Here is a 72,089-nt window from a genome sequence, read left to right as displayed (position 1 = left end):
GTGCAAACTGGTAGCCAGCGTTCTTCATTTCGGAAATAGATGTCCAAATCATTCCTTGAAAACCTTATTCCTACATTACTTAAGGTTAAATGTCAACTTTTCTGCCAAAGTATAAACTTTTGACATTCACACCATGCTAAGCACACCTGGTGCACCTATGATGTTGCCCAGAAAGGATGGCAATTAAAATTCCATCAGCTTTAATCTTAAATCTCATTTGTCATTATTTAATGGCTATAGCTTATGGTAAGCTGATAACAGCTTCTAAACTATGAAAGCGCCAAGAAACAGCTTACAGTATGAGGCACAGCTTCCATTGGTCTTGGCAGGTGTATTCTAACCATGGAACTGTTGCTACAGGTGAAATACATTCTATATGAGTATTTGAGCAAGAATTTGATATGAAACTGCACAAACTATCCCCTGTAGACAAATTTAATGACTAGCACAACTGAGACCATTGTGATTATGAACAGTTACGTAATTTACATATTTAAAGCAGTGCTGGTTTGGCTCTGCAGTTTAGGAATGTCACTGGATCATGGTTGGCCGAGTAATGTCAGTGCTGGGATCTTGAGCAAGGTCCTTAACCTCATGGCTCCAGGGATTGCCTGATCCTACTTTCTCAGTTGTATGTCACTTTGGGCAAAAAGTGTTGTGAAACCTGTGAAAAGCCCTGGCAGCCAACTGCACTTCTGTCCAATATTTCTTCAGGGATCTCAACAGAATGGTATTCTGAAGTGTAATTAGCAGTAATATTTTACATTGGGGTGACTTGACTCTCCAGAAATGATGGCTTTAACTCTTTAACTTAATTTAAGTCACAGAAATGCTTGTTGGATGGTGTTTCTGATATTTTGCTGTCTTCAGTGATGAGACACAATGCTGAAGGTTTAACTGTTTACCTTTATTCAAAATAAGCCATATCCATTCTGCTAAATCTAAATATAATCTCTTCTTACATTTCTCTCTTGAGTTGCCATATTCTCATGGACATCGTGAGATTTTGCTTTGGTCTAGATCTTCATATCAAGAGGCTGCTGCCATGGCTCTAGGACAAAAGATCTGTGGGACAATAAGCAAGATGCTTAATAATAAGATCATTTACTCATTATTTTTTTGACCACAATGACTGATTTATGTTACTGGTATGGTAGCTAAACTTGTTTTCTCCCAGACATGAGGTAATATATTTCCCACTGGAAAGTTTTTGACATAAGATATGTATCTGCAGGCATTGGTTTGGCTGTCACTACCCTCTCTTGGATACCAGGTCAGTGTTTGAACTAATGTGCAAATCACATGCACGCACACACAAGCACACACACACACACACACACACACACACACAGATCTGTAATCATATCTTTGTGGGGACCATTTACGTAGGGACTGTGAGTATGGTTCCAACAACATCAGAATGTCAGGTTATCATCACACCATGGGGACATTTGGTCCCCACAATGTAATACCTACATAGTGTAACCCTCCCCCGCCACACACACGCACACACACAGAAGGTAAATATAAGCACAAAAAGTGCATACAATATTCATCAAAATGCTGTAGCCAAAATGGGCTCTTTTAAAGCTGACTGGACTTTTTATACCTTTGCACCACTTTTTATAGCAAAGCTCATTATGCTTCCAGTAGTATAAACGTCAAGGTCATCAACCTTAAATGTTCCTGGTTTAAGTCCCAGGAAGTAAGACAGGACACACAAAAATAAAATGTGTAAATCAGGGAAAACGTCCAGTTGAATGACTAAATGAATGGCTAAGACAATGCAAAACATTGATGCAGTTTTTGATAAAATCATCAGTGAAAAAAAGATAAAAGATTAAAAAAAAAAATAAATACAGAAACAGCTTCTCCTGAGCAGGACTGAGATGCCAACACCTCACTTTGGTTGACTTCCACAGCCCAAAGGCTGAATCGGTGTTTTTCTGCTGTGATGGCATGGGATCATGTACAAGGTCTTACCGGTAGGCTCCATGTTCACCCTGACCGACACACGTTACATGCATGATTATGACAATGAATGGAGGGATGTGTGGAAAAGAGGGTCGAAGGATACAGCAGCTAGTCTGAATCTTTACTCTGCAGGCCCAAACCCCTGAGGAACCTTGGTGCTGTTCTCAACTGGTAATGCTCTCGCATAACATATGTATTTCATCCATCCATCCATCCATCCATCCATCCATATTCCAAATCGCTTATCCTACTGGGTCGCGGGGGGTCCGGAGCTTATCTTGGAAGCAATGGGCACGAGGCAGGGAACAACCCAAGATGGGGGGCCAGCCCATCGCAGGGCACACTCACACACCATTCACTCACACATGCACTCCTACTGGCAATTTAGCAAGTCCAATTAGCCTCAGCATGTTTTTTGGACTGTGGGGGGAAACCGGAGTACCCGGAGGAAACCCCACGGCGACATGGGGAGAACATGCAAACTCCACACACATGTAACCCAGGCGAAGACTCGGGTCCCAGAGGTATGAGGCAACAGTGCTAACCACTGCACCACCATGCCGCCCCCCATATGTATTTCAAATATAATAAATATATACATTGGCATTCTGCCCATTTCAGTACAAAAAGGGTATATATTGCATCAATTCTCTTAGTCTGTTTAATTCTGTAGCACCATTACGAAAAAAAAACTGAATGTATTATTCATCACTACTTTCAAATGATAATTTGTGCAGTATCAGACTGGGCCTTATTTTTCTGAAATATGCAAAGGTCAGCAATGTCTTTTATTGGCTTGAGGTTTCTCCTCTCTAAGAATAGAAGGTACATCAGCAGCAACACTGATGTGGTAAATTGTTACATGACAGTGTTCCTATAATCTTTGAACAGTACAATCTGCGGTAAATGGAAACTGCCTGTGGGCCTATGAAAACATCAAGAAAATAGTAGTGATAGACAGCATTTTTAGCCTTTTATGCAGTTAATGGTTTTTGGAAGCCTTTAGTCACAAATAGAATGGCAAAACAGCTTGTAGCTATATTTACATCAGGTTAAATCAGAGTCTGAGTTCAATCAGAATAGTGGACAGTGTTTAACAAAGCCAGATATACACTCAGTGGTCAGTTCAGTAGGTCTGCTTGCTTGCTGATGGAAAGAGCGTTCTTATCCAAACAGCAAATCATATAGCTGAATATATGCAGCACACAGACAAGGTCAAGGGGTTTGCTCTCTCTTCAACTAAGCATTACTATGGCTAAGATGCCTGACCTAAGGGATTTTGAATGTGGTGCAATTATTGGTACAATACGTAGTGGTTATAGCATCTCAGAAACAGCCACCCCTTCTGGGATTTTTGCGCACTATGGTGTGTAGAGATTGCAGGGAATGGTGTAAAGAATAAAAATATCCAGTCAATGGCATTTCCTTGGTCAAAACCAGCATGTCAATGACACAGGTCAGAGGAGAATGGCCAGACTTGGTAATGGCATGCAGAATCACATCTACGAACACATAACTCATCTACCCTTGAAGCAGTTCTGGATGTGGGTCCAAACCAGCATTAGCCAGGTGTCTCTAATGAAGTGGCCACTCAGTGCATGCTGTATCTCCTCCATGTGTTAACAGATACTTTGGTTATTCTTGTGGAAATGGTCCAGTTGCCCTTGGAAACACAGCCCCGACCTCAAAGAATGTTTTCCTGCACTACCACTCCTCCAACCCTGCATCCTTGCACAACCTGTTGCCATAGTGACCCTAAAGGAGGTGTGTTTGTGTGAGACAGAGAGAAAAATCATAGATAGCAAGGTAGGGACCAGGGTCGCCCCATGTATGCATATCAGATTGGGCCCCCCAACCCAGACCAGTCCAATTATGTCTCAAATTTTTAGGGCCCGTCACTAGTGGTGAGCAGGCTTCTGCTAACTGCTAATTAATGAACATAACTTTTTCATTAGTGGATTTTCGACAACTTTGAATACTGTTAGCAGGCCAATTTGTAAATCCGTTAACATAGGTAATGTGAATAAAGTTTCACAGTCAAAAATTTTTGTGAACCCTACATCATACGTATTTGTTCCTGTCTGATGTGTCTGCAACAGTCTACCTGGCATGCTATTGGTTGAATACATGTAAAAACAAGACATGATTGGCCAACACAACAGCACCTGAGCAGCATAGTGTGGCTCTGCAGTTCAGTTGGCTTACGATGTTACAGTCTCTGAAACTTTACTTCTGTGTCGTATCAGCCTACAGACGTGGACAAATGTGTTGGTCCCCTTACAGTTTTATTAGGGAAAAGGCACGAAACTGGATACAACAAACAGGACGGCTGTTAGACTTCAATGACTGAACTGGGGAAAACATACCTAACGCAGACTTAAATACATTGAACTAATGACAGCAACAGGAAACAGCTGGTAAACATGGGGAATCCACATGAGGTTAACGAGGGGGCGTGGTACATGGGAGGAGTGGACGATCGGGGCATGACACAAACTAAGGGTTTAAACTTAATTAGTATCACAGATGTCTTCAAGCTTTTTATCAGCCATTCAGCCTATTTAAAGGGAAAGAACATGCTACTGAGTTGTTTGGTATCATTGTGTGCACCACACTGAACATGGACCACAGAAAGCAAAGGGGAGAGCTGTCTGAGGGGCTCAGATGGAAGATTATATATAATAATGTAAGGTAAAGGCTATAAGACCATCTCTAAGCAGCTTCACGTTCCTGTGACCACAGTTGCCAGTACTATGAAAAAGTACAAGGTTCTTGGTACTGTAGCTAATCCCAGGTTGATCAAAAGGGTTTTGGAGATGGTAGAAAGGAAACCATCCAAAACCATTTAAGCTGAGCTCCATGGTCAAGGTATGTCACTTTCTGATCGCATCATCCATCACATTCTGAACAATAATGGGGACCGTGGAAGAAGACCCAGGAGGGCTCCACTACTGACAGAAAAACTTAAAAAAGCCAGAGTGTAATTTTCCCAAATGCATGTTAACAAAAGTATCTGGGAGAATGTTCTTTATGAAGCTTTAAAATAAAAGAACACCATACATACTGTGAAACACGGAGGGGGCTTGGTTTAGTTTTGGGGCTGCTTTGCTGCATCTGGCACGGGAAACCTTGAATCTGTGCAGGACACAATGAAGTCTCAAGACTACCAAGGCATCCTGGAGCGAAACATACTGCCCAGTGTCAGGAAGCTCAGCCTCAGTCGCAGGTCATGGGTCCTCCAACAGGATAATGACCCAAAACATACAGCTAAAAGCACTCAGGAATGGCTGAGAAAAAAACATTGGACTGTTCTTAAATGGTCCTCCATGAACCCACATCTTAATCCTATTGAACGTGTATGGAAAGATCTGAAAAGTGCAATGTGTAGACGCCACCCTTCAAACCTGACACAGCTTGAGCAATTTGCTCAGTGTCACGGATTGGATCGTTACAATATTATGCCGGAAGCAGATAAAACCCAGGAGCAAAGATGTGCGAAAAGGAGGCAGGAAGTCAGTGATCTGACTGAGCAATATGATGTAGAGCCCTAACCCCCACATTTATCAGAAGCAGATTTGTACTGTATAGAAGATTTGTTTGAACAGCAACATAAGGATCCTACTTTGTCTCTGTATTTTGCAAAGGCAGAGAAAGGGAGCTGTTTTATTCCAATATTAGGAAAGGAAGTTTATCTTATTGAGAATGGCATTTTGTATAGGAAAAATGAAGATGGTCTTCAGCTGATGGTGCCAGAGAAATTTAGGCTAAAAATCCCTGAGCTGGCACAAACAATTCACTGGGCAGGACATTTAGGCTATATGGAGACTCTGCAGAGGATATGAAAGACATTTTATTGGCCAAAATTATATGAGGAAGTCAATGCCTGCTGTAGCTCCTGTGTCCACTGCCAACTAACAGAGGGGAGGCCTAGGGCACATGCTCCTCTTGTTCCTGTGCCAGTGGTTGATACTTTTGAAAATATGTGGATGTTGTTGGACCAGTGGAAAGAAGTAAGTCAGACAACAGGTTCATTTTATTTATTTGTGATTATGCAACAAGATATCCTGAAGCTATTCCAATGAGGGATGTTACAGCTGAACAAGTTGCTACAGCTTTATTGCAACTTTTTTCTAGGGTAGGTCTTCCCCGAGAATTGTTAGCAGATCAGGGAACAAACTTTATGAGTAGAAAACTTAAACAGGTTTATCAGCTGTTAGGAATCAAGAGAATCAGAACCACTCCTTACCACCCTCAGACAGATGGCCTGGTGGAACATTTTAACCAGACTCTGGTAAATATGCTGAAGAAGTTTGTTTCAGAGACTGGGAGGGACTGGGATCAGTGGCTCCCTTTCCTCTTGTTTGTTTACCTTGAAGTACCTCAAGCGTCAACAGGGTTTTCACCGCTTGAGTTGCTGTATGCCCATCAGGTGAGGGGACCCCTGGATGTCTTGAGAGAGAGCTGGGTGGGAGAACCCGTCCCAAGCAAGATGAATGTGGGGTCCTATATCCTGAAAATGCGAGACCAGCTGATGCGCTGCACTTCCATGGCACAGGAGAACCTCAAGAGGGCCTAGAGTCACCAGAAATCCTAGTACGACAAGTCTTTGGTCCTCCAACCAGGTGAGGAGGTCCTGCTGTTATTGCCGAATTCAGATAATAAACTTGCTGGCAAAATGGAGGAGGCCTTTTAAAGTTATCAGAAGGATGGGGCCTGTGACCTATAGAGTATTGATAACAAATCATCATAAGCAGCATCAGGTATTTCATGTGAAAAGTGGAATCCACGGGTGCAGCGTTCTTTCGCACCAATGTTGATAAGAAGTGTGGAGGACGAGTGTAATGAACCATATTTCTAAGGTCTGCAGCAAGGGGGAGGGGGGAGCTGAATTTGAGCCATTTAACACCGGATCAGAAAAGCGAGCTTCTCCAAGTCTTGCCAGACAACCTTTTTCCAGAGAAACCCAGACGAACGGATCATGATGAAAGAACATCAGCCTATTAGACAACCATCTTATAGGGTTCCAGCCTCTTGTCAGTATTGAAGCAGGAACTGGATGTGCTGCTGAGACTGGATGTGACTGAACCTTCAGATAGCGAGTGGAGCAGTCCCAAGTAGTTCAAGTAGTTGGGGGGGGGGGGGGGGGGGGGGGGGGTTATTATGGGGGGGTATTTTTTTGCACATTACAATAAATATGAATAAAATTGTGGTTTTAAATAGTATATTTTAGAACTGTGTATGTGGGATGTATTGCATTGAGGATGATAATTGTTAGATTAATTGCTGTAAGGGGCAGGGGGGGCGGGGGGTTAAAATCTATATAAGCCCTGGGGAGGGTGCTAAAGGGGGAAGTTGTTATGGATGCAGGGTCTGCCAGGATGTAGCCTGTTTTCTTTTCTTGCTAATACTTTGTATTTTTGAACTTCTGTGGGAGGTGTCACGATCGCCGGTGATTAAAGTGGTGATCGCTCGGGCAGGCGGGCAAGGAACAGGCAAGCAGGCGAAAATCAGGGAAAATGGGGGTTTATTTGGCAGACTAGGGCAGGACGGAACACTGGCATTGACAACATCAATGACGGACAAGGGACACAGGCAAGAGTTGGACTTAAATAGACAGGACTGATCAAAATAACTAGACACAGCTGGGTACGATCAGGGAAGCACACGTGGATAATCAGGGGGGCGTGGCACACACGAGGATCGGACGAGCCGGGTATGACAGGAGGATAGAATAAAAGTTTGCACCTTTTGGAACTCCGTGGCCTTTTATGGCTTCTCTGAAACCATTCGTAACACTCAGGAAGAGTGGGGCAAACCACCTGCTGGTAAACGCAGACGTCTCATTGTGAAGTATAGGCAATGACTGCTGCAAACGGTGGTACCACAAAATATTAAATTAAGGGTACCATCTTTTTGGTCCATGCCGTTTTCATTTGTTTATTTACATAAAATATTCAGCTGAATCAATAATCAAAAGTCTGATTTCTGTTAAATATGATACAAACAATACAGGATGGCATTACACTTTTGTCAGTTTCGAGTAATTTCAGAGATAGTTGTGTTTTTTTGTGGAAGGGTACCAATGAATTTGTCCATGTCTGTACCCTGTAGCCTGGCACGCACCACCTCAGAAATGTAGAGGCTGATTTATACTTCTGTGTGGAGTCGACGCTGTGCGGTTGGTGCCCCATCCTGGGTTGTTTCCTGCCCTGTGCCCATAGGCTCTGGATGCCCTATGACCCTGAATGGGATGAGTGGTTACGCAAAATGGGTGGATAATTATATAATATATAAACAAGATGAATACTGAGCTGCAGTAATAGAGGCACAAATATGTGACGTAAAAATGGCACTTTTTAGCTGTTTTGTTTGATATCTGCTAAAAACCAAATAAAATGAAACTATTTGTACCATATTGAATTGCGTAGCACCATATTCGTTTGCATCACATCATATCACATTATGTAGAATCAAATCATGTCGATTTTCATTTTTTAATTTGTTCATTTGTTAATTTGTTAATGTCTAAGCTACAACATATTACAATTTCAGCTCTCTAGGTATGTTTTAAGGGGTTCAGAGCTAAAAACCAAAACAAAGCTAAATATTTTAGGCAGCGTATCAGCATTATCGAATTCAACTTTGTAGTTAGCGAGCTAGCAGTTATTGAAGCGAACTTATTGGTTAGCTGTGCCCACCACTGCTCAAGGCCCCTTAAAATCATCCTAACCACCCCCTGCCCCCCCTTTACGGCACTCCTAGGAAGAAGCAGCCTGCTCACGAGTGAAGCAAAGAGGTGTAGAAATGCTAAAACAAAAAAAAGCTGTTGTTTCTACTACTACATGCACACATTCTTCTCACACATTATTGGCCAAAATTACTCTAAATCCATGGGCGGCATGGTGGTGCAGTGGTTAGCACTGTTGCCTCACACCTCTGGGACCCGGGTTCGAGTCTCCGCCTGGGTCACATGTGTACGGAGTTTGCATGTTCTCCCCATGTCGTCGTGGGGTTTCCTCTGGGTACTCTGGTTTCCCCCCACAGTCCAAAAACATGTTGAGGCTAATTGGACTTGCTAAATTGCCCGTAGGAATGCATGTGAGAGTGAATGGTGTGTGAGTGTGCCCTGCGATGGGCTGGCCCCCCATCCTGGGTTGTTCCCTCCCTCGTGCCCATTGCTTCTGGGATAGGCTCCGGACCCCCCGCGACCCAGTAGGATAAGCGGTTTGGAAAATGGATGGATGGACTCTAAATCCTGTGTTTTATCTTTGTAACACATGCTTTTACAAAAAATAAACACCCACAATAAATTTATATAATTTTTTATTCATAAAAATATGGTAAAAGGTGGAACATTCCCCCTCTTGGGGTCAACTTTTCATAAACATTTGAGTCCTTTCACCAATGTAAGAAAGGTACCCTGAAATCTCACCAATGTAAGGAAGGTACCCTGAAATCTCACCAATGTAACAAAGGTACCCTGAAATCTCACCAATGTAACAAAGGTACCCTGAAATCTCAAACAGGTGGCTATGACTTAATGCCAGGCCTGCAAATTAGCTCCAATTAGTGCCACTCTAAAGCTAGCGCTCCCCAGCTGATCTAATGCTCCCCAGCTTCCCTGCACATGCCATCCTGCCACTGCTTGGCTTGGATTATTGAAAGTGCATGGAGCCGAGTGGGCTTCTCTGTTCTGGCTGGATTGGGTGTAAATTCTCAGGCCATGTACCCAGTGACAGGGAACATTAAACTGTGACATATCTGAGCGCCGCATTAGTGTGTTATCCACCACACGGACACGCAGCTGAAGCCAGCAGGCCTGTAATCACGGCCTGCCTCGCAGGCCTACTCCAGCCCCCAGCCAACTGCCAGCGATTAGGGGGACAAGTGGCTCAGCCATGCCCACCGAGGGCTGAGCTTGTTTTTAATCCAATTTGACAAAAGGGCTAGAAAGAAACAAGATGCAGCCATGAGGCGAAATTCAAACTGCACAGCCGCCCCAAATATTATGGTGTGTATTTAATAGTATGTGACCAGCCAGGCATGGCGTTGGTGGCAAGGCGTACATGGCTTAGGTCAGTGTTCTCAAACTGTGGGGTGCCAAGTAATTGGGAGGCGTCGTCAGTCAGATGAGGTTCTTAATGCACTAAAAGAAGTTTACGATGTTTTTTCTTCCAGCCCCCCAACACCACTCAACAAATTATATCGACAGTAATCCATTAGCAAATTTCATCATCAGGACTGCCTCGCTTGACGAAATTTATCACGGACCCCAGGGTTGGGAGAGAGTGGGCTCTTGATAAGCAAGATGTGAACAAAAAAATATGAGAACCGCTGGCTTATGGAAATGAGGAACTGCTTGTATTTTAACTGCTTGGGTTGAGTATTACTTCGTTACAGAAGAAGGAGATGAAGAAAGTTTGGTAACGACCCTGAAAGTTTTTCGTTACATTGGATAGGGTACATATAAGACAATGAAACAACAAAATATCTCACCGATATTAACAATAACACACCAAGTGCCTCTCATTTCATAAGCATTTTGCTAACCAATTATAACATATGCAGTATTCTGTCCCTCCATAAATATACCTTCCCATATTATATCCATCCATCCCTCCATCCATCCATCCATCCATCCATCCAGTACAGGGTCATGATGTCCAAAGATATACATCTTGCTTTAATAAACGCAAGTGACCTTATTAAAATGTTTGATTGTCCAGACTGGTATAAAGAAGCGCTGCCACAGGTGATGGCGACAACAGGAAAAAAGTGCAACAGAGATATTGCAGTCATAAAAATGGAGATTAATGGGTAATTAAGCTAAAAACTCCGTATATGAAACACAATAAAGAAATAATGAACTGCATGAGAGCAAGGTGGGGGGCAGCATGGGGGCGCAGTGGGTGGCACTGTCGCCTCACATTTCTGGGAGCAGGGTTTGAGTTTCTGCTGTGGCTCCATGTGTGTGGAGTTTGCATGTTCTCCCCATGTCGTCGTGGGGTTTCCTCCAGGTACTTCAGCTTCCCCCCACAGTCCAAAAACATGCTGAGGCTAATCAGAGTTACCAGATTGCCCGTAGGTGTGCTTGTGTGAGTGAATGGTGTGTGAGTGTGTCCTGCGATGGGCTGGCCCCCCGCCCCACCCTGGGCTGTTCCTTGCCTTGCATCTCTAACCTCTAGGATTGGCTCTACACCACTCTGATCCTGAATAGGACCAGCAGTTACAGAAAGTGAATGGGAGCTTGGTGGTAAGTAATAGAGTAAATTTATTCTCATTACCATAATAGAGTACTGTATTTTTTTGTGAAATTGTATTTTTTCATAGTTTTTTTAATAACAGTATTTTTACTTAAGTATTATTCATTTCAGGTACTGTACTTCATTACCTTGTAATCTGAGTCCATTACAGAGTAAAAAGAAAGTTGAAAGTGTCCCATCAAAAAATGCGAAGGGGGCCACTTGCCCACCCATGGCGATAACCTGCATTCAGCTGGCAAGTACGACCACGGAAGGGAGTGTCTAGCAGATCTACAGAGTCAAGCCTAAACCCACCTGACACTTCATCAGAGCAGCTTTCAGAAGAAAGCACCAGAAGATATTCCCTGGCCACATTTAATGGAGCTTTTTATTTTCAAGTCAAAAAGGGGCAGTGCTGAGTAGTGCCGATTTTCATCTTTTCTAATCTCTGTGGAAAATGATCAATCAGTTAGCCAGTTTAATTATAATTTAAGGACATGTCACGGGCTGTCTAAAACTATGGTTTGTAAACTTGTTACAGTGCAACCCACCTCAGAACATATTACGCTACTTAAGAAGTTGTTGAGGGGTGTTGGAAATGTAGACACAGACACAGCAGCGCACAAGTATAAATGCATGCAACAGCACAGACCGCCTAACGCAGGTCACAGCATAGGCTCGATCCAGGAGTAGAAATCAGCCTTTAGACGGAACAGGGATAAACAGGAAGTTGTAGGACTTTGTTGGCTTCTACAGAATGTCGTGATGTAATGCTGTTGGCTATTTCTATGGTCCAAGTGCATTGCACGAGAGGGCCAAAAATAGACAAATCACACCAATGGTACTTCAGCTAAATAGTACAGCAATATTATACTGACAGTAAAAATGGTAACAGGAAGTATTTGACATTTGTTTGTATTTGCAACCGCAACTGCACTTTACTTACGAAGTTTACATCTCTGCACTATTTATTATCTCTGCACTATTTACTTACTGCCTGTTTGCACCTTGCATGCCCTCTTACTGTAATGCTAAGTGTACTAAATATTGCACCGGGGCTATGGAGAAATGTTGTTTTATCACTCTTTGTACATGTATAAAGCTGCTGAGGACAATAAAGAAACCTTGAACCTTTATTTTTTTTTGGTTGGTTAACATTACAAAGCACCACCCTATGCTTGGAGTCAAGTGCTGCATGTGGAGGCCTAGTCTGTTGGTGCTAGAAGTATGAATATGAAGATTACGGTGGTCTGGCACTGCGTTCTGCACGTGCCACGTCACGCCTGCTTTTGCATAAAGTAAAAACCAGCCCTTACTTGTCTGATATACTACCAATAATGTCATATTGCACAGGCCTAGTGCTAGACGCACATCATCACTAGCACTGCAGTGGCTGTCAGGATCGCTGGTTAAGGCGCGGTAAGCGAACGGGCAGCAAAGCGGGCAGGAAGCAGGTAAGGAGACGAAAGTCGGGGAACACGGGTATTTATTAAGGCTGTGGGCAGCACGGGACAAAACACTAGTACTCACACCAACTAACATCAACGACGGACGAAAACCAAGGCGAGACATGGACTGAAATGGACAAGACTGGGCGAAAATAATCGGACACAGCTGGGCAAGATCAGGGAAGCACACGTGGGTAATCAGGGGGCGTGGCACACACGAGGATAATCAGGGGGCGTGGCACACACGAGGATAATCAGGGGGCGTGGCAAACACGAGGATAATCAGGGGGCGTGGCACACACGAGGATCGTACGAGCCGGGCGTGACAGTGGCCTCCAAGTATGACAATTTACCTACAAGCATCCTATTTTGTGAATAAAAAGAAAAAATACACATATTATGTTGTGGCTCAGTTTTCCTTATTGTGATGCAATTATCACCACGGTATTTTTCACTTTTTGGGTGGTGATGGTATTATATCATGGTATTACTTTTTCAAAGTTTTGGGATGAGTAGTATGTCCTGTCCCATTAAAATAAATATTTTATAGTATAATAAGTACACTTTAATTGCTCATATTTGTTTTCTAATTGTCGGAGTAAGAACACAAAAGGGAATGACAAGCCGTTTCAGCTGAAAATGGTGCATTTTACTTTTCCTTTCAAATAAAATGCAGGGTTGCCAATTTTGGTCAGCTGGCTGGCGTGAGATTTTCAATTTGAGACAAAACTCCACTGACATACACACGCATTTACATGTATGCAACAGTTTTATTGAAATGTAAATATTTTTAGAGTTTGAAAAATACCCCAGTACCTTTGATGTAGCTAATTTTAGATTTATAATGGAATAATAAAGATTTGCCTTAAGATTTCTTGCATGAGAATGTGAGTCTGAAAGTGTGTCAGGCCAAATACGTGAGAGCTGGCAACCCTAAAAATTTACATTTTTAAATTGTTTCACCCGAGTTGATTTGTATAAAAAAAAACTTCATACAGTTGTTAAACAACGTTAACTTTGACGTCACCATGAAGTCACCAATAAACTATGTCTGTTTATCCAACATTTTATAAAATACTGCGTTTGAAAACTTTTTTGCTTTACAGTTTCAGGACAGAGGAATCTTATGGGTTTTTGGTTTAGGGTATTAGATTCGCTGCTCCTATTAACACTAATGGCACATTAGAGCAAACAGAGGGCTGTATACACCAAAGTATGTCTTGTTTGGAGGTTAAAGGAGTTCGATGTTCATTGGCGTGGGAAACGGCCAGTTCTAATGTTAACTGGGTAGTTCTGCCTTTTACCACGATCTTTGCATGAAAGCTGCAGCGCATAAATATGCTGATTTATGGAATATGTTTTACTTTTTAATTTGCTGCTACATATATAACCAGGATATTTTGTTTAATGTGTATAATTACACAAAATCTGTTTATTTAAAATGTGTTAATTTGCCATTGCGACACCCCGTCAGAGTGTGTAATATAAATATCACACAATGCAGCTAAACTGGTTACATTAAGCCTATAAGCACAAGTATTCAGATTACAACTAACGTTTGAAGAAAATACAATGCTTCATATATACCAGGCTGTTGTATAGTTAAGCTGCAGACTATGCAAATCCATATGGTGGCACACTGTCACACCGGTAATGACTACGACACCGGTGTACAGCCAACCCCTAATACATAGTATTCAGTTTTAAATTGAATTTTATTTGTAAAGCGCATTTTCACAGCATTGCATTGTCTAAATGCGCTTTACATTATCCCTGCCCAAGGCCCCCAGAGGCAGCAGTGGCAGGGACAGAAGTCTTAGTAGGAAGAAACCTTGGAAGGAAGCAGACTCAAAGGGGGGAGCCCATCCTCGTGGGGCCGGCAGAGGAAGTCAAAGGAACAAAATGAACAAAGTCCTAATTTATACAGTCCAAATATAAAATTTTAAGATTTGGCAAATTACCTTTATTTTTACTACCGCTGACGGTGGATGGTAATGCCAATTTATCTTTACCTTTTATGCAGTTTTTTCCATCCAAGTTGGGATTATATTAAAATCTTCAAATGTTAAGTGTTCAGTTTTATTTTTTATTTTTTGGCAGGAAGGCCTAAGTCAGCAGACCTTGTACATGTTGGACCGCTAGAGAACTAATAATGCCAAATAAGAACACACTGGCTCACACACAACTATCTGATTAGCCACACAGAAAAACAATGACCCTACAGATTCAGTCAGACCCGTGCCAGTTGTATGTAACCTGCAGCATAGCCCCATTGTTACCAATACCTTCTGCTCCTCACAAAGTTTTTAACCATCCCTGCATGACTAATCAAACCCAGCTGGGCACTCAAGTCAAAGACCATAAATAGTCCCACAATCCTTCGCTCCACTTGTTTTCAGCCTAGCGTGTCTTAATGGGCATCCATTAAGGGCCCATGATGCAGGTGTGATCTCACGTTAGACGCCACAGAAATGGTGCACCTAGCTCTCAGGATGTATTATGTCATTTTAATTAGTGTTATCAGAGCCACTGATGAATGCAAGTTAGAAAAGCTGACTGGTGAAATTGCTTCCCTATCTGTGAGTTTATATGTTTGAATGCATGTTTGCACATGTATTGATGGTCGTCAGAGGGCTGAGGGAGGGTTGAATGAACTACATGCTTCCGCATGCACACTGACATGAAGTCCTATGTACTGTAGCTGCTCCTTGCATGACTGAGAAGCTGTTGAGGTGAGAAAAGGGGGGATCAACTACTGGGGAAAAAGAGGGAAAGTGGCACATTGTGTAGATGTAATTTACTATTGTAATGTCTCATTACTAAAGAAACGTTTTCTTTGAACACTTAATAATGGCCGTTGTTTGCTACAGCTGTATGGAGTGTCAAGTGCCAAAATGAAATAAATACATACATCAATAATAAATTCATCAAATGTGATGGGGAATGGGGAAAAACATCATTAATTAAATGTGTCATGAATTACATAAAATGTGAAATAAAACAATTAATGGAATGTGTCATGAATTATTTAAAATGTGAAATAAAAACATTATTTATTAATTTACCGTCATATTGTCACGCCCGGCTCGTACGATCCTCGTGTGTGCCACGCCCCCCTGATTATCCACGTGTGCTTCCCAAATCGTACCTTGTTGTTTTGCTCTGTCTTGTCTATTTCAGTCCCTGTTTTGCCTTAGTTCATTGTCTGTCATTGATGTTAATAGATGTCTGTGCTAACTGTTCCGTCCCGTCGTTTGAATAAACCCCTAGTTTGCCCCGTATTCTGCCTGCCTGCTCTTTGCCCGCTCGCTTGCCTGAGCGATCACCTGTGCTACGGCGATCATAATTATATGTGTTATTTCACTATTTAATATTTGTACTTTCAGCACATCATGGATTAATTTAATCTGTCAGTCTGAGCCATCAAAATGAGTTGGTGGGACTAACGGCAATCTATGCAAGGCGATTGGCTGTGTCCTTAGAAACATGCTGGTTCTGCCAATCGGCTTGAGTCGAACAACGATAGTCCTGCCGACTGAGTTTGATGGGTCAGACTGACAAAATTAATAGTGAAATTATATATGACATCTCTTTATGTACATGTATATAATAGAGATGACAATGTTTACTTTGACTTTGAAATGTTTTTATTTCACACTTTAAATAATTCACAACATTCATGAAACATTTAATTAATTATTGATGCATTTATTTTATTTTGACACACTTGGCCCTCAATATTTAATATGCTCACAAATTTTATTTGTGCAACTTTGATTCAGTATTAAGTCAGATGGGTTTTTTGAGAGGCATGGCCATCACATCCAGGGGTACTTAAAGGCAGCACATACATACATACAGATGATGTGTTTCGGTTAGATGCCCCTTTCTTCTTCCATGTGACATTATGCCTCTGAGGCAGGCATATCTGGGAAAAGGTCAAAGGTCACAAGGTGCTGAGACATGGAAACTCTGGCTCTGCCACTTTCTGCATCCCAGGGTAAATCCCAGGGGCTTAAAAAAGTCATTCTTAAACCAGGTGGCATATGCATACTGCCCCCTAGATTTGGGAGAAGGCACTGCGGACTCTGGCAAGGATTAACCCGCGTGACCTCAGTATTCAGCCTTTTTCATCTCACCCAGAGACACACCTGTACTCTCTGTCCCTGCATGTGTGATAACTAAGGGTGGGAGATGAGGCTATTCGAGGGCCATAAAGGCAGGAGCCCCTGCATCAAAGCAGGTTAATGATGAGCATGGAGACGAGTCAGCTGGAGCAGGGTGCCCAGCCGCCCTTTGGTCCCCTTAGCGGCATAATGCTGGGTTATAAATACACATCGATGGACACACACACAGCATATTAACACATGTACACGCATACTCATACACATATGCAGCTCCTGTTTGATCAGTATGAGTCAGCGTAATGTTCCAGATATGATGCAGAGTCCCTATAGATTAAGGGGGAGGTATGATGACAAATAGGGAACTGCACATCAACCAAGCAATTGGAAGTTGCACAGTGGGAAACAGCAGCAGTTACTTTGATTTATTTTTGTGACTTTACTATATAGGCTGCAATATGCATAAAACAACAGTAGACAATGTTAATTGGTTGTCTATACATTCCTATCCTCCATCCATCCATCCATCCATCTATCCATCCATCTTCTAAACTCTTTTCCTAAACAGGCTACAAGGGGGGCTGAGGCTTATCACAGGGCACACACACACACACACACACACACACACACACAAACACACATACAAACACACACACACACACACACACTATGTAATATGCATGGACACCGTTTAGCCTAACTACATGTTTCTGGAGGAAACCTGTACAACAGAAGGATAATGTAAGCAGGGTTCGGACACAAACCCCCCCTCAGCCTGGAACACGAGTTCCCTGGCCTGGAGCTGTGAGGCTGCAGGGCTGCCCACAGAGCCAGCATGTGTCTTCCCTGTACTACAGACTTGTGTGTTTGTATCTGTGTGGCTTTCAGAAAATACTGTGGATGCAGTGTGAGCCTAGGAGCTGTGCGAGGGGCACCCAGGCCTCCAGTGGCCTTTCGGGGGGGGGCCCTGGTACCATGGCGTGGGCACCTCGACGGGGCTGGGAACAGGCGTCTTGTTTGCACAGCGGTCCTGCATGTTAACTTTACCCTGAGAACATGGTGGCACGGTGCAGCCCGAGAACACGCATGTGAAACAGCAATGCACACACCCACACACACACCCAGACAGACACCCACACACACACCCACACAGACACCCACACACACACCCACACAGACACCCACACACACACACACACACACACACCCACACACACACCCGCTTCCCGGCCACTGCAGGACACTCGCGCTGACACTGATGCAATGTGTAATCTCTAGCTCAGCCTCGACAAAGTCAAAATTATATGAGAACTAAACAATTCTGGTACAAACTAAATTTGAAAAAGGAGACATTTTATGTCTTGGGGGGGCGGGGGGTCTCTACAAGGGCTGTATTTTGTTTCCACTGGTTCCTGTTATCAGCAACGTACAGTAGGAATACACTCAAATATATACTTAAATACACAACAAACCTTTGCTTGACACTTGTAGAATACACATATATATGGAAAACTCAGCTGCAAAAACAAATGTATTAGCAGATAAATGTAAAGCAGATGATGTCAAGTAGAGCCCCTTCAAGATCCCGTTCATTTACGTGACCAAACGCCTGAGTTGTGGCAAAGCAGACTGGAGCTTCCTAGTGCAGCATAAAGGAGCAGTTGAGCCGCCTGGGGTCCCCAAACAGGCAGGAAGGACAAAAGCAGTAAACCAACCCAACAAAAGGAGATCCAGCTATGACTCAGAGGAGCCTCAATAGATCACAGCTCTCCACAAAGCAGAGTTGTGGTTTGGGATCAATGATTGTCTGTTAAGATTTTAATCTTTACTTTTTAATGTCAAGCTGTTTACTTGACCGCATACTGCCAGTGCATGGTGGGCTCTCCCACAAGGCCGCTCCCAATGCTTTGTTGAGCATCAGCTGCACTTTTTGAACGCAGTTCCATCAATGCACAGGGCCAGAATATTCCGGTCAATGACTGCAACCATGAGGCAGTGCCACATCACAGGGCTGATTCTGGGGATCCCCCCCCAGGACAGCAGCGGCGGAGAGGCGTAAACAAACAGCAGGGCCCCCCTGCAGTGGAGAGCAGTGACTCACTTGTGGTCTGGTCTGGTTGCCAGTCCGTCATTCAAACTCTTGCCCCCGGGAGCCCCACTAATGGCTGTGGCCCGGGTGAAACACGATCAGGCCAGAGACCGAGAACCGACGCTGCCCTGGGCCTTTTTTGGATGGCATTTCAATACATTATATTCTCTCAAACTGTCTACATTATATTGGGCCTGGATTGTCATTTCTGGCAGAATTCACAAATATTGGAACAGTGAAAAGAGAAAATGAGTGAATGTTTATGGCTGGGTGTAATGAGCAGGGATGAGTTGCATTTCTAGGCTCAATTGTATAGCCAGCTCACCCCCCCCCCATCTCACACAAACACACACAAAGGCATCTACCCACAAAAGGCCTACACACATACACACATGAAGAACACAGAACATTACCTACAAATAATCTAATATGAACCACATTGATTAATGAAAGCCTGAGTTATATCCATGTTCTCAAAACAAAAGGTTATATCTGAGTTTTTCCAAAGCAAACAGATAAGTGGACATGGCTTTGTGCCCCTTTCTTCGTTTGTGTCCTGCAGTCGCTGCTTATGAAGACACAGGCCTATCTCTCCTCTCTGTGGCCACCATCCGTGCCTCTGTAGGGTCACGTCCCTGTCCGCCGCCTCCCTGCCGTCACTCTGCCCACACGCACCGCCCGGCGATGTGCCGGGCCACCTCCAGCTAAGCCGCGGGCCCCTCTGAGGCGCTGTTTGCGCTGTTTGTTTGTTTCGTTTCGCTCTGGCATTATGTGTGATTGCAAGGCGGCGCGGCGGCACCCATTATTACCGCAGAGGCAGATGTGTACTTAGGGCTCCACCAATGGCAGATGGCTATATATATATCTGCTGTGAGCGAAGGCCAACACGCACAGGGACACATTCCTGCTGGCCGCGATTCGCCGCGCTGCCAGGGGACACGCCAACTGGTCCAATCGGTCAGGAACGAGCAGGAGTCACACAAGACACTGCAAATAAGCTCCAGTGAACTCCTAAACACACATTACAGCAAGAATAATGCAATGATTGAGGGGTCTCTCTGCTCATTATGGAACAGTCAAACATTCTAAATTGTGGGTGTCCCTGTCTGCTAATTAAGTAAGGGTATTCCTACTGGTTTGCTATAGCATAGCTTAATACAATGAATTAGGGATTTTTCTGCTTGATTGTTAAACCAGAGTCTACTACAGTCAGTCAAGGGTGCTCCTGTGTGTTTGTTTTATAGGGTCTATTACAGTGAGTCAGGGTGCTCCTGTGTGTTTGTTTTATTGGGTCTATTACAGTGAGTTGGGGTGCTCCTGTTTGTTTGTTTTATAGGGTCTATTACAGTGAGTCGGGGCGCTCCTATGTGTTTGATTTATAGGGTCTATTACAGTGAGTTTGGGTGCTCCTGTTTGTTTGTTTTATAGGGTCTATTACAGTGAGTCAGGGTGCTCCTGTGTGTTTGTTTTATAGGGTCTAATACAGTCAGTCAGGGTGCTCCAGTGTGTTTGTTTTATTGCATCTAATACAGTGAGTTGGGGTGTTCCTGTGTGTTTGTTTTATATGTATAAAAAATGCATTAATAATAAACATAAAATTAGTGCTGCTAAAGCAGTACAGTGATCCCCCCGCTATATCACAGTTCAGCTATCGAGCCTTGCTTGTAGTTCGATTCTTGTGAGCAAACTTTTTGTGAACCCATACTGAGCTTAAAATGTTTTTATTTTTACATAATCCATTACGTATGCTGAGAGAGAGAGAGAGATGTGTATATGTACATTATATATATTATCACTATTATTATGTTACTCATATCGTTAGCCTGAGATCCACATATCATATGTGTTTACAAAGTGTGTTTCAATAAGTTTACATGTGTTTAAAGCGTGAGGGAGGGGTATTTTAAGGCTTAAACTATAAATAAATGTTTATTTATAGTTTATTAAAATAATGTGGTAACGCTTTACATTTACTGCACCTTTATAATGCTTTTATATTGCATTCGTAAAACATTCAGTATTCCTTCATAAGATTCATTAAGTATTCAGAAATCATTCATAAACATCATGCATGTATACCTTTACATCCTAACATCCCTTGACAGCTGTAATATACATTAATAACAAACATTATATAATAATAACAAACATTATAATTGTATAATCATGTAATGTTTGTTATTAATGTATGTCAAAGCTGTTAAAGGGATCTTTGGATGTTAAGGTGCATTTGCATGCTGCTTATGAATGTTCTATGAATGCATTATGAAGGTGCACTGAATGTTCTATGCATGCATTATGATGGTGCACTTAATATAAAGCGTTACCAAAAATGTTTATTTATATGGTCTTTCTATATCGTGGATTTTCACCTATCGCTGAAGGGTATAGAGACAGGTTTACATTAGATTATTTAATTGTTTTAGTGTAATTCATCCATCCATCCATCCATCCATCCATCCATCCATCCATCCATCATCTTCCGCTTAATCCGGGGTCGGGTCGTGGGGGCAGCAGTCTCAGCAGGGAAGCCCAGACTTCCCTCTCCCCAGCCACTTCATCCAGCTCCTCTGGGGGGATCCCGAGGCGTTCCAAGGCCAGCCGGGAGACATAGTCTCTCCAGCGTGTCCTGGGTCTTCCCCAGGGTCTCCTCCCAGTGGGACATGTCCGGAACACCTCCCCAGGGAGGCGTCCCGGAGGCATCCTAATTAGATGCCCGAGCCACCTCATCTGGCTCCTCTCGATGCAGAGGAGCAGCGGCTCTACTCTGAGTCCCTCCCGAATGACTGAACTCCTCACCCTATCTCTAAGGGAGAGCCCAGCCACCCTGCGGAGGAAACTCATTTCGGCCGCTTGCACCCGCGATCTCGTTCTTTCGGTCACTACCCATAGCTCATGACCATAGGTGAGGGTAGGAACGTAGATCGACTGGTACATAGAGAGCTTTGCCTTTTGGCTCAGCTCTCTCTTCATCATGGCAGACTAATGCAGCGCACGCATGACTGCTGACGCCGCACCGATCCGCCTGTCGACCTCCCGCTCCATCGTTCCCCCACTCATGAACAAGATCCCGAGATACTTAAACTCCTCCACTTGGGGGAGGACCCCATCCCCAACCCGGGGAGAGCATTCTACCCTTTTCCGGCTGAGAACCATGGTCTCGGATTTGGAGGTGCTGATTCTCATCCCAGCCGCTTCACACTCGGCTGCGAACTGCTCCAGTGAGAGCTGAAGTTCACGGTCCGATGAGGCCAACAGAACCACATCATCTGCAAAAATAAGAGACCTAATCCTGAGGTCACCGAACCAGACACCCTCAACGCCCTGGCTGCGCCTAGAAATTCTGTCCATTAAAGCTATGAACAGAATCGGCGACAAAGGGCAGCCCTGACGGAGTCCAACCCTCACCGGAAATGAGTCCGACTTATTGCTGCCCATGCAGACCAGGCTCTGGCACCAATCATACAGGTACCGAACCGCCCTTAAAAAGAAGTCCGGTACCCCATACTCCCGGAGCACTCCCCACAGGACTCCCCGAGGGACACGGTCGAATGCCCTCTCCAAGTCCACAAAACACATGTAGACTGGTCGGGCAAACTCCCATGAACCCTCCAAAACCCTGCTGAGAGTATAGAGCTGGTCCACTGTTCCACGGCCAGAGTGAAAACCACACTGCTCCTCCTGAATCCGAGGTTCGACAATCCGGCGGACCCTCCTCTCCAGGACCCTCGAATAGACCTTACCAGGGAGGATGAGGAGTGTGATCCCCCTATAGTTGGAGCACACCCTCCGGTCCCCTTTCTTAAAGAGGGGGACCACCACCCCGGTCTGCCAGTCCAGAGGCACTGCCCCCGATGTCCACGCGATGCCGCAGATGCGTGTCAGCCAGGACAGCCCCACAGCATCCAGAGCCTTGAGGAACTCCGGGCGAATCTCATCCACCCCCGGGGCCCGGCCACCGAGGAGATTTTTGACCACCTCAGTGACCTCCGCCCCAGAAATAGGCGAGTCCACCCCCAAGTCCCCATACTCTGCTTCCATATCGGAAGGCGTGTCGGTGGGATTGAGGAGGTCTTCGAAGTATTCCTTCCACCGACCCAAAACGTCCAGAGTTGAGGTCAGCAGCGCACCATCCCCACCATAAATAGTGTTGATGTTGTACTGCTTTCCCGCCATGAGCCGCCGGATGGTGGACCAGAATTTCCTCGAAGCCGTCCGGAAGTCGTTCTCCATGGCCTCGCCAAACTCCTCCCACACCCGAGTTTTTGCCTCAGCAACCGCCAAAGCCGCATCCCGCTTGGCCTGCCGGTAGCTGTCAGCTGCGTCTGGAGTCCCACAGGCTAAAAAGGCCCGATAGGACTCCTTCTTCAGCTTGACGGCATCCCTTACCACCGCTGTCCACCAGCGGGTTCGGGGATTGCCGCCGCGACAGGCACCGACCACCTTACGCCCGCAGCTCCGGTCAGCTGCCTCCACAATGGAGGCACGGAACATGGCCCATTCGGACTCAATGTCCCCCGCCTCCCCCGGGATATGGGAGAAGTTCTGCTGGAGGTAGGAGTTGAAACTCCTCCTGACAGGGGATTCCACCAGACGTTCCCAGCAGACCCTCACTATATGCTTGGGCCTGCCAGGCCTGGCCGGCTTCCTCCCCCACCAGCGGAGCCAACCCACCACCAGGTAGTGATCAGTTGACAGCTCCGCCCCTCTCTTCACCCGAGTGTCCAAAACATGCGGCCACAAGTCCGACGACACGACTACAAAGTCGATCATTGAACTGCGGCCTAGACTGTCCTGGTGCCAAGTGCACATATGGACGCCCTTATGCTTGAACATGGTGTTCATTATGGACAATCCGTGATGAGCACAGAAGTCCAATAACAAAACACAGCTCGGGTTCAGATCGGGGGGGCCGTTCCTCCCAATCACGCCCCTCCAGGTCTCACTGTCATTGCCCACGTGAGCATTGAAGTCCCCCAGCAGAACAAGACAGTCCCCAGGAGGAACGCTCTCCAACACCCCTTCCAAGGACTCCAAAAAGGGTGGGTATTCTGAACTGCCGTTTGGCGCATAAGCGCAAACAACAGTCAGAACCCATCCCCCCACCCGAAGGCGAAGGGAGGCTACCCTCTCGTCCACTGCGGTAAACCCCCTCTCCTGGAGCCGACACCTTATCGTGGTGGAGAGGTTTGCGTGTTCCAGTGATCTTTAGAGCTATGTTGTCTGGGGCTTTATGCCCCTGGTAGGGTCACCCAAGGCAAACAGGTCCTGGGTGAGGAACCAGACGAAGTGCGGCTCAGAAAATCCCTATGAAGAGAACAACTTTGGAACCACAGTTTCCCTTGCCCGGACGTGGGTCACCGGGGCCTCCCCCTGGAGCCAGGCCTGGGGGTGGGGCTCGATGGCGAGCGCCTGGTGGCCAGGCCTACACCCATGGGGCCTGGTCGGGCACAGCCCGAACAAGGCACGTGGGTCCCCCCTCCAATGGGCTCACCACCCATGGGAGGGGCCATAGGGGTCGGGTGTGATGTGATCTGGGCGGCGGCCAAAGGCAGGGACCTCCTCGACTACAGAAGCTAGCTCTAGGGACATGGAATGTCACCTCTCTGATGGGGAAGGAGCCTGAGCTGGTGCGCGAGGTTGTGAAGTTCCGGCTAGATATAGTCGGACTCACCTCGACGCACGGCTTGGAATCTGGAACCAGTCTCCTTGAGGGGGGTTGGACCCTTTTCCACTCTGGAGTTGCCCGCGGGGAGAGGCGCCGAGCGGGGGTGGGCATACTTATTGCCCCCAGGCTGGGTGCCTGTACATTGTACATTGGGTTTTAGTGTAATTATTCCATAATTATTGTGAGTATTATGTAATTGGGGATATTAGGGTGCTGTGTCTGTGATGTGCAGAGAGGTGTCATCACTGGGCCCCTGAGCGAGGCCCTTAACCCCTGCCTTTCTCAAAAGTTGTATGTTGCTTTAGATAAAAGTGTTTGCTAAATAAATAATAATAAAAAAAAGAATAATCAAAAGCATTTTTTGTGAATTTAGCTATTTTGCTTTAAAATTTTCAGTGGCGGGTCCACAGTGGCCAAACTTCCAATCATAGAGTCTATTTTTATCTTCTACAGGATCATATATTATGTTTTATTCTATGATGACTGAAGGTTAAAGGATGCCTACCAGGCCCATAAAGAGCGCTTCACTGCTCCTTCTCATAAGGGCAGTCAGCAAATGAAATGGAACCAGTCAGTGCCTCAAATCTAAGACGTGTGATATCAGTAAAGGTAATGATACATGGGGCAAATTTTTGTCTATTTCACCTGGTAACGTTGCTCAGGCACTTTCCCTTTGAAAATGGCCAAGAAATTTCTATTTGGAAAATTTTGATCTCAGTGGGCTACTTTTTGATATCTTCCAGTCAGAATACTAGTAGCCGATCGTGTGACTGACTTGGAGCATCAGCGTCCATATTTGTGCTGACCATCTCAGAGCAATAGATATGCTCTTTTCTGATTGGTTGTTGCCAACTGTCCATTGCCTCGATTAGTTGTCCTCTGTCTCACCTGGTTGCCCATTTCCAGCAATATTGCTCAAAAAGTCATGTAAAAAAAGCCAAAGATCCAGCTTGAACCACAAAAAATAGGTGTCCATGAGCATTGAGAGCGATATGGACTTGGAAACTGGTCTAACTGGAGAGGAAAAACCTCACCACCCCCATAAGCCTAATGCCTAATGGCTGCTAGCCAGATAGCTCTTGTCTCTGTAAACAAATAAGATGAATGAATAAACATACTAATAAGGAAACTGGGCCGATTGCTGCCTCTTTCACATTGACTGATTAAGCTTTTCAGCACAACTATGTGACCATATCATACACCATATCATTCAACATGTACAATTTCCATCTCCATCCTTTGTTTTAATAGATAATTGTTCAGCTTGACTTGGGGAATATATAGCTTTTCATACAGCAGGTGGTACTATTGCCTCTCGCAACCGGGATTTGGGGTTCACATATTACCCCTTCGCTATGTCTTTTTGGATATTGTCCCAGTGACTCACAAGTTACCTGTGGAATCACAGGTGCAAAAATCGATTTTGACTTTTGACATTTGGCTTGTCAGTGAAAACTGATCAGACAGGCTGTTGTGTTAACAAATAGATGTGAAAACACACAGTAGATACAAGGGCACATGCTTGCATAACCATGCACACACACACAAGCAGAACCCAGGAGAAGCCAATAGCCTAACCATCACATAGCCATTGGCTAAATATGTTCTCTTAGAGAGAACAAGGGTGGAAGGGACTAAGGAGACTTTTGAATGTGAGTCACAGATGCCCATTTAAGGACTTGCCCATGTAAAGATCCTTAAACCTTACATTGGTAACTATGAGGCCTTGTGTCAGTCACAAACCATTAGGGTTTTACTATTTCCTGTGTTCAGGAGTGTGTTTCCTCTAAGCTTTCCTGTCTCACCACTGACTTGATTATTTTACACTTTGTCACAGAATATGGATGCAATATCCCTGCTGAGTTCCCCTTGGCCATTAAGCTATTTTGCCGTTTGTAAGAAACAAAGAGATATGTGTTCATGTCATTTCAAGATAAGTTTTCTGGGAAATCGGTACTAAGACATACAGTTTTTAAAATAAATTAAAAGGGAATCATATTAAAGTATCAAATTAAAATTAAGACTGCCTAAAATAAGACAAAAACAATATTCTACAGAAAAATAAAACATACTGTGAATGACAAGCCTGGCCAGTTGTCATAATTATGAAAGGCATATTTAAACAAATAAACATTTTCATTTTCAGAACTGTCTGAAGGAACAGGGGATGCATTTTGTTTCTAAGTTGGCACCAAGTTCCTTCTTGTTAATGATACTCAGGCTTAGTATAAAAACTATATTAAATATACAGTGTTTGTACTTTTATCCATTTTACAGGCCATTCAAGATTTCATCACTATAAAATCTGCCGGCTCATTGGGTTCTATGTTTCATTTTATTGTGGCTTAGTGTACAGTATTGACAAAGGACCTCAGCCTTGCTTTATAATGTGTCACTTGTCACTGCGTCTTCTTTGACGTCCACCCAAGAATAAAAGAGTGTTATTGCATTCCCGTTACTAGGTTACATGTAACTTAAATATGCTCATCTTGCAGGATAATGACATTCATATCATTTCAAAGGATTTATATAAGCAAATTTTACAATGCATTTGAAATTTTTCCTGTTTTAAAGAACGACATAAAGCATCACCACCATCAAGACATCCATCCATCCATTTTCCAAAGCGCTTATCCTACTGGGTCACGGGGGGTCCGGAGCCTATCCTGGAAGCAATGGGCACGAGGCAGGGAACAACCCAGGATGGGGCACCAGCCCATCGCAGGGCACACTCACACACCATTCACTCACACATGCACACCTATGGGCAATTTAGCAACTCCAATTAGCCTCAGCATGTTTTTGGACTGTGGGGGGAAACCCCACAGCGACATGGGGAGAACATGCAAACTCCACACACATGTGACCCAGGCAGAGACTCGAACCCGGGTCCCAGAGGTGTGAGGCAACAGTGCTAACCACTGCACCACCATGCCGCCCCCATCAAGACATTATGAATCTTTTTTCAGAAATATTAAGCCTGAAAAAAGCTCCCTCAGATTTTTTAAATTATTGTAATTGCTGGAGCGGCGCCGTATTCCAGATGAAATGACGTGTAGTGTTTTTTTTTCTGAAGCCCCTTCTTGGAAATCTGAACTAACCAATTGGTCATAGGTTCATGCCCCGTTGTAAGTGCAGCTGAACAGCTCAGTATTTATATTTTTTGCATGAACACACAAACCATGTTAATTAACTTACCGACTTCACTGCATGCTCTGTGACCAGCACAGGATCCAGGAGCAGTGTATGAGCACTGGATTGTGGCTTTAATACCCTCCCTTTCAAACTATGACTGTGGTCATATAATGGCTGTGCAGACAGTGGGTGGTGACACATTAAGTAATACAGGAATGGAGTGAACATTGTGGAATAATCCATTAACACCAACATGTTTGTGTTTCCTGTTGTACTCTGACCTTTGCATCTATACTATAATTGTATTACAAAAATTGCATTATCTGTTGTCTTTTGCTGTTATGTTGAACTGAGATGTGATTAGTTATACATCTGCATTGCTGTTTCACATCTGCTTGTAACGTCACAAGATTCTCCCTTTAGTGCTTGGGGGCAACAACTTAGTACAAAAACCAACTGAATTGAATTAAATAAAACTGAACATTAGTAATGACATGTATAAGCTGGAGATTTGATGTTTTACCAACTTTACTGAGTCCTAAGTCCTAAACTTTCTATAAAATTGTGGTTCTTTGTCCAGTGGGGGGGGGGTGTCAGTAAGTGTGATCAATGTGTAATCATTGTTAAATCAGAGTTTTTAAACTATATTTTTAAATACAGATCTTTTAGACAACATTTTCATAAAAGAACTATTGGTCACACTGATGAATATTAATTAGATACATCTGTGATATGCACATACAAATGAATTAGATACATATGTAAATTAGAAACAGATGAAAACTGATCAGTTTTCAAGATGAAGAGTTCTTCATTAAGTTAAGGAAATGTGGATACGGATAAAGGAAAATTCAGGCTTGTTTGTGAAGGAGCTGCGTTATAAACAGATAAATTCATGCAGTCTTTCCATAATTTCGTTAATACATCAGAGTTAGAATTTATAGACGAACAGTAAAGATCTCCAGTACCACGCCGTGGGGTTCAGTAGGGGTGAGGTTCTGTAATGCGTGCATCCTGTCATATATCTGCCATCATTCTCACCTGACAATCCTGTGTCCATGGGAGGACTGCATGCCTGTGTCACTTCCTGTTTCACAGGAAGCCAATCCACCCTCATGAGCCAGTCTCTGTGCATCCACTTTTTATCCTGGAACCTCATGTAACTCTAATTATGTTTCTTATCTACCAGGCCCACCTTGCAATTGTTGCTTAACAATGATATTCAACAAATCTAGCAACATATCTACTGGTTTGTTCATACCTCATGCTGTTGAAGTGAACATTGACAATAGCAGTCACATAGTGTGTATTTTTACAATTATTCTTTAATTTAATTTAAACTACTATATTGATGTCATTTTCATATTTAGCAGGTGCTTTTGTCTAAAGTGACATCCAAGTGAGGAAAGCATGAGGTCAAAGCACAGGGTCACCAGTATCGAGAGACCATGGAGCAGCTGGGGTGAAAGTTGAGTTTCCTGTCATGGAGGCCAAAAAACGCCCCCCCCCCCCCCCCCAGCTCAAAATAACAGATTTTAATCATATTGTGGGGGGGGGGGCACAGAACAGTCATAAAATTGTAACCTTCAGTGTTGGAGGTGTAAAGCTGCAATGGCACTGCTGTTATACGCAAAGAGTGCACATGCTGCCCTAAAATGCTTCTTTACACTTTCCTGTTGGCCAGGGATCTTGAAATTACAGTTATTCCTCATGTAATTTCACATCATTCTTAGTGATGTTCTGAATTCAGCTAGCAATTCATCAATCACATCCACCGCACACACCTGTCCGAGCATCCAGGGCTCCCGTGAAGCATTTCAGAGACAGGCTCCTGCAGTCAGTGTATGGAGTGTTCTCCTTTTATTACTTATGTACCAGGCCCAGGGTCAGGTGACAAAGGGCCGAAGTGGGCAGAGGCAGAAAAGCAGGTGATGGCTTCATCTTCATAAAATCATTAGGGCAGGCTTTGGGGATTTTCTAAGGGTTGTGAATTTATTTCCGTGAACATTCCGCGTGTCTTGTTTTGATATTTTTTATGTATTTAAAGATTAAAGCACTGTTCTGTTTAGTTCAATTAAGTAACCGAATAGGTTTCCATTTCACTCAACTGAAGGAAAATGGCACCTTTTATTCATACAAAATTGGATGCTGTGAACTCCATTTTACTCAAACTGTGGGATTTTTTTACTGGAGCAAATTATTAAAAGTATGTTGCCCTACTGTAACTTATATGTCCTATAAACCACCAGTTTTGGAGTTTACATCTTTAATGCTATAGTACTTAGTGTTCTGTCTCGCTTATAGACTTTAAGACTGAGGTCTTATAGTGTACATGTGTGCATGCAGGTGTCAGTTGCGTCACTGACATCATGTCTGCGTCTCGTACCTGGGCACGGTTAGCATCAAGTGACGCAATGACACTAGTCACATGAATAAGACCTTAGGTGTGAAATGTGCTCAGGCACGGTTACGAGAGTTAGCTTCCCAAAAGCATAGCTGCTAACTGTTATAGCAGTTTGCATGGGTGGAACTATGCAAGTACGACAGATGTTTCCTGAAACCATAGTTTGATTTACGGCGGTAATGATGTCGCGAATTTACATAGAAGGATCCATCTTTAAACGACACAGGTGTTTCCCAAAACCATGGTTCGAATAAATGTTCGCAGACACTGTCAGTACAGTAAGTTGTGTAGTTCGAACTACAGCGCTCCAGTGGATCGACAGTGGAAAAAGCAGTCGGAGGAGGGTAGTCAGCTTCTAAGTTAGCGAAAATTATTCAATAATCTTGCTGTACAAACATCTATAACGTCAAGTGCTTGTTGTGAGAGTACTTTTAATGTACTTTTCTGTTCATGAGTATGGCATGATTGGAGAGGATGTTGTTTAGCCACCTTGTTTATGCTTTATGGTAGAATTCATTACATAATTTACCAGGTTTTCACCACCACACCAATGACCTTGTTGATTGACCCAGCATTGAGAGTGTTGACTGTCCTTCATATAACATGCATGGTAGTAGTGGTGGCCCCAGTAAAACAGGCTGGCCTGCCTGCATGGAGGACGCTTCTGAGCAGCTCTGACCACAGCCCATTGGCCACATCCTGCAATCCCAGCCAGTACAGCCGCCTGAGCCTTTGTCCCTGATTGGCAGTGGTGGAGGGTCACTGCGTCTGTCATTAGCATTCTCTTTTGTTCCTTAGGCTGCCCCACCCACACTTGCAGTTCCTACTTTAAATGTAACAAATTTATTTCTGCAAAAGGCGTTTTTCCACTGCAACAGATGACAGGTTTTTAACCTGCCTAAGACTCAGGATATATCTTAAAAAAATAGCACATTTTTAAAACTGACAATCTCCTCCCATGGATTATCGCTTTTTAGACAAACATACACCCCAAGAGCGTTTTCAGCTCTCTTTGGGTTGCAAAGCCAAGCCCACAGTCCTTCTATACTTAGTGTAGTAATTGCTGGTGCTATTTTGTATATCTAGATTGCTATTTGTCTATAGTTTGGCTGCTCTTGGTCTTCTGTGGTTATCAAAGGCTTGCTAAGGTCACTGAAGTCAACGCAAAGTTGACTTAACATAGCTCAACACAATGATCATCTCTCCACAGTTTGACCTCTTCAGACTTTCACTGCAGTGCATTAATACGATATTGTTATCACATAATCCAGTAATGTAGGGCTTATTAAGCATATATTTTAAGCAGATATTTTGCTTGGTACCTTTCAATATTACATTACACAGTAATGTGTTTCTGAAACACCATTTTTCATGATTAAAAAGTTTCATATCTAATTAATCACCATGCCACCACGGCATCAAACTAAGATGCTATTAGGTACGCTGAAGAGAGTAATTATCTACGACAATGGTACTTGCAGTTTTAACACAGGTGATTTTTATGGCAAGAATGCTGAATGGTATTTGGCTTGGAAACCAAGTGCAATAACTCAGCATAACTCGGTTAAAGATGGAAAAGCACACTCTCATTGTCACATTCCACAAAACTAGCCAAGGTGTTAGCGATGGCCATTAAAACGCTCCATCCGTTGCAGGAACGGCTGGGTGACAAAGTGTTTACATCATCGCCATGGTATTCCTCCACAAACCATCGTAAATCATGGTAAACCCTGGTACTCCACACATAACCAGTGATGTTTTAACTCACTCAGCAAGGCACAGGGGTGATAGAAAGCACTGGTATTTATATCAAGCCCGTGCTGCCCCCTGTTGGAGGTCGTTGGTGTAGCACCTGAAGCAACAACAGACACTGACTTTGTGGCTCCTGTCGAGGGCCTGACTGTGGCGCTCCAGAGTGTAATCCTAGTCTAACTGAGAACTGAAGGAAGTATATACATGTATGTGGCTGCCATGCGTGTGCCCTCCGAGTGCCATGGGCTGTTAACCTCAGTGTAAGTTTGCATCGCAAGCTGTGTTGCAGTGATGGGGGGCGGAGCTAAGAGCAGAAAGGGCCAATAAAACAGAGAGAGGGAGAGCCCCGTGAAATAAATGGGAACCTTGTGTGGCGGATAGAGGGAGAGATAGAAAGTGACTGATGGGTGAAGAGAAAGAGGGAGAAAAACACATGGCATTTATTTCCTAAGTAAACAGAGAGAACGGCAGACATAATCAATAGGAAACTCAATATCATAAATAAGCTCTTTAATAGCCTAAACAGAGAGCCTTGCAGCTCCATGGGTACATTACAGGCAGTTAGGCTTCCCAGTGAGGCTGGACCTGTATTTACCAATAAGGGCCAGGATGGTGACACAGACAGGCAGGAGACGGCGTGGGGGGAGCTGGGGGCCGGTGCTTCACCGCGCATTTCATGGGCTGATATCAGAGCGGGTGGCAGGCAGGACGGGGTGCAGCTCGATCTCGTCACTGGGCTCAAAAGCTCCAGGCTACGGGGGGGGGGAGCGAATGCTAATGCCAAAACACTCCCTGGCTCTGGAACCTGGCCTGGACTCTGCATTCTTCTGACAAATCATAATTTTTGAAAAAATTCACAAATGCTTGAACACACTGCTAAACTGGCTCCTGCAGAAAAGTGTCTCTAAGATTTCAGTCATAGTTTTCCATACCAGGTAAACAGAAAAAAAAAAACATTAACAAAACATTCTCCTTTCTAAGTCTCACGTGCGCAAAAGCTGAGCTTGCAGTTTTCAGTCAGTCCCTGCTTCCCGTTCTCAGCCTTGGAAATGGGAGACACTGACATGCAGGTGTGACAGACTCACTGAATAACTTTCAGGTTAAACTGGATGGTTTACTAACTCAGACTGATTTATGAGACACAGGGGCAAATGGCTGACTTACAGACACCTAATACAGGATAATGATGGATTAATAACTCTCATACACAGGGGGAATCAAGCTGGAGTACTAACATGCAGTACAGTGCAGTACTATTTGAGTACAGTGTAGAAAATGTCCTAGCATTACATAGCATTAAGCTTAATGTTATAACACAATAAAGTGAAAAATTTCACTGCATGATGCTATTGATAGCACTGAATTCGGACATTTAGCCTGTGACAAACACAGAATGACATCAGATTTGAGGGTTAGGTTCATTAACATGAAGTTCATTAACAGAAAAAGGCCTGCTAACAGCCACAGTAATAAGAGATGAAGGATTTCCAAAAAAAAAAAAATATGTTGCTGGTTACTCAGAAGTGTGGAAAGCTGCACATATTCACCAACTGTCCAAGTCACCCAGCACTAGGGATCCTTTTTCAGAAAAATCTTCCAAAACAGCTTGAGTTAATCGGTATCTTGGGAACATTAAGTCTTTAATTTGCACAACACCATCTCTCAGTCTGCTCACCCAGGAGGCCATCAAAAGGCAAACGGAACAGCATTCCGGAGCACCATTGCAGAACACAAAAAAGCATGCTGTATGTATACAGGGAAACTAACCAGCAAAGGATGGTGGCAGAAAAGGGTATTCAGGGTTGCAGTGAACAGCAGTTTGAGTGAAGGTGAACAGCAGTTTCAGTGAAGGTGACCAGCAGTTTGACTGAAGGTGAACAGCAGTTTGAGTGAAGGTGAACAGCAGTTTCACCCTAAAATACCTATTGACACTGTATTTCACGTTCCACCTCACCATTGTCATTTTCTTCCCACCAAAGGAATTCGTTGGCCACAGAAATTGATAATTACAGGGACAGCTTGAAGTGACATTCATAGAAAACCACTCAGACGACTGCTGTCGCCTAGGTCTGTCTGGTAGGCCGCGGTTGACCATAAATGCCCGTTTAGACCATCCAGTTCCACGGTAAGTGCGAAAGCACAGCCATTCCCTGGTGCTACGCTGGCCCTGTCCACTGAGGTTGTTCAAGCCTCTGTGCTGGTAAAGTAGCTGGTTACTGTCACAGGGCCACAAACAACATACCAAGCTCCCTTGTGGTCCAGCGCAGGAAATCCCCAGCCATTTTTTGCCATATGGCCACTTGCTATATAAATGAAAGAATTGGTCTCTCACCTTGACGGGTGACATTTATAAAAGAGTTCCCTTGTGCAACACAGCCCACTCAGATTCTGAGTATATTTAAACAGCGTATCACATAATCCAATTACTACATTCTCTACAGGTAGAATAATATTTTCTCTGGTGCCATCTGCTGGCCAATCTTAGCATTACAGAGATTGTTTTTCTCTTCGGAGTACCAGGAACGTTTCACGCATACTGGCACCTCTCAGAATCAACCGGTAATGAATAACAAGATCAGTACCGGCACCTGTTTTTTCACACTTCAAGCACTGGGCATAATGGAGAATAACAGTCATACATGAGGTTTACCATCACCCCAGCTACTCAAGGTAAATTCCTGTACCCCTGACTGTAGGTGTTCCGATTGGCTTATTAACCACACTCCCAGCATTCGTCAATGAAACAACATTCATCTCCTGTTTTCACTGGTTAAATGTCAAACTGCTCGCCCCTTCTCAGACCCACTGACCTCCTTTTGCTGCCAAACTGAGAGCTCTGGAAAGCATAGTGAGTAAGGAACATCAAAAGATGTCCTGTCAGAATCTCAGAAGATCATGCTTTTGCACCCCTGAGAAAATTACTCATGATAAAGTAAATATCCGGCTTTTAAAATAAGAAATTCTTGTTCAATGACCAATCTCTTAATGTGTTGTTCATTGCAATTGTCTTGCACGTATTCACACACACACACACACACACACACACACACACACACACACCAATCAGCATAAACGCCTTTGCATAAACAATCTGATCTGAAGTTTCACATATTCTTGCACTCTGTTACAGTCTCCAATAGAGCTTTCTGATCACCAGGGTGCACAAACATCTGCACACAGCCCCAGTATTGTTCCTAGGCTCAGATAGGCCACCGGCTCTGGTTAATGTCACCCTTACGGTCTCACGCATTCTGCTGAAAAGCTCAAGGCTATTCATTTCACATATATAGGGAGGTTCGGGGGGGTGCAAAGGGGCTTTCCTATAATTACCTCAGATAATGTTGCATCTACCAAAGAGGGCTGTCTGCTCCTAAGGAGAGTGTATGTAATGAAAGTGATCTGTCATGGAATAAGCGGGGCAGGGAGATGGATGGACATGAGCGGCGCGCCCTGCGCCTGCCACTTCGGTTTGTGTGTTTTGTTAGGTCTCTGGGGACGTGTCATAAACTCCAGTTTCTTCGTCACTCTGTGTGGATCGGTGGGCTTGTCAGGCGCGCTTAGAGGGTCTTATGTTACTGGGTTTTAGTCTCTCAGAGACTGTTTAATGGTGTATTTTAAACAGTTTCTTCTATGTCTACCCTATATTTAATAATTGAATGTTTTTTTTAAATATGACACTTGCAGGTATAAAACTGTAATTTAAATTTGGCCATTTTACATGAAACACTTTCTAGGTGACATTACAGTCTATATATACCTGCTGAATTTCCTGCCAGGATATTACAGTACAACAACATCCAGCTGTTATCTGCTCTATGACCATAACTCATCAATGCTAGTGCACAAATAAAGCTGATATTTTCCATCACATCAGACCAGAATTCCTTTATTGCGGTCTTAACTTTGGAGAATGTGAGGCACTGACCCAAATCAGGAACAGAATATTACATCAGAAGACTGTCAGATATGTTATATGCCCTGAAGCAGCCCTGATATACACATTGCCCTGTGAAGAGGTTAAACCACTCGAGAATGCGTGGACTAAGACACATCAAGACATTAAAGATGTTTTTGTAAAGATTCTCCATTCAAAGATAATACAGTAGGAACTGAACCAGCACCCTACACTCTGGAGAGATCTCATATGATTATGTTTCATCTTTATACTTCATTCTCACCATTGTATTCCTTTAGTCACCACGGTTACCGAGAGTAGAGCTTTGCTATGCTTTCATTATTTTATAGAAAATAACTGATAATTCCCACCACTGCATTAAGTACATGATAAGCCTAGACTGTAGTCCATTTTAATGTAAATTAATATTAACTCTGAGAAGGAAGTTTTATAGAGTGACAAGTCCTGCTGGTGAAAATTCCAGAATGCAGTTGAAGAATAATTGTTGGGTGGGCTTGAACCAGACCTCATAGGATCAGTGTACCACTAAAAAAACAACCCATATTCACCCCCTTTGTACATACCCATATGTAAGCAAGGTTCATATTCAGATCTTCACAAAGTCCAGACAGCCCCAATGTTGGCTGTTGAAATAAATTCAAGTTTGCTTTAAAGCCTTAGAGTTCTGTTTGCTTTTGAACACCAACCTCGTTGCAGACAGACATCACAGAGGGGCAGTCTCCAAGGGGATGCCCAACACCTGGGGGCCCTTACCAATCTGCAGAGGGCATTTGGACCCACCAGATGCCACCCACCAGCACCTCCCACCCACCACAACTCTTGACTGAATGGCGCACGCCTTTTCATGTAAACAAACTGCAAAGAGTGCGTGTTTTCCCATGGCTTACTCACAACCAAAACTTAAAAGCGATTCACATGGCAGGCTTTGCTTTTACTCCTTGAACTTTTTTTTTGTTCCCTTTCATACTTCATTTTCATGATATTTTCCTTTCTAAACAGTTATTTGTGTTTTGCTGCATGTTGACAAGACAAATGACTTCAAGATTTCCAGGGCTTGTACCCGTCTGATACAGTTTCAGGAGCAGTGAGCCGCCAAAGCCCGTTACTTCAGACAAAGCAGAGTCACTTCTGTAATTTTTTTATAATGCTTTTTCCCGCCCAGGGCTTCAGATGCATGAGCATTCGAACAAAAAAAGGGCTTGATGGCAGGAACAATTCAGGTTTTGAACATGTCCTGAACCTGAGGTCCTAGGACTGCCTTAGACAGAGACGATTATTCAGCACAGTCATTGAAATTGTAAGGGGATCTGGGGGGGCTATTTCTGTAACTGCAAGGTTATGATGTCTGGTCCAGGGAAGTCCAGCTCAGAAACCTGGTTTGAATGGTTCCCTGATGTATTCTGACAGCACAAAAGGTCTGTCCTGTACAATGAGGAAATGCACACATGGTTTAATGTAACCTATTCCAGCCAAATCAGAAACATTTATGCACAAACAAGTCCAAAATTACATTTCTGAATACAACTCTACAATGTATCCCTCACATGACCATTGTTTAAAGTGTTTTGAGTAAACTTGACTCATTTATGGGCTGTTTGTTAATCATAGTAAAAGGTGTTTCAAATCAGTCTAAATTAAGAACAACAGAGAGGGTTGTCAGTAACTGTGCATCACCTGGAGGTTCTAGAAATTCTACAGGTTGAAGTTGTAGAAAGAGTCTAGAAGTTGTAGAAAGGACTGAATTGCTTTGGTAAAAGTAATATAAAGTTAAGCAAGATGAAAACAGCTGAATTTCACTCAATTCAATGATCTAAACTGTTATTGTTCTGAGATGACAAAATAAGCAGTCTTCAACAAACCATTTTCACTTAGAGAGGGAAACTGGAACGTTCTGGAACAATGAAACTTCCATAAAACACCTCAAGTTAGAGCTGGCAGAAAATCCTGCATGGACTGTTACATGAATGAGATTCTGTGTCTGTACATTCATATACCCCAGGAGGCATTTCGCCTACCTCCTCTCCAGAACCACAGAACTGAAGCTGGTCTGTGCAAATATACCGGTACTGGTGCAGTGAAAAAGAAGGTTATAATATACACGTTTGATACACAAATTCTCCAAGAACTCCAAGAGAACACATCGTACAAACATTTGGTGTTGTTTCAATTTCACGCTTCTCCTCAACTAAAACCTTACATGACACATGTATTTCTACTTCAAATCTGTAAAATATAAATAGTAATCAATGCAGAATTAAAAGGTTGTTTTCCAATTAGTCATTGTATTTTCAGTCAGTTACAGAGAACAGACATTACTTGCTGAGTAATACATTTGGGGTTTCTGACATAGAACATGCCTACATTCCTTCCAAGAAAACTCAAATTCTTTGCTCTACATGATCATAAGGGTAAGATACAACTTTATTGCTCCCCAGGAATGAAACTAACTGTCATCCAGCAACACTGCAAGCGTAATTTACTTCCTGTGGGGGGGGGGGGGGGGGGGGGTGCAGCCTATGGGCACGAGGCAGGGAACAACCCAGGATGGGGCGCCAATCCATCACAGGGCACACTCACACACCATTCACTCACACATGCAAACCTATGGGGAATTCAGCCTCAGTATGTTTTTGGACTGGAGTTCCTAGAGGAAACCCCATGACAACATGGGAAGAAAATGCAAATTCCACACACATGGAACCCTAGGGAGCACTTGAACTCTAGACCCAGAAACGTAAGGCGACAGTGATAACCACTGCATCGCTGTGCCCCCCAATATGGGACATATTATTTTTTATAGTATCACCAGTGTTAGGGGGCCCTGAATGTACTTGCGATTTTGTCTATTAAACATTGGAATGGAGCTTCAAAGTGTTGCATGTCTTCAGTAATAACCATTTAAGAAATCCCTTGTCATTTTATTTGGGAAGGTGTCTGTGCAGTTTTACAAATGTACATGATTATGTGAATATGGTGGTTCTTTGTTTTTTGTAATGTTTTAATAGAGTAAATAAGGAAAGATCCGTGAATGTCGGGTGAATATCTAACTGACTGCTAACTTTACTCTGTCACCGAACAGGCTCTACAGCTTCTGTGGCTGCTGTTGCCTCTTTTGAGTCTTCTATATGTTCTTCATATTTTGTGGCATATGCAATAACAGATGGTCTTCTTGGGGTTGTACTGTCGTGAGGCTGTTGATCATTCTCTTCGGCCAAAGGTTGGTGACTCACAGTGTACTGGGCATGAGGCGTGCTGAAACTTTCATTACTTTTAGCTGGCAGATGTGTTGAACTTTCTGATTTGTCATTATCCGTGTTTCTTCTATATGGCTTAAGGTGACTTGTGTTGTATTTTGTTTTTAGCGTAGACCCTTCTTGGTTTTTTAATGTAACCAAGTTGCCACACACCGTTTCAATTACAAATGGACCGGAGAAATTTGGTTCAATTCTCCCTCCTTTTCGTCCACACTTCCTCATATTCAACAGGAGAAGCTCATCACCGACACCATACATGACATGTTGGTACTTCTTCTGAACCCTTTTGGCATATGCTGCTTTCTGTTTATCCTGTGACTTTTTAATAATTTGTTCTGTTGTCTGTTTAAAAGCCTTCATTGTCTTGTCTTTGGCTTGTACAAAGTCTGTACACACAGACTCTCCAGGGAGAATGATAGTGGAAAGCTAGAATTTCAAATAATTAGGAATGGAATGCCATCAAAATGTAAATGCACAGTAAGATATTTTTAACATTACAGTGAAATGTCAAAGTTAGGATTAAAAAGTGTCTTCTAAAACAGCAAGTGATAAAATTTGGACGGACTCACCGGCATGTCAGCAGGAACCTCTGAAGGGAATACGGCCTCTCTGCCATACATTAAAAGAAAGGGAGAGTGTTTTGTGGTTGTGTGCATCTTCGATCGCAAGGAGAACAGTGTGGCATCCAGATAGGTATCCCAGTTATTCTGCTGATTGTTGACGAATTTCTTGAGGGCTCTAAAATAAAAATACTATCATTATAATCACATTTTTATGAAATATAAAAATCTAGGTAAAATAACATTAAGCATTACCGTTTTATGTTATCACTGGTCTTTTCATTGAGGCCATTAGTTTGGGGTGGTAGGCTGCTGTTACACTCCTCTTAATGCACAGCAGTTCACAAAGGGAATGGTTGATCTTGAAGAATGAAGAAACAAAATTTTAGAGACTGCAGAGTAATCACAAAACCTTAAATTACCGGTTGTTATATATTTAATGGTACCGACTTCATTAACAAATTCTCTTCCCTGGTCGAAAATAATTCTTTTGGGACAGCCATGTCTGTATATAACTGAGCACAACCGTCTTGCAACTTCTGATGCTGTTTTTGTTTTTAAGGGGAAGAGACCTCAACCCACTTTGAGAAGTAGTCAGTGGCTGTCAAAATGTACTGAAGGCCATCAGTGGTTTTTGGGAAAGGCCCTGTTACATCAATTCCGATAAGCTCCCAGACATCACTGACCTATTAAGAGGAAGATCCTTTTTAATATGTGCAATACTAAATGTTACATACATAATATGTACAGTGGTCACTGTTACGATGGTCAAAGCGGCCCGAGGTGACATGTGGTTTGTGTTAGAGAATGGCCAGGAAAAACACAGGGCAGCTGTGGCACCTACACAAGGCACAAATAAGGAGCCACTACTCACCAGACTGACTTCAAGTTACTACCACTTAACAGCCATAATTAAATCACATAAATTTGCATAATGACTGAAGGACAGACTTGGAAGGATTCAGCTGCAGGAAGCTGTATTTACTGGCAACTTTAGGCATGAAATGAAAAGACATGACATTTACCTGAATACATTCTAGTGTCTAAACAGCAACCAAAGGCTTAACAACCTTTTGGCACTTGTCACATTCCAAGATCTGTAAGATATTTACAATTAATATCAGCACAGATTACACCATTATTTGAAGAACTACGTCATCTACAATTAAACATACCCAGTTTACATACCCAGAAATCGGAATCAATCCAATCCAATCGTACTGTAGTAGTGTAAGTGTGGAATAATGACTTTCTTTCACCAACAAAAACAACTCTGCCTTTCTTGACTCATAAACGAGGTGGGCACGAAGACCTCGTTCTCACAAAATATTATAATGCTTTTGTATTTTTATATAAATGTAGTTCTAGATTAAACAACGAATAAGACTTACTTTTCTACGTATATGTAATATTTCCACTCTTACTAAAGCAAAACCCACAGATTATAACAGTTCCAAGCAGCAAATGAAATACACGTGTACAGCCGAGTTTAATGTACAGAACGTACAGAATTCGGGGGAGTAGGAATGTAAACAGTACAATAACAATCACCTCGATGTGTCTAATGCACGAAATATCAACAAATCATTAATAATGTTTAAGATAAGACACGTTAAAACTAACATACAAATCTCCGCTTTTGTCAAACAAACAAGAGTGGCAAAAACTTTCTGCGTTTGGAGATTTACGGCGTAATGATGACGTACGCATACACTGTAGCGCTTAGAAGCAGTTTTTGGCAGGTAGCAGAAAAGGGCAGAACACCCCGCCTTGGGAAGTTGCGATCGACTTATTTAACACGAATTCAAATGCAGATGAACCAGCATATGAATGTCCAGTCAGCTGATCAGTCACAGTCACATGCTCAGGATCGCAGGGTCCCTACAAAGGGCTATCATAGTCCACTGCCTTACACCTATCAGCTTGTTTCTTATCCTTTTCTTCCGGAATCCTGTGTGCCCGCCATGATTCCGTAAAGTACCTTAAATTGTACTCCCGGTATTCCTTCATACGCCTGCCAAAGCCAGAGAAAGCATACATCTTCCCCCGACTCACTCGGAGCAGGTAAGGCTTGCATTTGCCTTCTGGCCATCTTTTTTCTGCTATACTCATCTGATTTTGTAACGAGTTTTTTTTCTCGTTCAGTGCCTTTCTCGTTGTTTTGTATTTGAGAAAAACAGCCACTAGATGGTATGCTTTCTTTTTTTAATCGTGCCAATTTTTAAATGTGACCTTCAAACAACCTGTTGAGTGTACAGTAGTGGGCGAAAGTTTTGAGAATAATTGCATTTTATTAACAATTACATTACGTTTATGCGGAGTCAATATTTGCAGTTTTGGCCCTTCTTTTACAAGACCTCTTCAATTAGCTCTGACATGCTGTCAATCAACTTCTGAGCCAAATCCTGACTAACAGAAGACTATTCTTGCATAATCAGTACTTGGAGTTTGTCAGAATTTGTAGGTTTTTCTTTGTCCACCTGCCTTTTGAGGATTAACCACAAGTTCTCAATGGGATTAAGGTTTGGGGAGTTTCCTGGCCATGGATCCAAAATGTTGATGTTTTGTTCCCTGTGCCTGTAAGTTATCACTTATGCCTTATGGCACAGTGCTCCATCATACTGGGAAAGGCATTGTTTGTCACCAAACTGTTCTTGGATGGTTGGGAGAAGTTGCTCTCACAGGATATTTTGGTACCATTCTTTATTCGTGGCTCTGTTCTTGGGCAGAATTGTGAGTGAGCCCACTCCCTTGGCTGAGAAGCAACCCCACACATGAATGGTCTCAGGATGCTTTACTGTTGACATGACACAGGACTGATGGTAGTGCTCACCTTTCTGCTCCAGACAATCTTTTTCCAGATGCCCCAAACAACCGGAAAGGGGATTAATCGGAGAAAATGACTTTATCCCAGTCCTCAGCAGTCCAATCCCTGTACCTTGTGCAGAATATCAGTCTGTCCCTGATGTTTTTCTGGGAGAGAAGTGGCTTCTTTGCTGCCCTTCTTGACACCAGGCCATCCTCCAAAAGTCACCTCAGATGCACTCACACCTGCCTACTGCCATTCCCAAGCAAGTTCTGCACTGGTGGTGCCCCGATCCTACAGCTGAATCATATTTAAGAAACGGTCCTGGTGCTTACTGGACTTTCTGGGGCGCCCTGAAGCCTTATTCACAACAATTGAACCTCTCTCCTTCAAGTTCTTGATAAGATAAATGGTTGATTTAGGTGCAATCTTACCAGCAGCAATATCCTTGCCTGTGAAGCCCTTTTTATGCAAAGCAATGATGACTGTATGTGATTCCTTGCAGATAACTATGGTTAACAGAGAAAAAAAAACACTTATTTTAAGCACCACCTTCCTTTAAAGCAGTGATGCCCTGCTTGTTTTCCAGCTATCCCTGCCCCGCACACTGCTGATTACCTGGATCAGCTGTGTTCAGTCAAGTAGAAGCTGAAAGAAAGTTAGAACGTGTGTGTGGGGCAGGGGTAGCAGGAAAACAAGCAGGGCAGTGGGGCTCGAGGACTGAGTTTGAGAACCACTGCTTTAAAGCGTCCAGTCTACTATTCTAACTCAATCAGCATGACAGAGTGATCACCAGCCTTGTCCTCGTCAACTCTCACCTGTGCTAACGAGAGAATCACTGAAATGATATCAGCAGGTTCTTTTGTGGCAGGGCTGAAATGCAGTGGAAATTGGTTTTTTGGGATTATGTACATTTTCATGGCAAAGAGGGGATTTGCAATTAATTGCAATTCATCTGATTACTCTTCATTACATTCTGGAGTATATGCAAATTACCATCATAAAAATTGAGGCAGCATACTTTGTGAAAATCTGTGTCATTCTCAAAACTCAATTATCACAACTGCAATGTAAACCACAGACTATCTAACAAATGTAAAATAAATCTGTGCAATATATTAATGAAGACATTCAGTCAATATCATTTGTGTTTATTTATACATAAGCTGTAGCTGAGCCATGTACAGTAGGTGTAACAGTAAACAAGTTACAACTCATAAGAAAACACTTATTTATATTAATATTAAACTGAATTATATTTGTTTGCTACGTGCTGCATAGAAAAGGCACTATATAATAATGCATAAAAAAAAAAAATCTGAGCTTTGGAAGATGTGTGTAATTCACACGCTAAATTTCATCCAAATAAAAAATGGTGATGTAAAAACAACTTGTGGAATTAGAATGGACTGGTCCATTTATAATGTAATAGTAAGGCTTTTATTATTCAGCTGAATATGTTTAACTTCTGCACTCGGACTGGGTTTGGTTAATAAGTGACATGGACGTGTCAGCTGGCCGTGTCTTCAGGGCACTGGAGGAGTCATGTGTCCCAGTTCATAAGCTACCAGGTGTTTCCAGCTCACACTCATTGCTACGCTCTCACAGATCGCTTCCCTGTCTGTGCAAGTTGAAACGGTCCGGCGGAGCCCCTGTGGGACACAAGGTACATCATCTCTCCTAATCTTGTTCTGATGGAGGAGACATGGTAAATACTGTACTTGCATGATTTTTTTCCATCCCGCTGTCACGTTCATTTCTGGATTTGTTGGTATATGCATAAGATCTACGCTTATATTTGTTATTATTGATTCCCAATGATTTATCTTATATATTGTTTATACTTATATTGCATAAACCTTGTCCATGATCTCTGAGCTCAGGGAACATTTTGAAGGTGTGTACCTTCTGTCTGACTCCATTGTCTAGTTACAGTCTACACCCATCCCACGCCAGTGCAGAACTCATCCTCATGGCTCACAGACTGTTTGAGGGCAAGGAACATGCAGTTTCCTACCAAAAGTACAGATTATCCCCTTCGGAGCAGCTCATAGGGGAGATCCTGACCTTTCTGGAGAAAAAGGTAAGAGGAATAAGAGCAGAGAAGTCATGTGAGAGGCCTTTTAAAGACTGATCTCATTGGTGGTCTGAAGTACATTAGGTTGTGTGTTGTTATAACACCTGTGACCAGGGCTGAAACGAAGCTCGCCTGCTCACCTGATTCAAGACTCAAGATTCCTTTATTTGTCACGCACATAGTTATACAAGTACAAAATGTGGTGAAATGTAACCCTGGTCACTCTGAAGACTGCACAAAAATAAGGAAAATATAGAAAGTATACAGTGTGCAAACTTCTTCAGCTGTTTCAAGAGACACGGTCTTGCCTTTCTGGTGAGCTTTTGTATTGTATGTGCAGTCCAGGTCAGCTCTTCCGAGATGTGAAGACCCAGGTGGTTAAAGCTGCTCGCCCTCCCCACTCCAGTCCTGTTGATGATGAGGGGGGCATAGGGCCGCTACTGTCTCCTGCTCAAGTCCACTACCAGCTCCTTAGACTTGCTGATGTTCAGTTGGATGCAGTCTTCCTGACACCATAATACCAGATTCTCCGGCTTCTTAGTATATGCTGCCTTGTCATTGTTGATGAGTTACCCATTCATACCACCTGTCCGCCTGTGAGGAAGTCAAAGACCCAGGCACACAGCCGGCTGTTCAATCCCAGCATCCTCAGCTTCGGTGAACAGTGTGTGGGGGACTATTGTGCTGATAGCTAAACTATAGTAACAATCAACAGCTGTCCCACGAAGTCCCTAACCCTTATAGCACGGTGCTCCGTCAGACATTGTTCGGCACCGAACTGTTCTTGGATGGCTGTCGAGTTGTTCTCGGAGGATGTTTTGGCACCATTCTTTATTCATGCAGATGGATGATTTGGGAGTCACTAGCTTGTGATGCACAAGGGGCTACTATTGCAATGAAGTGTAAGTGATGCTGTTTCTAGTAGGAGGAAAATTGTGGGACGTTGTAAGCATTCACAACTTGCATATACTCTCGTGGATATTCAAAATGAATTGCAACTACCTCAAAAATGCTTAAAACAAATGAGGTGACACATAATGTTCTGTATGCTTCTAGTAGCCTAATCACAGATTTTTGGCATACCTTTTTTCTTTTGTATATTATTAAAAGATTAATAATATATAAAGTATATGCATATATGACATGTTTATTATATTAAAATAGTAAATTAAAACCAGCTGTTGTATCAGAATCTATATCGTTATCGGCAGTTGTGTATCGGAATTAGATCGGAACTAAAAAAAAATGTGGATCGGCCCATCCCTAGATAGGACCTACGTTATAAACCATGGTACAGGAGTTCACTGCCTCACGGATGGCTCCGTTGATCCATGGTTTATAATTGGCAAAAGTTTTTCTTTTGTGATTGGATAACATTGTCAGCCAACATGCTAACAAAGCTAACTGCTACTTCCGCAAACTCATTGTCGTAAATGACCGTAACATGTTCTAGTCTACATCGTCTAGTGCATGCTGTAATGTTGCCTCTGAGGTGAATAATTTAGATGAAGGTCGCGTTCAAAAGGTGGTTAGTATAAAAATTGCACGTCGGGCTGGTTTGTTTTTTATGTTCCGCCCCTACGTGAAACTTGTATATTTTCCTAGTGTAATATGAGTAACTTACCCATTTCTGCTAATTCCTTTTGTTTACCATGTTGGACAAACCATTCTGTTTCTCTAGAGAGCTTGTTTTCTTGTGTTTGTATTCTGTATCGCATACCACGTAAATCTGTTGTGTGACATTAGTTATTAGCTTTTTGAACTAATGCTATTGTAAATACATTTTCATGCTCCCCTGTCGCCCAGAGGATGGGGTCCCCTTCCGAGTCTAGGTTCCTCTCAAGGTTTCTTCCTGCTAGAGGGAGTTTTTCCTTGCCACTGTCGCCTCAGGCTTGCTCCGTGGGGTTCTGGCTGGTTAAATGTAAAGTGCTTTGTGACAGTGACTGTTGTTAAAAACGCTATATAAATACAATTGAATTGAATTTACATACAGACGAATTGTAAAAGTGAAATTTTAATCTATATTCCTGCCTAAAACTATACGCTAAAGATCCTGACTGTGTTCTTGGGCCCGCTTGCTTAACAGAAAGTGCGACCCTTCGGCTTGGCTGCAGATGTGGGCTGTGGGTCTGGCCAGGGTACGATTCGCCTCGGCCCGCATTTCCTCCAGGTGGTCGGGATGGACGTCAGCCCTGCTCAGCTGGAGATGGCCCGTGCCTGCGCCAGTGCCCCCAACATCTCCTACAGGTCATAAAGACTTTCGTTAGAGGAGGGGGCAAGAATTGGGTGGGCATTAAATTTCCTCCACCCAGGTTTAAACGTTTGACATACCACGTCAGGTAAATTAATATTAAGAGCAGAGTCTAAGGCTGGTAAAAATATAGTTCTGATCAGATAGTGAATAGGATGAGTATACTCTAATAGTCTCTGCCTAGTTTAACTTAACATCTGTATGAGTAATTACATTGGATTGGGCATTCTGCACTATTCATTATCCTCATTATTGCTTTGATTTTGTTTTCATCATAGAAATAAAAATAGTTTACGTAGAGGACAACTTGCATGTAAAAACATGTCATACTTTGCTTTCTCTAAACAGCCCTAGGGGGGAGAAGTGTGGGTTCTCTTATTGCAGAGAGTACTGTACAGGGTAGGATATGGTCACTCACAGATGACAGGTATAGAATCAAGCCAAGAATTCAAGCTTGGCAGATCTCAATGGGAACTTTGTGCGCCCGAGTCCAGGGTATCAGAAATATTCTTGGCTGAAACTACCCTCTTACGTTGAGAGAATTCAGGTACCAGCAAATGGTGCTTATCTTGGGCTAGGATGTAGAGTTTATAAAATGAGTAGAATTGAGACACAGCTGTTAAGTGTTCTGTTGGATTGTAATTGGTGTGCTTAACAGTAGATGTTTCACCTATGGGTGGTCATGGCTTTTGGACACAGGCAGTGTCCAGCTGAAGAACTGCCCTTAGAGGACGGCTCAGTGGACCTGGTGACGGCCATGTCAGCTGCCCACTGGTTCGACCGGCCACGTTTCCTTGCGGAGGCATTCCGGGTGCTGAGGCCAGGAGGGTGCTTGGCCCTTCTCAACTACACTCTGGACATGGAGCTTGAGTACAGGGACTGTTCCCAGGAGCTCAACCACATCTGCAGAGAGGTCAGGAGGATCCCTGTGGGGAACACCTTGTTTACGTGGCAATGTACGTAGCCATGGAGGAACACACTGTTCGGCGTATGAGCAGTGGGCATCACCGTACAGCACTGGCAATGTCTGCGGGCACAAAAGCATACCGTCCAACAGTGCTCTTAAAATAGGGTCTACTGATAGTCAATGCCATTCAGATAGCAACAGTTACTAATAGGGGGGTAACGATATACTCAGGACACGAGACGAGACACGATATTGGGTTTACGAGAACGAGATGGATTTTAAGGAAAATTTCAAAGAGGAAATATATTACTGGGAAGCAGCCTTTTATTTCATTAATTTGAAAGACGAAAAATGAGGAGTCATCGAAACTCCCGATTTTCTTTACTGTGAAAGCTGGGGTGCAAACACATTTGTAAATGTTGTCTGGCCTTTTAAGGCTTTATTCCCCATCCATCCATTCCATCGTGCCCATTTTTCAAACCGACTGTCCTACTGGGTCGCGGGGGGTCCGGAGCCTATCCCGGAAGCAATGGGCACGAGGCAGGGGGCCAGCCCATCGCAGGGCACACTCACACACCATTCACTCTCACACGCACTCCTATGGGCAATTTAGCAACCTCAGCATGTTTTTGGACTGTGGTCCAAACTGTGGGGTACTCCGGTAGAAACCCCACGACGACATGGGGAGAACATGCAAACTCCACACTCCACCCAGGCGGAGACTCGAACCCGGGTCCCGGAGGTGTGAGGCAACAGTGCTAACCACTGCACCACCATGCTTTATTCACCAGTGCAGTGGATTTAAGTAATAAGCTATGATGGTGCTGCAAATGGCTTTGCACAGTAGTAGCGTTAGCCGCAGTGTACGGCATTATCTTCCTACAATGCTTACGATGTTTTGTCAGTCACCTTTTCGTCATTTGTATTTTTCGCCGGATAGCCAAAATTTTGCCACACAAAAGATTTAAAAGCGTCTGGAGCGTCTGCTGCGGTAATTTCGTCAGACGCCGACATGCTTACAGCAGCTGATTTGCAGCGCCTTCGCGAGACCGCTTTTCACTCCGAGAAATCTCATATTGTGATATCGCGAGATCTTGTGACATGATATCTCATTACATCCTTACTTACTACCTTTCAAACGACAAATGCCTTACATTCATTTGATGAGTCAATAATAACCATTTTCTGAATATTACTTCAAGATATTTTAACAATAAATGATGCCTTATCATTCTGCAGCTTTACTCTGCTATTTGGCCATATCGCTCTACAATCTTGGGTCCTGATTCAACCATTCTCTACAAGGAAATGTTTGACTCCATCCCGTATCCAGAGAAGGAATGGTAAGTATGACTTTCAAACTGAGGTTTTATGTTATATTGTTCTATATTGATATTGAATGGTGTGTGACTGTGCCCTGCGATGGGATGGTGCCCCATCCTGGGATGTTCCTTGTCTTGCGCCCATAACCACAATGGTAAAATTTTAAACACCGATTAATTAAAATTGCTTAAAAATATTGTAGAAACCAGATAAATGAGATGCCTACTGTCATGTCCGGCTTGTCCGATCTTCGTGTGTGCCACGCCCCCTGATTATCCTCGTGTGCTTCCCTGATCTTGCCCAGCTGTGTCTGATTATTTTCGCCCAGTCTTGTCTATTTCAGTCCACGTCTTGCCCTGCCTGTTGTCCGTCATTGATGTTACTTGATGTCAGATGTTTCCTTGTCGCTGTTTCCCTGGTCTCCCGAATAAATCCCAAGTTTTCCCCTTTCTTCCGCCTGCCTGCCTCATCCTTGCCTGCTTCCTGCCCGTCGCTACCCCCAAACTCTGACATCTACCATATAGTAAGGGATATATTGTAAATATCATCATTTCTGGAATCCACAATACATAAGGTTCTTTGTATAGGTTTTTGAGACAGTGAGGATAGAGAGAAATTTACCTTTATTCTTATCAATCATCTCCACAATGCCTGTTTTAATCTTCCTGGGATTTCCAGGCATGACTGTATATCAGTTAAGCATTCCATACCAGTATCCAGCTACATTGGCATGGTGGAGTCCTTCTCCAACTACCAGACCCTCCTTGAGAAGAAGCCGGAGGAGGCCAGGAAACTGTCCCAGGACGTCAGAGACAGGTGGGAACTGAATGCCCCCTCCCTTTTGTGAGGCTGAACTCATCTGTGCTGAACAGACCTTACCTGTTGGCTGCTGAATTCCAGACCATACCTGAATTCCACTCACTGCTTTACGTAACTGGTGCATCAAAGACATACCCTGTATATCTATTTGGACGTGTGAAAATCGTACACATCAAGACTGGATTCCCATTGCACACTCTGCAACAGATTACTCTGTCCAATGTTACAAATAAAATTTCTGAAAACAATTACAATAAAATGCATAAAAACGTATCCGATCAAATGGTTAAAGATATGGAATTGTAATCAAAATGTACCTAGCAGGAAGTCTTTCACCATCAGAATGCTGGCTTTAGTGAACAGATTCTTCCTCATCATCATCATCTATATCTCCAGTAGTTCAATTAATTGCACAAGCATTTTATGTAAATTGCAGTTTCTAAGCATTACTTGTTTTCACTGCACTGTTGTACGTTATACAGTGTTTCCCCAAGGTGTACAGCTTGGGGGGTACAGAAGGACACCGACAGGATTTATGGTGCTCATGTGTTTCTTTTAATGACAGCAGTCAAAAAAAAATGCAGATACAGAGAGCAGAGGAGAATTGTTGTGTAAATAAGATAAATAACATAAGGCTATTTACTTTGTTTAATAAAGGCACAATGTATAGCCCTGTTCTATAGGAAAGGTAACCTTAAATGACTTCTTTTGTTATCTGAAGCTATATAGAAAATAAAATGAAATTGACCTTCAAAGGGGGTGGGGCGCCCCACTAATATAATGGTAGGGGAAACATATTATTTGTATGTTTTTGCTTCTTGTGGCTGAAATGAACAAGCTTCCCGGTGCACTTACTGCACATGGCTAATAAAACACCTTTAATCTTGAATTGCATCAGATGATAACTGTGTATGTAGGTAGAGTGTGCAAAATGTCAGTTTTAGTCTTTCTAAATAAGGCATATACATTAGCTAAATATCAGCAGTGAAAATAATCAGAGTATCCACTTTCGGGGAGAACAAATGCAGTATCTTTGTGTTCTTTGTCTTTCTAGACTGCTAGCTGTGATGAAAGTCAGCTCTCCGGAAACTGAAGTTGGTTTGGTGGTGAAGTATTACTGTTTACTGGCTCGGAAGCCTGATGTGAGCTGAAGTCATGTGTAACAAAAGCTGGTAATTAGTCGGGTGATGCAGTCTCGCGATCCTACAACCTTCTGCTATTACTTTGTATGTAACTGATTTTATGTGCATTAATCTGCTATCTGTGCATGTCTGTCAGGTCAGTTAAGGCAATCTTAAAATCCCTGAAGCTAGTTAATTGTTGGTTCTGTAATTTCATAAGAACTTTCTTACCGTTTAATTCGAACCCTATATAGTTGCCATTTATGTAAAGAATTTTACCTGCTTTAAACTTTCACCAGTACTGGCCTGTGGGGTTTATTAGTATCATATTAAAATATTAAAACTATTAAACTAAATTATTAAAGCTAAAATATTAAAACTGTGTTGTTACTGATTTTATACTTTCTTTAGTACTGTCTAATCTTTTCTGTTTTGGGTCGGACAAAGTTTAGGAGGGTGTGCATATTTCGGCGGGGGGGGGGGGGGGGGGCGCACAAGTCGCTCTACTCAGCAGTAAATAATTGATAAATGTATAACGCAAGTTTATTCTACATGTCAGGAGGACGGAGTGAGAACAAGTTTTCATTTCTCACGTACAGAAACATGCACTATACATGCGTGTAGTGAAATGCTTTTTCCCACCTGCTTCCTGGATCGTGCTAATAAGAGAAACATGTAATGCAAAGAAAAAAATTAACAACATAAAATAATATTAAAACAGCAATGTCAATAACAAACAGTAAAATAAGTCAATATAAACGAATAGCCATGATATATACAGGCAATGATAAATATTTACATGAGGCAGTGTACACCAGGGAGATGTAAAATGAAAAGTGAGGAATTACGTCAGTGGCTGTTAGGGGTCCTCGTTTATTTGACAGATCTACATGAGGGTAGAAACGTGTTCTCGCTCTCTCCTTGTTGACCATCAGGCTGCAGTAGTGCCTATCTGACCACAGGAGGAGAAAAGGCCATTGTTGGGGTGAGTAGAATGTTTAATTAATGGTTAATGGATAATGGTTAGGGAAGCGCACTTGTAATTGAAAGATTGCAGGTTCAAATCCCCAACCAGCAAGGCACCACTGAGGTACCCTGAGTAAGGTTTCGCCCCTAAGCACTGCTCCCCGGGCGCTGAATTAGCTGCTATGTCACGACGTCACATATGGATTAAATGCAGTGGACACATTTCATTGTTGTGCACTGTGTGCTGTGGTGTGTCAACAATGACCACTGAACAATTAGCTTTGTCTCCTGTAGGTCACCTGCAGATTAAGGCAAGTACACCCAAGGGGGCTGTTCTGCTTGGTGTAGCTCCCAAAACAGATGATGATGTGACCAGTTAGGATGCTCTCGAGGACATGGCTGTAGAATGCTTTGAATATCTTAAGAGGTAACCTGCACTTCTTTAGCATATTGAGGTAGTGGCAGTGTTGACATGTCTTTTGCACAATGTCAGTTCCTCCATGATGTGGACACCTAGGTATCTGAAACTGGACTTTTGATCATGAGACGGTTATAGCGCCTCACCTGCTTCCTCCTAAAATTCAGGCTCCACAGATCTTAAATTTCCCACGTCAATTCAAGCCACTTCCATCAGAGTTATGACCCCTGGAGAAAATGAGGAATCTCTATTGGTGATCGTCAAACACCATACTTTTAAAGGAAATTAATTCCAGCTGTTTGTGAAATGCCCTTCAATATAATGAGAAGTTCTTAAATATAACCATGAAGATTTTACATATATAATTTATCGTAGCAATTGTAAATGATTACAGTTATATGGTGCATTAAGTATATGTAACGAGAATCCACCCCCCAGCCTTAGTTGAGTGTTATTACACCTACGTCCATACAGTAGGCATTTGACCAAGACTGCAGTTTGAAAGCCTACTCATTTCACTTCAGCAGTATTTTAGTGCCACCTTCTGGTATCATGTGGAATGTTATGTCATTACTACTGCAAAGACAAGTTGAGTTAAAAGATCCTGCCAATGGGAATGAGTAATAGGGGTGTAAGTAGTGAGAGCAGCTTCAAGCGCAATGCCAAGCGTCGAATGGAGTGGTGTCATTATACACTGGAAACGTGTCCTGTGAAGCAATGAATCATGCTTCTCTGTCTGACAGTCTGATAGATGAGCCTGGGTTTGGCGGATGCCATGAGGGCAGCACCTACCTCACTGCATTGTGTCAGTTTGGTGGAGGCGGGATAATGGTATGATGTTGCTTTTCAGGGGCTGTGCTAGACCCCTTAGTTCCAGTGAAAGGAACTCTTAATCTTGAGCATACCAAGCTATATTTTGGTCAATTCTGTTCTTCCATTTTTGTGGAAACAGCTTGGAGAAGGCCCTTTTCTGTTCCAGCATGACTCTGCTCCAGTGCACGAAGCACTGGTCCGTAAAGGCATGGATGTGTGACTTTGGTGTGGAAGTACTTGACTGGCCCACACAGAGCCCTGACCTCAACCTCATCCTTTGGGATGAACTAGAACAGATTATGAATCAGGCCTTTGTGTCCCACATCAGTGCCTGACCTCACAAATGATATTTTGGATGAATGAGTAAAAATGGGTGGAAAGCCTTCCCAGAAGAGTGGCAGCTTTTATAGCTGTGAAGAGGATGGATGGATGATTGATTGATCCCAAGTGAATTTTTTTCTGTAGCAGTGGAATAGCATCCTTATGGCTGTGTTTGAAGGTAAGGGAAACACTGTCTCATACCAGAAATACAGATGATCCCCTTCGGGGCAGCTCATATTGGAGGTCCTAACCTGCTTTGGGCTGCTCCTGAAACTATGATATACCATATTTCTGAGCTGTTAAAGTATAACTCTATAGTTGTACGTGTTAATTTGCAGACACACGCTAAAAACTAGTTGGCAGTGTTTATTTTGTAACAGAAACAGACTTGTTTCCATACTTACGTGTTTACGTTTCAGAGTCCAAAGAAGCCACAGAAACCGCCGCAACTGAGTGAGTCCTGCTGTAGCTTGAGGTAATAAATCTCAAACAATAAATAAATACAAAAGAATGCTTCGCTGGGGAGGATAGTGTATTGGACCAGGGAACATGAGAGGCACACGGAGGCGGAGTTTTCCGTGCCGATACGAAGGTGATACGTCAGCCGTAAACAACCGTGTAACTGTTTTTGGGTGCACTCGCGGCCATTTTGGTTTCTTCGTTTTTGTGTTTCCTTTTTAGACCGTGTAGGACACCGCGCAAGTCAACGCAGCGACTGCATTCCCACAGCGAACGGGAACGTACAGCATGGCTTATGTAGCTAAAATAGGTCCATCCATTTTAAACAGCGACCTGGCCTGCCTCGGCCATGAGTGTGCAAGGATGTTGGACTGTGGTGCCGACTACCTTCATCTGGACGTAATGGACGGGTAAATATCATGGGGGAACGATTAAATGTTTTGCTGGACAGCTACCTATCTGACCTGGTGAATTAAACTGGCTTGCCAGATTTTACTAAGTGGTGAGAATGAGGTTTCTGACTGTCGTTTAAACTCAGCGCGTGGGAATTGCCTTATATTGATTTTAAAAAACCGAAGATGCCAACATGCAACTAAGGATACTGAAGATCAGGTTTTCTGGAGTAACCAGTGCACTTCTTTTTCCGCTCACGTGCAATGTATTGATTACAGTGTAATTGCCGAAAACGCAATTGGTCGCGCGCGTCTCGCGTGCATCCATGTACGACTGACGTAAAGCGGCGCAGTGAGGTTCCCTGTTCGCGCGACAAACGAAACGGTGTGTGCCGTCTCAACTAATCCCCCCCCCCAGGTCTTTAATTTGCTATAATATAATATAAATTTTCATACTAAATATTTTTACGTTTAGTAACATATCATGTGATTCAGGATGCTCGTACTCAAAATTCTAATTCTCAGTTATATTTTGAAACTAATGTTCCATATATAAATTAAATTTATATAAATATTTACCCTCCGATATAAATCCCAAATCCTACAAATCCCAGGATATTAATAGGCTGAGAGTCTATTTCTTTGTAGTACAGTGAGCCGATATTAAACATACAAACTACATTTAGAGTACCGTTAAGTAAAAGCGCCAGGTCACAATCTCACTGTTTTAGTTATCTTTTAAAATAAAATTGTTTTATGGCTTGTCACCGAAGTTCAGATCGCTGCTGTTGTTCCCTTTTCACTTTTTAACTTATGATTATTTATTTTTAGAATATCTTGTGGTTTGGCAAGTAAAGCGTATTATAGTAATAAATGAAACATTTTGGTAAAAGACACATGTAAGTACATGTGCAGCAGTATGTGGTTATATTAACCAATGTTAGCGCGTACCACTTGGACTTTTCATTAAGAAATATGGAGTTGGAGTTGTTAGTTTTTTTTTTTTTTTTTAAAGAAAATTTTGTATGTGAATTGGGTATTAAGAATGTTCTCTAAGAGAGATGTCATTGTGAACACTGGTAAATGATATTAGCTGTGCAATGCAAGGAAGGGCACTGTATGAAATATATTAAACTGAATATTTCCATATATGAGGGATTTCTATAACAACTGTGTTATCTTGTTTTTCAGCCTCTTTGTGCCAAACATCACGTTTGGTCACCCAGTCGTGGAGTGCTTGAGAAAGAACTTGGGAGCAGATCCTTTCTTTGGTAAGTCGTGACAGGCCTGTCACTGAGTATTAACCAGCAGCTATAGAAACGATAACTCTCAAAATCTTAATAAAGATTGTAGCAGGAATTAGAGTAGGGATGGGCTAGTCCACATGTTTTCAGTTCCAATCTGATTCCGATACACAACTGCTAGCATTAATATGTAAAAAAAAAATATATATATATATATATATATATATATATATATATATTAATAAAATCATATTGTTTAAACTATAAAATACAGATGAAGAAATGTGTATGCCAAAAAACTCTTTAATTAAGTTACTAGACACGTACACAATGGACTGTTCCTCTTCATTTGTTTTATGCATTTTTGGGGCATTTTGCATTTAAATTTGAATATATTCCAAGAGAGTATACACAAGTTTATCACAAGTGGCGGGTGCTTAAAATGCCCCTCAGTGGTTCTCCCACTGCCACCAGCATGCACGAGGGGCTGCATTTGTAATGAAGTGTATCTCACACTGTAGTGAGTGCATATAACAGCCCAAGCTAGCGACCCCCAAATCATCGATTGCTTTGTTCATATTACTCGTGTTGTATCACACAACTGCATGCGCTTTGTTTAGGGGGACGTTTCACTAAACCCTCACAAAGCTTTATTTTTACAAACGAGTTGTTAAAAGTCTAAAATACTTCGATTGTCATTCACGTATGTGATGTTCTTACACACCTACTGCGAACGGTATGTGCATGATGTAACAGCAGGCGGAAGTCACCCCACTCACACACACTGAGTGGCAGCATTACCTTTCACATCTAACAATGTGAAATAATTCTCGTCGTGATTGATTGATTGTACAAATTGATTTAACAAGAAATAGGAGTTCTCTTTTAACAGACTCCAGAAAACTACAGAAGTATTGGACATAGATCAGTCATATGACCGATACCTGTACTATCTAATAGGTATGGATCGTACCCATGTAGCTGAATATTCATATTTAATTGTTGTGAAGGTGTTAAAATCAAACATTGTAGGTGACATAGGAGGTCCGGTTGACCAATAATTGATCTTATCAAGTTACTCTGCTATTAAGTGTTGTGTTTTTAGGGAGATTGTCACTTGCTGGTGATGCTCTGGATATGTACTAGTGATTTTGGTCCCAGTAAACTTGTTCATCCACAGACATGCACATGATGGTGTCCAGGCCAGAGCAGTGGGTCCAGCCTATGGCTGTTGCTGGAGCCAATCAGTACACCTTCCACCTAGAGGCCACCACCAACCCTGGAAACCTCATCAAGCAGATCCGGGAAAGCGGCATGAAGGTTAGCAAGCGGGCAGCTATATAGAGTGGCCTCTTAATTTTTTGTACGACTGTATGTCTTTCCTGTGAACAAACATGGCCGGTTTGCACCATGTCTGCCTTAATGTCAATGGGCTTCTTTGCAGGTAGGCTTGGCCATTAAACCGGGGACCTTGGTAGAAGAGCTGGCTCCTTGGGCAGGACAGATAGACATGGCTTTGGTCATGACAGTTGAGCCTGGCTTTGGGGGTCAGAAGTTCATGGAAGACATGATGCCAAAGGTAAGACTGGAGTTTCTGTGACCTGAAGGTCACATAATAGTGAATGGTGTCTTGTTTTTGTTTTGTTAGAAAAAAATCTAGTTTCCATAAAATAGTTAGAGCAGGTGGTACAGAATTTAACATTAGTGTGAAAATGCCTTTCTTGTAAAGATGACAACACTAATACGCCACACTAACAAGCTATATAATTGTTATCCATTGACTGTAATAGCAATGTCCTGAAAGGTAGTACAAATGCGTGAATAATTCAGTCTGTCCATCTTTAAGCTGCCCAACCTGATCAGGGTTGTGCAGAGGTAGGGAAGATGTGATGCCTTTTAGTATTTGCTGTGGTATTATGTGGTTTGTTTAGGTAAGCTGGCTACGCAGCCAGTTTCCCTCTTTGGATATTGAAGTAGATGGAGGTGTGGGCCCAGACACCATCCACAAGTGTGCAGAGGTGAGAACGCAAACTATTGCTCAATACTACAGCGTACGGAGCTCCATCAGCAAATGGATTCAGGAACACAAAACCGCAAAGTGAAGCTGTTATGGTGCAGTTCAGATCAGAAGAGAAAATATCCCTTTACTGATAATTGAGGCTGGTCTGGTAGCGTAATCGCAGTGAACTTTAGCACCTCTGCATGCAGTTAGTGTCTGTCTGATAGACAGCGTGTAGGGATTGAGTCAGAACCTCCCATCTACCCCTTGGGAAATGCTTTATCGAGCTGAAAACTTGCTCTGTCTTTCTGCCTCTCCCCTAGGCTGGGGCGAACATGATCGTGTCCGGCAGTGCCGTCATGAAGAGTGAGGATCCTCGCTCGGTCATCGCCCTGCTCCGGAATGTCTGTGCGGAGGCCATCCAGAAGCGCTGCCTGGATCGGTGATCGGGGGTCTTCCCTCACATGGACTCTCACCTCTTTGGCCTCTCTGATCCTTATGAAGGTGACCTTCTGGGAGCATGACTGCTGATAGATTTTTTTTTTGTCCCGTGTTGGTTTGGTTGGTGCTTGAAACATTCCTTTGGACCTGTTTAATATAGATTTTTGGGAACAACAAAGTGTGACACAATGTAATTAAAAACATTAAATAAGTACTGTGTTGCTTGTGATTTCTTACCTCTGTGAAATCAAGCCCCTTAGTGTATAACCCAAAATATAGTGCCTTTTATCCATATCTGTCAATTGTATCCATGTTAAGTAGGAGAAATTGGGGGGAGGCAGTTAATATCGGCAGACAGAAAGCATTTTTCGGCCAGTAATTTGAAGTGTTTTCCCAAAAGTTATCACACTTTATCAAACAATTTAATTCTGTTTTAAATGTTAATGGTTGTATAATATTCTTTTGGCTTAAATGTGAATATTATCATAAGAAGACATTGACTTACCCAGGGTAACCAGCATTTAACTGAATGCAGAGGCTGTGGGTGCAGTGCGGCCATAACTGTATCAAAACACTGTCTCTTATTGTATCAGCTCCCTCTGAAGCATGATTTAGTTACAGTTGTATATTCAGACGTCCAGTGGTTTATGTGACAATTGCTTGACAGCTGCCATGGTAACAGGTTTGCTTTTGGAGACGTTTTTCCTGGCATGATTCATAAATTTTCATTTGGGAGTTTATTCCTTTGAATCCTGACAGGCCCAACCGTGTAGTACACATGCATATTCATAAAGTTATTCCTCATTATTCCATCCATCCATCCATTTTCCTAACCGCTTATCCTACTGGGTCACGGTGGGTCCGGAGCCTACCCCGGAAGCAATGGGCACGAGGCAGGGAACAACCCAGGATGGGGGGCCAGCCCATCGCAGCTCATTATTCCTAAAACGAAAAATTAGTTGGAGAAAGCTGTACGTTGTGCAAACATTTTTGAAAATGTGGCATGTAGTTTGTAATCTGACCCTGATGTCTGTAGTGTTGAACATACCAAGCGCCCTTTGGTCCTTTTGCATGCCATCTGCTATAAACACATTAAAGCTGCAGGATTTCAAATCAGGTGAGTCTACAGCTGAATGCTGGACACCAGCTATTAGTCTTGTTCTCTTTTTAATGCTTCAGTCAGTAAGTGCGATACGATTGAGTTTATTTCAGACAGTATTGTAAATACGGTTAGGTCTTCATCTCGGGCTTATTCACAGGAATCACTGCCTGCAAGGTAGAGGACATCCTGTTTGGGATTCCAGCCAGCCACTGGGGCAATCTCAGGTCCCCCTAACTGCATGTCTCAGGACTGGCAGGAAACTGGAATAATGTTATAGTTTCCTCACGCAATCCAAAAAAGTTTGATGTAGAAAAATGTATTTATAATCAAGGTACAGTATAAATTGGCACATGCATGTGTTGAGACCTCAGGACCTGTATCCATAAATCCATGTCGCAGGCTAATGGAACGTCCACCACACTGTTCTGGATTTGTGTTTACGCAGGTGTTTGTGGCCTCTTTCTCAGTTCTGTGTTGTATGTCCAGAAGCTTCACAGCTTTTCTTCCACTTCCTGCTTTGTTGTCTTGTGATTTTTAGGCTTTCAAAACCATACATGTTATAGTCGGTGGTGTAGGAGAGAATTCGACATTGGTGGGGACAGTAATTTAAATGTAAAGTTTTATTTTTTGGGAGGGTAAAATAAAGTCGCATTAAAGATTGGATGGGTCATGTCCCCCTGGTTGTAATATTATTTTCATTTGGTCTTTTTGTCAGATCTTTACACTAGATCCATTGTTCCAGTTCTTTTGATGTTGAAACATATAAGACAAATAATCTGAAGCGAAAGGTCTCCTGGAGAATTATTTGTTGCTAGGTTACGCCTGCCTTATTAGAGACACACCTATAAGGAGCAGGCACAATGAGACAGAGGGGAAAGCTCGTTCAGTGAGCTAAAGCTTACTTGCACACATTACTCTAAACGGGGATGTAAGCTCTTCATTTATTGGTCAAATTCCTGGTGGCCTTGAACACGTTGTGTGTCAAGTTCACTTTGTAGGTCTGACAGCACTGACGACCCAGGAGACTTTTCCGAAGTGGAACCCACTGGTCAGCTCCCACAGTAAGTTGTTCCTTAAAGGAATATGCTACTGTGTATCATGTTTATCCGTTTTTACTTTCTGTACAAGACATTTGAAATCCAGTAAGCAAGGAGACAAGGTGAAAGATCACCGCTTTGTTACGACATAGCAAGGATGGTCGGATGAAGCTGATAGGCTGAAGCTCTATGAGAGACCTCACGTAGAACGTGTGGGCCACATCGAAAATAATGTTCTGGAAGTATCTGCTTTACATTTTCGTTTATAAATGTATCATTTCCACGTTAACAGGTATATATTCAAATGCTGTTTAAGGTCATGTTCAGAATGTATCGGTTTACTTGGGGTTTTGACTGATACTGCTGGGTTTCAGATCTGATTTCCATCACTAACGCCACACATCATCCTATCATGTAGCATTCAGCGCCCACGTGGAATGCAGGTTTAATGATATATGGCAGGTTTTCTGATTGTTTGCTCAGTGTCAACAGAGCAGAGGTGTGGTAGAGGGCCTGCATAGGGGGCAGCACCCATTTGTGGACACAGTGAATGACATGTATGCACGAGGGGCAGTGCAGTCTGCAAGAACGCAGTTTCTACAGTTCAGTGGAGATCTGGTCACAATCAGCACACTACTGGCATGACACAGCAGGCAAAAGGAGGAACTGATTCATAGCCATCTAATCCAATTATGGTGTCCTGGTTAACCAGTACTAGAATGACCTTTTCAGAATTCTTGCTACGGTCTCCTCTCTCCACAGCTGTATGACTTAAAAATCCTTACAAACTCTCATAGACTGCTATACACAGATTACACCACATCCTTATCAAAATGCACTGGCCATTTTATGTGTGTTCATACTAGCAGGACCCTGCACCTCCCATTACATCCAGCAAGTTTACTACCTACAGATTCTGCCTGTTAGTTTTACATTATTAGAATTTAGTGATTGATGGTCATTGTTGACACACGACAGCACACAGTGTACAACAACAAAATGTGTCCTCTGCATTTAAACCATATGTGACGTAGCAGGGGGCAGCTAATTAAACGCCTGGGGAGCAGTGCTTGGAGGCAGTACCTTGCTCAGGGTACCTCAGTGGTGCCTTGCTGGTCAGGGATTCAAACCTGCAATCTTTCAATTACAAGTGTGCTTCCCTAATCATTAAGTCACCACTGCCCAATTAGAGGTTTTTAATGTTTTTTAAGGCAGGTGCAAATCTAACAATTGGTAAAGAAAAAAATATGTAACATGAAATTCTACAACGTTATGAAAACAGCTGTCCGAGTCCAAAACCTAAATCCACTTTATTATTATACTCATGTAGAGATCTGGTGATTGTGGAGGCCATTTGAGTACGGAGAACTCCTTGCAATGTTCAAGAATCCAGTCTGAGATGATATGAGCTTTGTGACAAGGTGTCTTATCCTGCTGGAAGTAGCCATTATCATCCTGGGAATGGACATGGTCGGCAACAATATTCAGGTAGGCTGTGGTATCACGAACACCAGCCTTCATCGTTACTGCAAGGCAGGATGGATCCATGCTTTCATGTAAACTCCCCTATGAATGCTGCATCAGAAATCAAAGCTCATCTGACCAGGCAATGTTTTTCCACTTTTCCATTGTCCAATTTTAGTGAACCTGTGCCCATTGCAGCCTCGGATTCCTGTCCTTCTGCTGCTGTAGCCCATCTGCTTAAAGGCTTGATGTGTATCCAGCAATGCTGCTGCATACCTTGGTTGTAATGAGTGGTTATTTGAGTTAGTTGCCATTCCATCAGCTTATGGGAGGGGGGATCTGGAACCTATCCCAGGGGCTACAGGCACAAGATTCCTGACTAGATATTTGCTTAAATGGGCAATTGGAGAGGTGCCTGTGTGTGTCTGTGTTTGTGGTTATTAGATTGTCGAGATCAGATTTCCCCACAATGTGAGATAAAACTTGTTATTTTGATGTGGTGACATTTTTTGGTCGTCACAAGGGGAAACTTAATTTTATAATAATCTGTGACTACAATCAAAAAAGAAAAAATGCCAAAAGCCTTTTGTTTGGTTATTTATGGTTAAGGTTATGACTGGGTAGAGGTTATGGTTATCATTGTCAGGATTGGGATTTTGCCCATAGAAGTCAATGGAGAGTCCCCATGAACACATGAATATATGGACTGTGTGTGTGTATGTTATATATATATATATATATATATATATATATATATATATATATATATATATATATATATATATATATATACACACACACAAACACTGCATATACATTATATATATGTATATGATCATTCATTCAAATGAAATCATTGTATTTCATAATAAAATTTTGCCTGCTGTCATTCTCAGGAATTATAGATTGCAGAGAGACGTGTCTCTATGAGAACTGAAGAATCGCCTGCGGTTTTGTCCAGTGAGGTAATCGGGAACATGGACAGCTACAGTTTCAATAGCCTTTCCAGTGTGAAAGAAGAGACAGGCGATATTAGGGAGGTATGTACACATCAAAGATAGTGTCAAGCTATGTGGGCACTTCACTTCAGCTTCTACCCAGACTTGAAAAGGGCTTAACCCAGAGCCACCCAACGCTGCTCCTGGAGATCTACCATCTCAGCATTAGAGCCAGCTTAGCGTCAACATAGCTGACTCTGAGACGCTACTTAAGGGCCTAATTATCTGTATCAGGTGTGTTAAACTAGGGCCGTGCATAAGCTCTGCAGGTTGATAGACCTCAGGAGCAGGGTTGTGCAGCCCTGGCTAATCCAGTCCCAGGAACAGTATGACACAACTCGCTTATTGGATAATTTTGTTGTCGGGTTGTAAGCATTCACAATGCAAGAATAAATAAATAAACACAATACTGCCATCACTGTCATATAATCAATCAGCCTACACACAATATCTCGTACTGACTCTGAATTAAACACGAACTAATCCACAGCGCAAAACATTAAGAATGATATACTAGCAGTTTAGCATCAGCCTTATGTAACACCGAAGTCTAATAACAACACAGGTATAACTAACCAGTGACATCCCTGTAAAGGGCCAGTAAAATGAGGCTCTCCCCACTCCAGTTTCAGTTTCAAACCCAATGCCTCTCACACAGAACTCGCTTGGCCTCGCTCCCGCTGTGACTCCTCTTTTCCTTTCCGCAAATGAGGTGCACAACATGTAAGGACTCACTTTTCCTGTGTCAAAACCTGCTGCTTCAAAACCTGCTGCTTATTAAGGAACTGAGTGTCATCTGAGTGCTGATTAATAGTGCTGTTTGCTCTCAGAATGAAAAAGTATGCGATTCAGATGTACTTTTAAGAACTTTCTTTGACTGCCTAAGTGATTGTGTGTGTAAAACGCAGATATATTCTGTTGCAGCCCCCTTATCCCAGGATAGACTGAAGCTTGCTGTGACTGAATTGTTATTAGAAGTGGATATACTACAAATCAGCACGATAAACCACTGTTCTAATTAAGGTGGGCAGATGAAGGTGATGAATCAATTTTAACCTTAAGTATGATAGAGTACCAATAACACAATGTAGTCTAACTAGGAGACGATTAAAAGAAAAAAATGGCCAACATGGAGACAGAGAATAGCACTCCTGTTCCATGTAAACACTGGACATGTGTTTCCAGAAGGAGCCGTTTCATCTTGCAGGGCTTCCTTGATATTATCGAGAGGAGTTTCAGTGCACGACTTGGTGGCAACTCCAGTCTGTACTGATGAGGACGGTTGTGAGGCTCTCAGGGCAGGTAAGGAGGTGTTTGTTAGACTAATCTGTGAGCCGGTGACACACCATCTGTGGTCTAGTGACCCACGTGCTGCTTACAGAAAAATCTAAATATTACATACATCTGAATCTGTTCCTCTGAGACTTGCAGTCAGGGTGGGTGATGGAACGGTCCTTACAGATGACACTGCAGATGTGATCCGCTACTTTGAGCAGTTGTTTAATGTTGATCCTCTTGGCTAGGATGATGGACATGTCTGGGTCCACAGTTCTCGAGGCAAATCCTAGAATCAGATGTGAACCATTCAATCTCACTGAGATTGCACAGGTGGTGAATCACCTGGGTGTGGGGAAGACCACAGGATCTGTGGTATTCGGGGCAAACTTCTCCAGGCTGGTGATAAGGCTGTTCTCCTGGCATTGCAAGAAATCTTTGCCTCCATTTGGGAGTCAGGCATCATCCCAACTGACTGGAAAACGGAACTTGAAGTCCCTATCTGGAAAGGGAAGGGTGATCGCCTGGATTGTGGCAACTACAGGGCGATAACACTGCTCTCAGTGCCGAGTAAGGTCCTTGCTAGGCTCACCCTTAACAAGATCCGTGATCACTTGAGGTAGGATATTATGGAATAGTCACTAGATAATAGCTCCACCTTTTGGAAAGCACCACTCTCATCACTGCAGAATCACAGACCACAATTATGAAAGGAGTCCATACCCTGAAGCCTTGGTAGTTAGGTTTCTGGGACCGGTACCATAATTCCAAACACCTTCATATACCACAGGTGCTGTTTATGCAATAAATGTCCTGCTCTCCTTCATCAAAATAAAGTAAATGAAACCACTGTAAAATTTTCTGTGGTAAAGTAGATCTATGTCAAACTGCTAACCTGGGTGACTGAAGTACTCAAATACAGGACTGAATGTGCAAACTGCCTTCTACTTCACAATAGGAGAAGACTAGATAATGTGGTTTTATTTACTCCGACAAACCAGGAAGAAGACACCCAGTGGTGGGACCAGTGTCACAGCTACCTGAATTGCCATCACCATCGAGTTCTGGAGGACCTGAAAGAGAAGGAGGTGCAGTTCTCCAGCATCCTTGTGGAGAACAAGGAATTGGAGCTGAAGGTAGGGCTCCAGTGCTGTTGCTCAGCAACGCTGCATCATTGCAAGGATGTCTGGCTGCAACCTGCAGGAATGTGCAGTTGGTCATCCAACCCAGCCCACCGTGCGTCACCTCACGAGCCTGTCAATCATGCCGGTCGTTCAAGACACCTGTAAGTGTGATGGATGCAATACAACATTGTGTGAGCCTTCTGTTGGGTACCTTCATTTTACAGGCATAAAATGCATGCTGAAGTGGTAGACTTGCAGTATGTAAGGTTATCAGCTGTGATATAACAATGTATGGATGATAGCACAGGGCTGTTACTAGCTAGCTAATAACTTGATAACTTGAAAGAACGAGATTGTGAGTACAAGTGGCCGAAATGAGTTTCCTCCGCAGGGTGGCTGGGCTCTCCCTTAGAGATAGGGTGAGGAGTTCAGTCATTCGGGAGGGAGTCAGAGTAGAACCGCTGCTCCTCCGCATTGAGAGGAGCCAGATGAGGTGGCTCAGGCATCTGGTCAGGATGCCTCCCGGACGCCTCCCTGGTGAGGTGTTCCGGACATGTCCCACTGGGAGGAGGCCCTGGGGAAGACCTAGGACATGCTGAAGGGACTATGTCTCTCGGCTGGCCTGGGAACACCTCGGGATTCCCCTGGAGGAGCTGGCTGAAGTGGCCGGGGAGAGGAAAGTCTGGGTTTCCCTTCTGAGACTCCTGCCCCCGCGGCCCGACCTCGGATTAGCGGAAGATGATGGATGGATGGAAGTCTTGTTAACTTCACGGAGGCAATATCATCAGCATGAAGTTCATTACTTAGTTATAGTTCAATAGTCAGTTGGCTAGACGGTTAGCTAACTGGAAAGATATGACTAGTAGCAAAACAACCGAGTACAAGCACACATGTCCCATAGTGGAATCTGTGTGTATTTAATGAGGGCCGTTAGTGTATCTCGCAGAAGCACTGGCACCAAATAACAAAAAGCCCTGGAATTATACTGGGCCGGGCTGGGGTGGAATTGGGTCACCAGATAATCCATGTCAGGGAGGACACTTTGAGCTGGGACAGCTCATCTTCTCTCTAGCCTTCACATCCCACTCCACCAAATGCTCCAATTCAAAACCATGTGAAGCTGGAGCAGATGCCTTTTGTTTTACTGAGATTAGAGGAACACCAGGTGTGCAAAAAAAAAAGGCAGAGAATGGGCACCTCGCCCACTCCTTTGAAACAGGCCAAAACTTGGGCTTTATAGAGCTTATTTCTATTCTTATCCTGCAGGGACCTGTGTGACTTTATAAAGATGAAACCTGCAGCTGGCGACTGGCATTTCCGGGCACTTGGCTGTCAGTCCTCATATGCCTGCCTGCTTTGTTTTCTTACCTGTCCCCCCCCCATCCCTTCTGTCCAGCTGCAGGCGCTGCAGGAAGCGGGGGGGCCTGCCCTGAGAAGTGCTGCAAGGAGGCTGCTCAGCCAATACCAGCATCGGGCCCGACAACGGAGGGAGACATACGTCCAGCAGATGATTGCCTTACAGGTGTGTGTGTGTGTGTGTGTGTGTGTGTGTGTGTGTGTGTGTGTGTGTGGGTGGGGGGGGGCGACTCAAAAAATTGAATTCCTTCATAACCTTATAACTCCAGACCACCAGATCAACCCACATAATTCATGTTTGTTTATATGTCCACTTCTTAAGCAGACATTTCCTAAAGTCATTTTAAGTACTTGCTGACCTTGATATTAGTCAAAACTTTCATTCAGTTTCTCAGTAATGATTAAAACTGTAGATAATGCCTGTAGATAATACATTTTTCCATTTAAGCTGATTTTATCTGTCTGGTGGTGACTTAAATGGAAATATGTATTATGTACAACAGTCTGTACTGCATTATTACTACAATAGTTTCACTGCACTGTGTATGTTGCATTAATATGGGGTCAGTCTGCAGGAGACTGTTGTTCCTGCACAGAATCCAGACTGGGTTTATATGTTTTTGTTTGTTTTTGTTTTTTGGTTGTATAAGACACAAATTGTGGAGCAGGAGCACAGGCTAAGGAAGAGCACTGATGATTTAAACGCTGTGCAGAGAAGTCTGGAAGTTAAGCAGAGGAAACTTTCTGATCTAGAGAAATTTTTGGAGAGGATGGAGAAGGTAAATGTCCAGCTTAAATTACGGCAAAGAGCTACTTTAAGAGCTACTTTAATTTTAAGAGCTTTAATTTAAGCACAAGTGGCGAGGACACGCTTTGAATTTCACTGAAATTTTGAGGAAGTTAAGTAAGCAGGTGCATATTAACCCCTGCCTCACAGGAGAGGGTCGCATTAAAGGTGAAGAAAGACTTCATTGAGCACCACGTCAGACGCAATCTTTGTGAGCCTCGCAAAGCAGGTCCTGAAGCAGAGAGGTGGAGTACAGAGCAAGTCCCTACACTAAGACACAAACAGTACTACTATTTACATTATTATTATTAATTGATAATGATGATTAACATGGTTATACAGAATCACAGCACTCAGAATTACATACACAAAATACATATTACTATATGAAGTCAAAGGGCAAAAGCTAGATGCACTTGGATTTAACATTTTAGAACAATGGTCATTGCCATAGCTGTAGTGCATGTGTTTTTATCACTTTATATTAATGGATATTACTGATTTCAGCTAGAGTGCTACTGATCATTGTAATTTCAGCTTGAGGAAAAACAAAATTGAGATCTGCACTTTGGAGGAAAAGATCTGTCACTTGGACCACATGGTCCTTAGGCAGAGCAGTAAGATGCGCACTTACCTGAAACAGGTGAGCAGGTCCTTCCATTCTCAGGCATGTGCTGCCTCATGATCTCACTGGCTCTGACAATGGGCTGAGATTAGACTACATCACGTGTTGCTTTTTAAACTAATTAGAACCGCAATTTGTAAATATGTGGCACCACTATTTTCTCAATATAGACATTCGGACATTTGTTATAATGAGCAGCGTTTTTTTTTAATAATCAGTATGTGGCACCCCTGGAGTGTCACTGCAATCCATTGACTTCTGCTTGAGGTTTGTTGGAGCAATCAGACTGTGATGGATATATCACCACCTGCTGGTTCAGAGATGCTATAAAATGTGTTAAATCTTTTTAAAATGCTTACCAGTTTTGCCCAGTGCAAATACATTGCTCATTCCAAACAGCATTACACTAAGATTATTTTTATGCAAAAAAACATAATGATATTAATCAGTGATAGATCTTAGGTAAAAAAAAATTATCCTGTGCTTCAACAAGGTCTCTTGTAAGACTTATAAATAAGCAGCACATCTTCAAGTAAAGCCTCAATGTTTTGTTTTTCGATAAATTTTAACAGCGGACTTTGTAGATAATTTTCCTTATTGTGTGTGTATTAGACTGCTATTCAGGGAGCTAATTGTAAATGATGAACTAGCATGTAGGACATTAGCGATACCTCCTTCAGCAAAGGATCTGTGTGGTAGAAACCAGCTTTTATAGGTCCAACAAAACATTCTACTTAACTAAAAAAAGAAATTAACGGTATTTTGTAGGACTACATCGATGTTTGAGATAAGCAAGAGCAGAAACTTAAAGGTATCAGACTAGGGTGCTAAATGCTAATGCTACCTATACTGGTCATGGAAAACGCACTAGGTCAGAGCTGGTGACCTAGGAGACGACACATATTAATTGCTTTTGAGCTTGCACTAGGATAGGTAACGACAAATTTCTTCTTAAATCTGTTCCCCATTCATACCCAAAGGTAACGTGTGTCGTGTTGTCCTGTGCCATCAGATTAAGGGGCTCTCGGCAGAAGTGTGGGCGCGAGAGAGCGCGGTGGAGTCATTGACAGAGAGACTGCATGCCACTCAGGCCCAGGTGAGAACGTTAACCACCAGGCCACAGTCCAGACTTCTGACCGTGACCCTAACAAACACTCACCACAGTATTAGCCATATAAACCAACGTATTCCCTGGCATTCGTGTTTTATAATCTCTGTGATGAGCTGATCTAGAATATTCCTTTTGCCTCAGACTTGAATGTCAGGAGCTGTTCATAATTCATAATCTTCATAATATATTGAGGTTTAGCGTAGTCATCCAGTCACACTCATCCATGTCCCTAAATAGGTAAATTAGTTCTTTGTAATAAAACAGAGGAGATATTTAGCACCAGTCATTTCACCTGAGCATTATATTTCATTTATGAATTCTTTTATTACTCAAGGATGAAATGAATAAAGATATTATAACAGGGAATGTGAGCCCAAAATGGCTATTGAGAGCTCATCATTTCCATTTTTTCCTAACAGAATGTGGAGCTGAAGTACAAACTAGAATTCTGGAGCAGTCAGGTTCCCAAGAAGATCTCTTTGGGGATGTCAGTATGAACTGGCGAGCAGTTTTTTGTCCTGGCGGAGTGTGATGTCTGGCTGGTTAATTAGAATGTTTAATTATAAGTGTGTTTCAACTGGGAATAATGGGGATAAGGCATCCAGAAAGAACATAAATGGGGATTATTGCGACACGCAAAGGCGTGAATGTTACTGACCACAGAACGGGATGGGCAATGGATAGAAAGAATCAGGACAGAACCCAAGGAAAATGAGCTGTGGACACAGGAAGATACAGGGCTGATAGCACAGGGCTTTCTGATCTAAGGGAATCTTAAAACAGATTCTGGAGTCAGTATAAAGGTGCATGTGGGCACCGATTCCTAACAGAGGTTGGGTTTAAAAAGTATTCGAACCCCCTAGACAAATTTTCCTGTAATATTTTTCTTTGAAAATGCATCTTTAGTTTTATATTGTTACATACACTGTAAATTAGTGCAAGGACAATATAAAGAAGATATCAGTGAAATCTGCTGTTGAATAAGTAATCGACCCCTAACAGCTTGGAGACTGTATGATTGTTAATGTAATGAGGTTAATGAAAACAGGTGTTAATAATTGATCAACTAGTTGTCTAGCTTGTTGACTGGTCCATAAGTGATTATTAAGGCCAATTCTTAGGAACATACAACTGAGAAATCAGTACAAGTGGCGTATTTGGTGAAACCTCAAAAACTGACCGAAATGGAGACAAGGGAACTTTCTAATGACTTGAGAACCACTGTAATTAATATGTTAAAAGATGACAATGGTGCCGAGAAGACTGCCAAGCTCCTTAGCTTCAGCGTGTCCACTGTGAAGGCCATCATATTCAAGTGGAAGACAAGCGGAAGTACAGTGAACCGACCTCGGTCAGGCTGCCCTGTTACAATAACAAAGAAAACGTCAAGGAAACTAGTCAGAGAAGTAAGAGCAAATCCTAAGGTGACTCTCAGTGACCTGCAAAGCTCAGTATCTGCAGCTGGAGTGGATGGTGCACAAGACTTCAATATCGAAGGTTTTGCACAAAGAGCAGCTGCATGGCAGAGTTGTCAGAAGACACTTCTAAAAAAATGTCATCTGAAAGCTCGATTAGAATTCACCAATAGACATCTTCACAAGAGTCCTGCTTTCTGGAGACATGTACTTTGGTCTGATGAGACCAAAATTTAACTTCCAGGCCTCAACACAAAGACGTTTGTCTGGTGGAAGGAAGGAACTGCCAATGATCCAGCAAACACCATACCTACCAACAAGCAAGCATGGTGGGGGGAGCATCATGCTTTGGGGCTGCTTCTCGAGGTCAGGAACTGGGTCCCTTGTCCGTATTGAGTAAAGAATGGATAGTAAGAAGTATATCCAGATTTTGTAAGAAAACGTCAGCCATCAAATTGGGACGATGCTATCACTTTCAGCAGGACAATGACCCAAGACATTGTGCAGAAGTAACTAAAGCATGGTTTGGCAAAAAGAAGATCCAGGTTTTACAGTGGGCTAGCCAGAGTCTGGATCTGATTCTGAAAATTTGTGGTGTGATCTCAAACTTGCAGTTCACAAATAAAAGCCTTCAAACCTAGCCCAGTTGGAGCAGTTCTGCAAGGAAGAATGGGAAAAATTGCCTCCATCCAAATGTGCTAAGCTTTTAGATGGCTATCCAAAATGATTTCAAGCAGTTGAATTGCTGCAAAAGTGTGCTGTAACCAAGTAATGACTGTTGGTCATGTGAAGGGGTTTTTCAAAACACGACTGTCAATTTGCATTTGTTTAATTCATCAAGCTCTAATTGGTTCAAAACATATTCACAGATAAATAACAGTTCAGTATGATACTCTGCATTTGTGATTTTTATAGGTTGTAATGATGTAAGATGGAAATATGGTGGCTTTACAGAGGGGGGTCGAATACTTTTTCAACCCACTGTGTCAGGGTTCACGGGTAGTGACAGGCAGGCTGGCAGGAAGGAGGCAGGGAAGGACGAAGGAGGGAGGCAGAATACGGGGAAAACTGGGGTTTTATTAGGGGGAAGATGGCTACGGGCAGAACCGGTCATAACAACAGCACTAAAATCAATGACGGACAAATGGCAGGGCAAGACGAGGACTGAAATAGAACAAAGACGTGTCGAAATAACAAGGTACAGCTGGGCATGATTGGGGAAGCACACGAGGATAATCAAGGGGCGTGGCACACACGAGGATAATCAGGGGGCGTGGCAAACACGAGGATAATCAGGGGGCGTGGCACACACATGGATAATCAGGGGGCGTGGCAAACACGAGGATTATCAGGGGGCGTGGCACACACAAGGATAATCAGGGGGCGTGGCACACACAAGGATCGTACAAGCCGGGCATGATACACTGTACACACTATGTAAATTATCTATAATTAATGTAGTCTAGAGCTGTATTAACCACGCTGCTTTGGTTTTTAATTCATATCTCCAAGTGAACTGATAAAAAGATACAGCTGAAAATAAAAGATACTTACTGAAAGTAAAAGAAATGCTTGCAGGAAGTATTTGTATAAGTGCAAAAATACAGACTGTTTCTCATAACACTATAATGATGATAATGAAGCACAACTCCAATGACGTTAGAAATACCACATTGATATGCCTCTCTTGAGAAATTAACTGTGACTCAAAACATTGAAGTGTTTACATGTTACTCGTGTTGTTAGGACAGTTTTTTTATGAACCACGCTGTGTCCACGTTCATTTTCAGTCTAAAGAAAACTATCATACTGAGCATTTTTGTTGTCTTAGTTAATTTGTGCTAAACAAATCTGGTGCTTGTCTGGTGACAG

The 72,089-nt window shown here is 42.9% G+C and overlaps 2 protein-coding genes and 1 long non-coding RNA gene across 6 annotated transcripts; 2 read left to right on the top strand and 1 right to left on the bottom strand.

Moving 5' to 3' along the window:
* Positions 1–38,247: 38,247 nt before the first annotated feature.
* LOC125724525 (uncharacterized) lies at positions 38,248–41,300 on the bottom strand. 3 transcript variants are annotated; one of them, XR_007387208.1, is made up of 3 exons: positions 39,822–41,300; positions 39,576–39,744; positions 38,248–39,432 (listed from the first exon to the last, which is right to left on the bottom strand). It is a non-coding gene; the product is annotated as an uncharacterized LOC125724525 (long non-coding RNA). The 3 variants fall into 3 exon arrangements; XR_007387206.1 differs by having other exon boundaries at positions 38,248–39,744; positions 39,822–39,927; positions 40,149–41,300; XR_007387207.1 differs by having other exon boundaries at positions 38,248–39,744; positions 39,822–40,663; positions 40,755–41,300.
* Positions 41,301–41,353: 53 nt separating this feature from the next.
* LOC125724515 (putative methyltransferase DDB_G0268948) lies at positions 41,354–51,249 on the top strand. 2 transcript variants are annotated; one of them, XM_049001250.1, is made up of 8 exons: positions 41,354–41,630; positions 43,981–44,080; positions 44,302–44,455; positions 46,536–46,696; positions 47,400–47,613; positions 48,847–48,950; positions 49,609–49,746; positions 50,804–51,249. In XM_049001250.1, the coding sequence occupies exons 2-8, from the start codon at positions 44,067–44,069 to the stop codon at positions 50,898–50,900; spliced, it is 882 nt and encodes a 293-aa protein (XP_048857207.1). In that variant the 5' UTR covers positions 41,354–41,630; positions 43,981–44,066; the 3' UTR covers positions 50,901–51,249. The 2 variants fall into 2 exon arrangements, with proteins under 2 accessions (XP_048857207.1, XP_048857208.1); XM_049001251.1 differs by having other exon boundaries at positions 41,359–41,630; positions 43,981–44,038.
* Positions 51,250–53,852: 2,603 nt separating this feature from the next.
* Positions 53,853–58,135, top strand: rpe (ribulose-5-phosphate-3-epimerase). The gene is made up of 7 exons (XM_049001261.1): positions 53,853–53,980; positions 54,070–54,257; positions 55,431–55,510; positions 56,664–56,803; positions 56,928–57,062; positions 57,415–57,501; positions 57,806–58,135. The coding sequence occupies exons 2-7, from the start codon at positions 54,136–54,138 to the stop codon at positions 57,926–57,928; spliced, it is 687 nt and encodes a 228-aa protein (XP_048857218.1). The 5' UTR covers positions 53,853–53,980; positions 54,070–54,135; the 3' UTR covers positions 57,929–58,135.
* Positions 58,136–72,089: the final 13,954 nt, after the last annotated feature.

The sequence above is a fragment of the Brienomyrus brachyistius genome, unplaced genomic scaffold, assembly GCF_023856365.1.
Source record: "Brienomyrus brachyistius isolate T26 unplaced genomic scaffold, BBRACH_0.4 scaffold57, whole genome shotgun sequence".
Lineage (NCBI taxonomy): Eukaryota > Metazoa > Chordata > Actinopteri > Osteoglossiformes > Mormyridae > Brienomyrus > Brienomyrus brachyistius.
The sequence above is the reverse complement of the archived record's forward strand: the minus strand, read 5'-3'. Positions and strand labels throughout refer to the sequence as shown.

Excerpts from the sequence above, each read along its gene's own strand:
- LOC125724515 (XM_049001250.1), top strand. Across the intron at positions 46,697-47,399 it reads GCCCCCAACATCTCCTACAG|GCAGTGTCCAGCTGAAGAAC; the intron begins GTCATAAAGACT and ends TTTTGGACACAG. Across the intron at positions 49,747-50,803 it reads TCCCAGGACGTCAGAGACAG|ACTGCTAGCTGTGATGAAAG; the intron begins GTGGGAACTGAA and ends TTGTCTTTCTAG.
- rpe (XM_049001261.1), top strand. The coding sequence starts at position 54,136 with ATGGCTTATGTAGCTAAAATAGGTCCATCCATTTTAAACAGCGACCTG. Across the intron at positions 55,511-56,663 it reads GGGAGCAGATCCTTTCTTTG|ACATGCACATGATGGTGTCC; the intron begins GTAAGTCGTGAC and ends GTTCATCCACAG. Across the intron at positions 57,502-57,805 it reads CCATCCACAAGTGTGCAGAG|GCTGGGGCGAACATGATCGT; the intron begins GTGAGAACGCAA and ends CCTCTCCCCTAG.